The sequence below is a fragment of the Hirundo rustica genome, chromosome Z (genome assembly GCF_015227805.2).
Source record: "Hirundo rustica isolate bHirRus1 chromosome Z, bHirRus1.pri.v3, whole genome shotgun sequence".
In the NCBI taxonomy this organism is placed as follows: domain Eukaryota; kingdom Metazoa; phylum Chordata; class Aves; order Passeriformes; family Hirundinidae; genus Hirundo; species Hirundo rustica.
The window spans coordinates 54,497,819-54,569,907 of record NC_053488.1 but is presented as its reverse complement, the minus strand read 5'-3'; positions in this window follow the sequence as shown (position 1 = coordinate 54,569,907).

The following is a 72,089-nucleotide window of genomic DNA, read 5'->3' as shown; positions in this document are numbered from 1 at the left end:
CCAAAGTCGATTAAAATGGGACTTCCTTCCAGTTTTTTTTTTTTTTTTTTTTTTTTTTTTTTTTTTTTTTTTTTTTTTTTTTTTTTTAATTTAAAATTGGGTTTATAATTATTCTGACTTCACACAGAACTAGGTTGAATGCAAAACTTAGGATCCCTGAAATAACTAGCTTAAAATCAGAGGTACCATTTCTGTCTTGCTGCATATGTGGCATGAAATGAAATAAATAAAAAGGAAATTAAAGATCATCAGAAATTTTTTGTGTGTGTGTGGTTTTTTTTTTCCCTAAATACTGACATTTATAAAAAACTTTTGTGCTGTAGATTTTGAGGCATTCTCAAGTTGTGTGACAGCACCATCAACCCTACTTTGCACAAAGGGGAAATATGCCAAGAGTTGATGTTTTGTGCTCAAAAGACACTGGAAGCAACCACTAAAAATGACATCTTACATGCTCACCCCACTAGAACTCATCTAAACATTAATAAATAAATTAAATCTTTGCTGCAGTTCTAAATGGATAAAATGAACATGGAGTGGAACAAGAAACCAAATAACCCAGGAAATATTTCAGCTCATTTTAGATCTCCCCAGTAATTCTCTTTATCAGACCTGCCCTGGGTTCTTGATCTGTCAAGACAGGTGCCAGCAGGTCTCTAACTTTAGCTTGTAACAACTGTTAATTAAGCTTTTCCAATGTGGCTAAAAGACAGCATTTATTTGGTGGAATTTAATACTCTCTTACAAGACCTGTGTCTCTGTTGCTGTGTCCCAGGCAGCTTTTCTGATCCAAACTGAGCTTTTGGGCATTGGGGTAGAAAATTTCATGTCCTATTGGGAAGGTGACTCTAAGACTTTCTTTCAGAAAGAGTTCCCCAAATGTAAATACTGTAAGAGTACCCCAAATTTTTATTACTTGGCGTATCTTTTTATGGCTTTGCAAGTGGCAGGAACATACAACAGGTGATTAAGTGCTGATTTTTGTTTTCAGCTGCTAGAAAGATATGGAAAGATATTACAGTCCATTAGAAGATAGGGTCTGCCCCATAGACTAGACAAACTTCTACATAATCTTTTTTGAGTGGGTAGCAGAAATACATTTACATACTTAATTCTTGTTATTAAGCTTTTTATTTCCTTTAACAATACAAGTCTTAAGTTATTTCACTTCAACTTTTCCACATAAGAAAACACAATGTTGCATTGTGTTAATTCACCTGAAAGCTATAGTGCAGTGCAGAAAGTTTCTAAAAATGAAGAGTCTGTAGGTTTTGTGTGTTCTTGCTTACAATCCATTCTCCGTAAAAATGACGTACTTGCTGTTAGAACAACCCTGTTTTGTGGCCTAGGAACACATCTGACTCTTACTAAGATATTTTAAATTGAGAGTCCAATGTATTGAATTCTGTCCCAAAATCATCTTTGTCCCCCATGCTATTCTGATGAATATTTTAATAAAAACTTGACTACTGTAATTCTTATTTTCTTGCTGAAAGAAAGCTGGTTTATGATTGCCACCAGGCTATACCTTTAACCCTGATGACCAGGCATGTTAAATCCAGACACATTGTCAGCATCTTACGGTGACAGGGACAAAGGAGATTAGGAGATTTTGGAAGAAAGGAGCAAGTTTATGATGTGAGATCATTCCACATTGGCTTCCAGCCATTCTGCAAGTCAATGGACTGCCCCTTCATCCAGAGCAGAACCTCAGGCTACAATGTTGTTTTTTTCAAGCCTTTCTCTGGAGATGGCATTCAAAACAGAGGCACATCAGAGAATCAGACACCTCCTCTTGCAAAGAATGCCTCTCCACTAGCATGGACAGTTTAAGTGGAGCCTTGCTGAAGTAAAACGTCCTGATGTTTTACTTCCATCCTCTGCTGAAGGCACTTGCCTCTTGCTGTTGGAAATATATTCTCTTAATTCTGGAGTGCGTAACAGCTCTGATTATATTTTTAACTGCTTTATGGATCACACAGCACACTATAACATGTTCTCAAAAAGACAACTAATTTTCATTTTCAATCAGCTTCTTCACAAGATTTTTCACATAGCCAACCTTCACACCACTAATTTAATTTTTGACCTGCAATCATATCACACATCCCTTTGCCTGCTGTGCTAACATGTTCTCACACGCTTATCCTTTATTTATTCTGCAAGAGGGGCAAGACTCCTAATAGCTATCACTCTTGTGTTTTACAAAAGGTCTGAGGCAGGACACTGGTTCTACACTAGAATGGTAGAGAGAAAAAGGGTTTGAAGGAAAAGGAGAAGAGAACAGTTCAATTGAGAGTAAATAGAAACTCTGTTCTAAGTGCACTAGAGGTGACTTCAGCAGCACCTGGCTAGTGAGGAGAGGAAGCTGGCACTGGAAATCTTCAAAAGACCCTGTGTAAATAAGTTTTCAAACAGGGGACGGTTTAATTTATATTCAAGCAAATTCAGTTCAGTGCAGGCAAGATTCCCTTGTCAGAGTCTGTCAAAGTTTTCATTTGAGCTGTTCTATATGAAAGTACGGAGTCAGTTTTCCACATTCCAGATGCAATAGATGGTACTTGTCCTAGCTTGGTGAGCTCTTTGCTGTGCAGTGAAAATGACTGGTGGAGAGGAAGAGTTATGCAGTCAGACAGTGTCATTGCACAGGTGTAAGATGAAACTGTCACCCGTGATAGGGGGAATCTGTATTCCCATTTTTTCGCAAAATGGCAATGCTGAGGCTTTTGTGCTTTATGGGAACTGATAGTGCTGTGGTAATGTCCTAAGGCATCTCCTTTCTCTTAGCAGAGGTAGATTTTACATATGTCCCAAGCTTTCTATTTGTAAGAGTGTAAAAATCTAATGGAGCACTTGGAGATTAAAGGAACAGTGTGCAGAGCAAGTGGTTTTGCACACCAATTTAGTGCTCCTGCTCCCACCCTGAGTGTTTCGCACTCACCTGCTCTTGGTCTGTCACTCTAAAAAGCTGTTGTGTGCAGAGAGCATCCACTCTAATTATCCTTGTGCCAGCAGCAGTGACACCTCTGCTGATGGCCACTGTGTCTGTATGCGCCTTGCTGAAATGCCTGTCTTGTTCTTTTGCAGGCAAGTGAATTGAAAACAGAGCATAATATAGGCTAGTGAAGTAAGATAGAGATATAAAACATATTATGAACAGAAAATAGAAAATAATTGATCAGCTGTTTTTGCTGGGTCATTGATATTAGCTCAAGTGAAGATTTTTCTGCTCCTTGTCTTGAACTGGAAAAATCTCCTGTGTGTTGCCACCTTTCTCAGCTGAAATGAAATTAATCCAGAAGGAAGCGGAAATGACAAGATTTTTTCCTCCCAAGTTTTATTGTTAATTAAAATCAAATTACCATATATTTCTAGCTACTTTATAAGTACAATTTAGTCTGTGCCCGCAAATTAGAGAGAAAATCCCCCATATTCATTCACACTTCTGCTTAATAGTCTTTCTGAGCAACGCCTCTGTGAAATGTTTTTTAAGGTGTTTTACAGCAATTGATACTGTTCAAAGTTTTCCAGTTTTCCACATTTTTCTGTAAAGATCCAATAAAGTAGCAAGTTTGGGCTAAGGGGCAGTGTTGGAAGGAACTTCAAATATGCTTATAACAGATGGCTCAAGAAAAGTGTCTGCATGATATGTTGAGAAAGTTCAGTAAGGAGATAATCATTTCAGAAATTTAATTGACAGCCTTAAGAGACAAACACCAAACACCATGGATACAGAGAGGAGAAGATGGGTGAAAGCTTCACACAGCCTTCGAGAGGAAGGTAAAGTAAGTCTGTGATCTGTGGTAAAGTGAACAGAAAATCACCCAGGAATTAACCAGGTTAAAAAATCAGCAAAGGATTTTAGGCAGCAGTTACAAAAGCATCAGGATTTTGTACCCGATGGTGCAGAGTTTTTTGCAGAAATACATGGAATTAATTCCAAGCAATCAGAAGTAAACAGAAAAGCAGTGACCTTATTAGAGGTATTCAGCAACAAAATACCAGAACAAAAGAGAGATTAACGGTGATTTTCAGTGATTAATACTGAGTTCAGAAAAAACGAAAAAATTGGTAACTGTTCTCAAATATTTCAAGGATATGAACAGAAAATGTATGCCAAAGGACTCTTTCATGTAACCTTAGTAAGCTATACTAATGTTTAGACATGGTTTAAAATAAAAAATGGAAAAACACTCCAAAGAAACAAAGAGAAGGAAGCTTCCTGACCAAGGTGTTTTTGAGTCTGGAGTGCTTTTTCAAAGAGAAGCAGAAGAGTCCCTTTGATTTAGGTACTGGACTTTAGCTAAAGGGCAAAGCAATAGCTAGGAAAGTACATAGGCCACCCTGCTCAGGACTTCTAATGATCTCATATTTTTTCCCAAATGTCAGTGGTGTAATTCTTTGTTTCATAGCCTGAAATCCTTGAACTACTCTCAACTATAATGAAGGCAACTGAAGTGAAATAGAAAAAAGTAAGAAAATTTCACAATGGTATTGGGGATCAGGGTGGGAGTGGTGGTTTAACCATTTTCAACTCAGCTTAATGCATTTTAAGGTCCACTTCCTTTTTTTTTAAGTCTAATTAAGTGGTCACTTCCTGACATATACAGATTCTACAAACACTAATTATTTGAGGTAATACTTGAACTTATTCCCTGCTCCCTAGGTGCAAGTGTGGAACCAAGAATTTTCTTCATTTGGAACATGCAGCTCAGGGGACTTATATTTTGCTTTTAAAGAAAGCTTTCACATTTGAAATATATTTTTTAAAAATTAAATTACACTTTTTTTTTTTTAAACATTTGATCAGTTACTGTTTGATGTCAAAACCCTGGCTGAATTTTGCTTTGAATATTGAACTGTTATTTAGTTGTTATTTACTGTCAGGATCTATATTTTATACTGCAGCTAAAGCATGGCAATGCCAAGTTATAACATCCATTTCACAGTTTATCAGCAAATAATTTTTAAAAATCAAAACAACAGGCGAAATAAAAAGCTCACTTCCCTTGGAATACCTAGAATTGAAGTTTTTCTCACCTCAATTTTTAGTTACCAAATTGTTCAGGACTCTAAAATATGTGATATGATTTTTTTCTGAGTATTTAAAACCACTTTTCTATTTCTCTGCTCCCTTCTCCCCCTTCCCCCCCCCCCCTCCCCCCCGCCCCAGATCTCCATATACTCTGGGAGCAGAAGAAGTCTTTGAAAACTGAGAATTCAGCTATGGCTTGTGAAGCATATGGTTTTATTACCTCAGCTTGCTGTTTGCTTACGAATTTCATTTAACTATTTGTGTTGTTCTTGGCTTTGTATTTACATTCAGCACATGGAAACAGTTATGCTACTTATGTAAAATATAATAGACATAACTTTTCCTGAAATGACCAGTTAGTCTTAGAGTTTCTATACAATTACCCTCTTGAGTACCTAATAAGAACAAAATCACATACTGAATTATATTCTTAGAAAAGTATGTTTTAATTGGTTCCTGTGCCCCATCATGGTTTCCAAGACGGCAGTACCACAAAACAATATTAGTATCTATTCAAAGCAAAGCAGATCACAGCTAGAAGGTAGATTTTTTTAGAGAAGAAGTAAATTAAGCCACAAGGGATAAAACAGAATAAGTTGAAGGCTGACTGACCCTGAGTGTTATCCACCTTCCTCTGTTAAATTTGTCTGGCTTGCAACTTTAACTAAGTTGTCTTTGAAAACATTAAAATGAGGCACTGTGTTTGTTGTGGAGGACGACATTTCCAGAAGGCATTAATGGCACCAGAATTCGTATGGATTTCTGTTTCTGCAAGGATATTGCTTCACTGATTCACCTCTCTGTGTGGCACAAAAAGTATTTACTTTTCATTTCCATAGGTAATATCAGTAGAAATGAACTCCTTAAAGTTTACAGGTCTGCCGTCACTGTATGTGTGCCTCAAATCTTTTATCTTCCCTACAGTATCAGCTGCCTTAATAAAGGCATGGCTTTGTCCTAAAAATCTTTATCCACCTTGCCTTGTATGTAGGGAGTGAAGTTGGGTCATTCAAATTTAGTTTTAAGCAGTACAAATGAGAAAGCATTTTCATCTGGTAAGCAGTGGTCTATGGGTTTCTCTAAAAAGAATAACTTATATGAGATGGAACTAAGCTTCAATGATACATATATTTTGAGAAGGATTGTCATGGGTTAGTACAGTTTGGTTTTTTAGTTATAAAAGAATGTAAAATAGTTCTCCAGGTCAGGACCTGGGAATTGCTTTAGAAAAGACAGAAGACCTATCAGAGAGTTAGTTGGAATATCGACATCTATTCTGACCACTGAAATTGTTAGCTGCGACTTTGGGAAGTACCATATAAAACCCCATGAATTTCCTGTAGGTGGGTCCTTTTTCTCCTTCCTTTGGCCAGAGAGAGACAGGTAACATCGAGCTGGGCCTGCTGCTCCCCCCTTTTTGGGAGGAATCTGGCCTGAGGCCTGGCCGGATTCCATCGGCTCCCGGGTGAAGCGGGGGGGAAGGAGAAGTTGCTGCTCTGCAACAGCTACTTTCTTCGGACTTCCCTGGAGCAGGGAGAGATCTCTGCTGGGCTCCTGATAAGAGCTATGGGCACCATTTAGGCCGAAGCCACCCCGATTTACACTGAGAGGTGGGCTGAGAAGGCATTTATGATCCTGCCTGGGTTTTTTTTGTGATTCCGGACTGCCCGGGTGCTCTGATCGCTGATGTTTCTGTGAGTTCTTCCTCCCTCACCAGCTCGGCCTTGAACATCTAATACCATGAGCTACAGAGAGAGAGACAAAGACTCCAAGCAAATTTAAGACTTTCTTAGCAGCATGAAGCTTCCAGAGCTCAGCCCTTCTCTGAGAGAGTAAGAAAGGACAGGGTAAACATAAAGAACAACAAGATGAAGTCAGTAAAGCAAGAGTGAAAAGACTATTGGGACAGAGGGTTGAAGAGTTGGTTGTTCTATTCTTACTTGAGCCATGGACATGAACTCTATATTTAGATCATTCCTTTAAATCGTGGGAAAGATATGCATTTGGGGAGATGATTGTTTTAATTTGTGTGTAGATTTAAGCAAAGGTGTTTGTGATGAACTAAGTAATATCCTATACGATGCTTGAACAGAGATAAAGATGAGAAGCCCCCTGCACCAGTGAAGAAGTGAGAAGATATCTCAGTACCTTGAGGTGAAGAATCCTTTGCTTTGGAGTTATTCATCTTTAAAAAGTGACACCCCAGTATCCAAAAGTCTAAGACCCATGACCCATAAGCAGCTTGGGGAACTGCTCCTGGGAGGGTCACAAAGGCAGGTTTCTCTGGGTGGTTGTTGTTGTGACAGTTTAAAACCCACAAGAGAACTGTTCTAAGTTGTCAGTGGGATCCATGACTCTAGAAAATACTCTTTCCCTAATGAATTGATGAAAGACTATTGTCAGATGGTGAAACTGACTGAAAATTACAAGTTTTGTCTCTTTATGTTATTTTGTAAGAAAGTGAATAGTTTGTAAGGGTAGGGAAGAGTGTTTTTGAAGTTTCATTCTGTTTTAGTGTTTTTTTCCCCAACTTTCTTTTTTTCTCTATTCTTTTAGTATATGTTAATAAAATAATTTGTTAATTTTAAAGTTAAGCCTGCTTTGTTTTTCTCCTAGTCTCTCTTCCACGGAAAGAGTAAGTGCCAAGACTAAAATTTAGAAAATGTAAACCCACTACATTAATTAGTGTTTCTGCCCAGTTTGAAATTAAAACTATGACAAGGATCCAGTGTCCTTCTGTGCCAATACTGTGTTGTGATGCCCCTGGTCATGTCCTGTGCTAGCCAGAAACTAGACAAAGGAGCTGGGTCAGAAGAAAGCTTTATTGCCTCTAGGTTTTGATTAATTTGCTCATATAGACTTCTGCATGCACCTCTCCTTCTGAGTATAGTCCCCAGCAAGCTTAGGAAGAAATAATTAAAAATTTGGTGGTGAGATATCTGCTAGTTTAATGAAAATTAAACATTTTCGTGAAAGTGCATGGACTTAATTGATGTTTGTCAAGGTGACATATATCCCTCCAGCAAGGTCAGTTTTTTGTTTAATCTTAATAGAATAATAATAATAAAAAAATAATGCATATTCAGGCAACAAATATAAAACTCTTGTGATCTCTGCAAGTGAGATTGCAGTTACTTTTATTTTTTGCTTGCTGAATGCAGGCACCTAAGAGTAGTCTGAAACTTAAATAATTTAAAGCTTGATTTAATTTAAATTCCTATAGATAAGCACTGAAAGCTGCTCCTGTACAGGTGAAAGAAAAAGCACAATGTTGTAGAAATAAGCATTTCTGGAACACCTTTTTTGTTCTTTTTCACACCTGACTTGAATAAAAATAGAATTATGAGATGCAAATCGTTCTTGTTTCTTGTTTTAACTTTGTGGTGGCATAATATGAGTTAATTGTAAAACTTAGGGAAAGGTCATGGAATACTTGCATCTAAAATGACATATTTGTAAAGACATATTTAATTATTTATTTTTGAAATAAATTCTTGAGGTTATCATAATGAGGATTATTAAATCATGTCTATTTACATCTTCCTTTTCTTAAACCTGAAAGAACTTTGTGTGCATTTAATTATTTCCCTGCAGATAGGAAACTCATTTGAAATATTCAACTTTTGGTTATGCACGTGTCCGTCAATGCAGAAGTGGAAAGAGAAATATTTATCAAAAAAGAAAAACGTGTATACAAATTGGTGGGCAGCTTAAGGGACAGATATACTTTCCTTTACAACATTTAAATTAATCTTTGCAATTAATTGACTGCATTCAAAGTTTTCACTGTCCCCTTAACTTTCAGGTTTTGTGAGGCTAGAAGTGCTTTATGCAGAAACTGACCTATTTTATTTCCCTTTCATGCATATTTTAGGACAGAAACTTAGAGACATCCTAATATATTGTAATTATGACATGGTTGCATTTGTGTCGTTTCAATGCAGATAAACTTTTTTTTCATATTGTGCTTGAACCAGTTGCCTTCAATAAGAACTGAAGTGACCTCTTTCTTTCAGGAACTATTTATTACAGTTGCAAGACCTACATATTCTATTTCCATATGCACTGCTGCTAGTTATTGAAACATGCTGGCAGCAGGCTGTTTTCCTTTAACTCCAGTACAGTCAAATACAAAAACACTGCCATAAATTCATTGAATCCTGAATAAATAATAAAACTGGACTATAAGGGAGTACATTGACTTAAAGCTATGGAAGAAATAATTGCAGGTGTAATAATGTTCTAGATGTAGTATGAGAATACAAAGAAATCAAATGAGAAGCATAAGGTAGAAGTGATATTTTTATTATTCAACTTATTAAAGCTGGAACAAACCTTTCTGAAAGGCTTGTGGCTACCAAAACATGCCCATTTTATCTGCACATCTACCTGACATGTATAACTTTCTATGTCTGAAAGTTTCCTAATGTTTTACAAGGGTCTGATTTGTCCTGTGAAGAAATACTTTGTCTCTTTCCAAAATTATCCTTTTCTGGACTCTTTAAAAAATTTAAAAGAGTAAATGTAAACTTATGTAAACTAAGGTGATATAGCAAGTATGGGCTGAAAAACAGTCTGTGAGTTTGTTAGCTAACCTTTTATTTCCTGAGATTCTCAGCTCTAATTTCCCATAGAACTAACACACCAGTTTCTGCCCAAACTGAGACTTGGCTGAAGGCATAATTCTGGAGATGATTACCTAATCTGTTTAGATTAGATGTTAGGAAAAAATTCTTCCCTGTGAGGGTGGTAACTGGCACAAGTTACACTGAGCAGCTCTGGATGCCCCATCCCTGAATATGTTCAAGACCAGGTTGGAGAGGGCTCTTAGCAACCTGGTCTAATGAAAGAAGCAAGGCACCTGGAACAAGATAATCCTTAAAGTCCCATTCAGCTCAAGCCACTCCATGATTCTGTGTCAGAATTTTCTCAGTCTCCATGTCTCTGAAGCACTAGAACCTGAGAAATTATTCAACTTGTCTACATTAAAAAGGCACACTATTGAGCTAACTCTTCTGCTCTTTCTGCTACGCCATTTTCATATGGCGCTAAACAGATACTGGTAGAGGTTCAGCCAAAATAGAAAAAAAATTCCTTGATTTATTTAAGAAAAAAAGAATTTGTTAAGAATATTCTCCTTCTAATACAGGTTTGACAATAGCATTTTTCTTCCCTATATATTCTGCTGCAATCTCATGACACATATTTAACATTTTGCTAGGGTTTGAAATTGGTTTAATCTAATCTAATCTAGTCTAATCTAATCTATGCTTCTTTGATGTGTGTCCTGGTTTAGGGAGAATTTGGCAGGAAACCTCCGAATAGGGTGCCTCTGGGAAGCAAACCCAAACAGCCCTCTCTCCCTCTGAGAAAATCTCCTCAGAGAAAAGTGGAAAAAACTATTTATTTCACAAAGTGCCCACAAGCACAAAGAATGAATAATGTGAAACAATAAAACCTCTCTCCACTCTGAAGAGAGATGACAAACTGAGAGAAGTCCTTGCTGTGGGTAGCTCTGCTTGCTCAGTCTCTCATCAGTTCCTCTGGTGCTTGAAAATGCCACAGTCCACGCCCCGGTGGGCCGCAGGTGCAAGCTCCCGATGCTCCTCTGGGTTTTTCAGTCCAGAGCAGGGTTAAACCATCCCAAAAAAAAAAGAAAAACAAAACAGTCCAAGGCGCTTCTCTGCCTCAGCTAACTAAACTAACTAAAAGCAAAGGGAATCTTTGTCCCAGCTGTCTGTCCGCGCCTCAGACGAACACAGTCCAGGAGCAGAATGTGGAGGAGCAAATGCTGTTTCTCAAAACAAAACTTGTGTTTCTCCTTCTCCCTGCTTTGCTTTGCTGGCTCCCAGAACCAGTCTTAAAGGTACAGGGCACAATATACAGCACAAATGAAACAGACAATTGAGGATACAAGCATCATAAAGTCACCTTAGGAAAATGTGAAGCTCAAATCATTAGGTTGTGAAAGCTGTCTCTCAGAGAATTCAGTGCTACTCTCCTAAGTATCTGACTGGTTTGCAGATTGATTGTGGTTGTATTTGGTCTTCAATTTCTTACTGTAGAGATTATGGCTATAATATGTCAGAAGGGAAATGTGTCCACAGCACAATGCTGATGTGACAGAGGCCCTTCTGTGTCCCACAGACTCTGGCTCCTTCAGAAAAATTCTGGTCTATAGCTACATAGCTAGCATTGGTAACTCTTCTATCAGCACTGGTTTGGAACAACTTTCAAACATTCTATTCTACTAGTCTTTGTAGATATTTCTGCCAAATATTGAATGGCTAACCATTTACTGCCTGTACAAATAATGCAATAAAATTATTTCTTATATTCTCAGAAACTGAAAAAATGGTAAGCATAATATTTCTATGGCACGACACTAAATTTACCAGCTTTTCAAAAATTCCCATATCTTTAATTTTTTAATTGGAGATTCTGTTCTAAACATAAAAGTGAGAAACCAGAAAGTTATATGATACTGCTAATATTTGGTATGAGCTCAGTCAGCTTTATTTTTCCTCTGAAATCAAGGTTTATAAAAAGTCAGCTGTACCAAGATTTGTGTTTTGTAGCTGATTATACATTCTTACTATCTGGAAGGTGGTGTGCAATAACTATTTTCCCGGTGGGTCTGTCTACTCAAAATATGGCTCTTGCAACCTTGAAATAAAATACCTTCCAAAGTGTTTTTTGACAAAATGTGATACCTCTCTAAAATTATCTGTGTTATTTACCAGGTATGCTTTTGGTTATATATAAGCATTGAAATTATATGGGTCTCATGTTGTTTTATATAGTTGTAATCCTCTAGTAGGAGGGAGAGCTTCCCCCAAAAAACTTCAATTTCATGTTCTAGTTTGTTCAAATAGAATGCTCAGCAGGGCAAAAGAAATTGTGAAGGACAATCAGTACTGGAAGGGTGGTGCTTATATCATGCACATGTAGTAGAGTTTGCTGCCGTCTGTAATTATTTTTGGTGCTTCTAATTAAATGAAATATAAGTTAAAAAAAATCAATTAAATAGACAGAGGGATTGAAAAATTTTGAGAATTCCAAAACCTGTGAAAACAATGTGCAAAATATACAAGGGTCAGCTGAAGTAAAAACATTTAATGTCTGCACTGTATTATTACTTTCTTCCCCAGGTCCTTCTGGAGCGTGTGTACCTGTAAGAAAAGCAATAGTCACAGATAATAATCATGTTGCCAGTAAGTTGAGGTATTGCACCTAGGATTAGCTGGGGCTTAGCAGAAGGACAAGGTCATTGCCAGGGCTCTCCAATTACTACTGGTATTGCTACCTTCTCTAAAGTGTGGAATGACAACAAGCCTTTGAAAGCTAAATCCAACAACAGCAGCTTGTAGATGGGCTGGTGGTAAATGAATGACACAGAGTCTGAGAGTTTGATGTTTTTGGGTGTGAAAAATTCACAATGAAGATGACTTTAATTTCCAACATTCTATTTGAGATTAGAATTGTACCTATAAACTGTGCTGCAAAATGCTTGACCCTGATGAGAGAGAGGCTTTCATAAAGTTCATGACAATTCCCAGGGATATTTGGTATAATTAATAATTGTTACTATGATATATTTTCAGTAGCTTTTGTTTCACTTTTTAGACTCAGCTAAATTGTTAGTATTCCTTTAATTAACAGGGATTTGGGGTGTTAACCTTTCAAAGGGCTCTATGATTTGGCTCCTATCAATGAGATGCAGTGGGTGCCGTAACCAGAGGGATCACAAGATGAATGTTATTTGTTTACTATTTAACAAAATTTGATTCCTGCTTCCCTGATAAACAAAAAATTACTAGATAACACACCCTTTTTTGGGGGCAGTGAAGGTGTAAGAGGAGAAAAAGGAGAGTTTGCATGCAGTATAGCAGTTTCACATGTAAAATTACAGAACTCCCTAGAATTTGTCTCAAAACACTTAAGGAGGCTTCAGAGTATTCTACCAGTAAGCCATAAAGCAACTAATTTCTTCATGAAATTGTATTTATTTCCTGTTGCTCATTAAGCTGCTGGATTACTTGTTCATACTACCCCTAGTTTTTAGGATCTGGAAAGTATTGATGAAATTCCGCCCTTTCTTAGGTTCATTCTTTTATGGTAAAATTTATGGCAGGGCATGAGTGCCCTCTGCTCCTGTTTGGTGTGGTCCCTGCCTGTGTATCATGCCGAGGAACATGTCATTGGATGGGTGTACTGGTTTCAAGGCAAACCACTGGGAGGAATTAATTCCACAGAAATATGCTGTGAGACAGTCCAAGTCAGAACTACAGTTTAATGGGGAAAATTATGATAAAGGGAACAGCACAGAAACACTGGCTTATACCAATGAAATCAGAATGCGACGTGACACCCTGCTGGTCAGTGGGGTGGCAGCAGTGTGATTGAAGTGATAGATGCAGTCTGGTTGAAGCAGTGATCCTATAGAAAGGTCAAGTCCATCTCTGGAGGTCCAGTGGTGGTTATCAAGAGCTTTTCTCTGGGAATCCTGTCATGGTGGTTTTGTGATGTTCCAAACTCCAGATTAAATACAGGTAGGAATATTAATTTCCTCCCCTAGGGCGGGGCATGTCACAATGGGATGATGTAATTCTGAGTCATTCTGGGAGACCTTGATGGCCCTTTAGCAGAGATGATCCCCCCAAGATGGCTGCTGCTTCCCGGGAGGGGGTCATGGAAAAGATAAAGAACACTGCTCCAGCCATTTTAATAGCTCACGGAGATGGCAGTAGAATACATATTTTGGTTACACCTTCCATTGTAACCCAAGACAATGGCTGAGATATCCCAGTCTATGTGGGATGCTCCATGTAGTGATCAGTGTGAAGTGCAGCCTTGGAAACGAAATTCACTTTCTGAATGGTGTAGTCTGAATTTTTCCTTAGGGAAGTTTCTGAAGGAAATGTGGGAGTGCAGCTCTGGGGACTCAGCAGTGTCATGGTTTAGGAATGATACTCTCCAATTTATTGTTGCCACTGAAACATCCCAGACCATGTGCTGCGTGCTCACTTTCCCCCTTCGCCCACCTTCTCAGGATGGAGAAGAGAATTGGAGGCATGTAACAGTAAAGATCATGGGTTGAGATAAGAATAGTTTACTGCAAAGAGCAATAAGATAACTACTAGAAACATCAGTAGTAGTAGCAGAATGTGCAAGATTTGCAAACGATTCACCTGCAATTGTTCGCCATTGAATCTGGTGTCACCGGATCACACATTGCAAACGGGAAAATGCCCCTTTCACCCTGTGCATGGTGTGAGGTGGTATAGAATAACCCCAGGGCCTGGCTAAGTCCCTCCTGGGTGCTGCAAAAATTAACCCTGTACTAGCCAGAACCAGAAGAGGCAGCAAATTCGTCAAGCTCTGTCTGTAACTTGCAAATGTTTGGAGAACAGTACACAACAGAAAAAACCAGTGTTTGTGGCTGCTCTTTATAAAGCAACTGAAGCTTATGAAAGCAGATAATGAATTTATAGTTTGCAAAAATTTTAAAGCAAGGTCATTTCCTTGCAGTCCTTCAGAAAAACATCTCAGCGCTGATCCCCATTCCTATTCTCAAGCTATTCCTATTCCTATTCCTATTCCTATTCCTATTCCTATTCCTATTCCTATTCCTATTCCTATTCCTATTCCTATTCCTATTCCTATTCCTATTCCTATTCCTATTCCTTTCTGCAGTGAATACAATAGTGTGTCATAAACCTCCCTGCATCTAACCAAATGCCAGGCTGCATTTCTTGCAAAGATTTAAACTGAAGGGTAAAATAGCTTTCTCATCCTCTGCTTAGTTCTTTGGTATAAATAGCTTTTGATAATCTGTTACCTTGTTTTTCTTATTTCTCATGTGAATAATTTTCCTATAAAAAGGGTCCTGTATGAGTACATTATAGAAGATACATGGAGAATACTAAGAAAAAAGACTGTCTTCAAACCTGCACTGACTTATTGAATAGAGCTGGTTGGTTGTGATTTAAATTTAAAATAATATACCCACCCAACCCACCTAAATGCTCCATTCTATTACAGAATTTGATTTTACAAGTGAGTCTCATGGTGCCCCATAAAAACAAGGACTTTTGAATACAAATCTTGATGAAGTTGATAGAAATTTCATTTTGGTATTTCTAACAGTGAACAAGAGAAATATCCAGCAAGAAATGACAACATGCCAGTTCTATTAATTATTCTGTTATTACTATCTATTAACTTAGACACAGTGATTTAGAAGAAACAGCAATAGTGGTTTTATGTACGCAGACTCCAGCCTGTCACCAGAAAATTAATGTTTTGGGCAGGGCACATAGTTTATACTCTAATGTGATACTCAAATGCTGCACCTGTAAATGTCTATTGAAGAAGTCCAATGCAGAAAATTAAAATCATGTTTTGCTATGGTGTTCAATATCCTTGTTATCAAAAATTCAACTCTTTTGAGACTGGGTTTTCACACAGCTTTTCAGTCGAACAATTTTGGTGAATGACTCAGCACTCAAGCCTGGACAAAAACTTGCAGAAAGAACAAAAAAACCCCCCAAAAGCAAAAACCCAACCACCTAAACAACAACAACAAACAAAAAAAGCCCAAACAAACAAAGACAAACCCAACAACCCCCCCCCCAAAGACTAATAAAAACCTAAAAAAACCCCCACAAACAAAACATAAGAACAACAACAAACCTTAAAAAAAAAAAAAAAAAAAAAAAAAAAAAAAAAAAAATCCTGAACCAGAGTTTCAGTCAGAGTTTCTGCTCTCTTGAAAGTGTTCCTCTGTGACTCAGGTTCCTTTGTTTCTGGGAACCCAGATTTTTTTCTCTTTGCAGGGGAATTTTCATAGCCATGAGCTGGACTGAGATGTAGCTAAGGGCAAATATTTCCCAAACATACACACAGAGAGGAAAAAATGTGAGTTTTAGTTCTATTTTTTCTTCTCTCCTTTCAGATGGTTAACTAATCATATGTGTTGTGAATTTACTCTGCTGTTAATGTTGTTTCTTTTTTTCAACAGAAAGTTGAGTTTTTCTATCTTTCTTCAAGGAAAGATAGTTTTGCGCTTAATGAATAAATGCTTTGCGCTTTTTTTTTTTTTTTTTTTTTTTTTTTTTTCCCCCCTGTAAGAATTCCCATGAGCTCTGAAATTAAGTCAGTCCAACTGAAGTGGTTCTAGTTCTGGGCTCATCTCAAACTGAACAAGACTGTGTTTTCAGGAGACTGGTGATCTGGAGGCACTCAGTTTGAAGACACCTTGGAAGTATTCTGACCTCAGGTAAATTCTCTGGGAAGTATTGTATTCTGTCATTATTGATATTGTTCTAGTCTGTCATGTAAATAGAAGTCTTATGCATAAGATTTTAAAATTTCATCTGCCCTCAATTCTCCCTAGGTCTTGCATTTTTTTTTCCTCTTTCCTTTGAACACATACAGATCATGTATGCTTTGTTGTATTGTTCATTAGATTTAATTCCCTAACATCAGATGCTACTCCCCCAGAAACTTATGTGTTGAACTTCGCACAACAAATGAGTTGAGCAAACTAGCAAATTGGATGAGAACATCATATATCAATCAGAAAAATACCAACAGATTCTGAATACTCGACCTTAATATCAGTAGCCTTCAACCTCACCCAACAGTGGCACTGATGTTTTCTTGATGTTCCTTCAAGTACTCAGACTAATAATGTGCTAGGTAAAAGCTGTTGTAGGCTGACATCCAAGTGAAACTCAACAATGCATATAAATTAAAATATTTATATTAACTCCACTGTGTTTAAGGACCTTTTAAAATGTCTTTATAGGATTTATGTGCAGTCTCTCTGTTATGCAGGTTAAAAAAACATCCATTTCCAACTACAGCATGATCATTAGTTTAACAGCTCATTGACCACCACTGCTTCTGTAAAATCTGAACTGCTGCCTTACATTAAACCATAAACAGGTTCTGCTGTTCAATCTTCATCATGGTGGAGGTGGATCCCCATAATGCAAAACTTGAACTACCCTCTTAGCCATGTTGCAAGAGTTTTGATCAGGAATAAACAAGCCCATGGTTTTCTTGGCTTTGGGTGCAAGCTTAGATTTTAAAGGTTAAATTTAATCCAAAGCCACCTTGAGTGAATTTCTTATGAGCTTTTGCATTTTTGTTTTCAATAACTTGGATATCACATTGCTACAATTACTGAATGGTGAGGAGGAGGTGGATAGCACCAGGAAGCAAATAGCACCAGAGACAGAGAATTCAGATTCCCCTCATTCAAATTGTGCTTTAAAGTTGAAAGCAAATCTAAAAGTAGTTTGAACTAACAAGATGAAACTTGCAGATGATGGATATTTTTCTATCCAAAGTATGCAACCACCATATTATGAAAGGTCAGACTAGGATATATGTGGGTGCACAACAATACAAGTAAACTTTTCTTATTTTGGAGTGTGCATTTGTTTTGTTATACTTTTCTTTTAATGATTTTAGAACTGTTAGATTCTGTCCTTGTGGAAAGGGCATGATTTTCTCGTCTTTTCTCATTTGGGTTTATGTAAGCTGACATTTGCCATGCCATTTATCTCACTCTTAGCTGTTTAGAGGTGCTTGCCCGAAGAATCCTTTTGGGAACTGGCTTTCTAGACTCGGGGCTGATGTTGCTTTCTGGGTGAAACCCTCTAACCTCTTCAAAGAAAAGACAGATTTGACCCCAAAGCCCTTATTTATAACAACCAGTCACAAGGTGATCATCCTGCATGACCTGTGGATATACTACACACTATTTTTAGACAGCAAAGAATGCTCTCAAGGTCAAGTGACACAGTCCCTGATTAACAAAAATTTCCTGATTATTTAGGCAAAAAACCACATACCAGAAATCAGTGGTCTAAATGTAAATTGAACACAAATGTACAAATAAATGCACATTGAAGGTAAAGAATGAAGAAAAAAAGAGGCTTTTTACTTTGCCACATAGAATTGGAAAAGATTCTCTGTAAGTACTTCATAAGAACACATGTAACAGAAAAAGACTTAGGGATCTGTGAAAAGGAAAGGCAATCAGAAACAATTTCAAATTTAAATATGGCCTCCTCCTGAGTTTAGAAAATCACTTAATGAAATTCAAATTAAGAATTGAAGAAGTGTTTAACAATAGTTGTAGAAGAATTTAAGTATTCAAAGTTGTTAAGGAAACTTTTTTGAACTGTGATTTTTAAAATTACAATATATATTTAACTATTAGCAGGATTAAGAAATAATTTGATGGTCAAATGTAGTGCTGCATGGTTATTTCATCCAACAAAGAGAAACTCTAGTCATTAGTTAAAATTTTTTTTATAGTGAATTATTACAGTAGGACTTGAAAAATTTGCGCTCTTATTCACAGTGGTTAATATTTTATTATACAATTCTCCAGTTTAGCTTTGCTAAACTCATTATGCCTTCTAATAGTCTTGTGAAACTGGACAATTTTTTTTTTTTTTTAAACTTTTGTTTAGATCTTGAGAAAATCTGAAATGCTGAGCAGAGAAGTAAATACTTTTGTCATGAAGAATAACATTTTGTGTTCATATGAGAGTTTTAATATTTCCATTTTAAACATCATCTTTCAAGAATTTAAACTCAGTAGTAGAATGGATTAATTTTACTTAAATTTGGCATCAACATTCCAAACAAATAATTTTTTTTCTTTTTATAAAAGGAGATATATATATGCACCCTTCATACAAATTATACATAATATACACATAATGTCATAGGTGAAAATTTTTAAGTAGACGAAACTCCCAAAATAACAGCACACTTTACAGATCTACCTAAAAGTTTTCAAAACTACTTGTTTTCAAATATCTCTCTCCACATACATACTTCCAATTTGTGACTTATCAATTATTCTTGCCTTCACTGTAAAAGTTTTATATAAATGTTCAGTCATATTGTGCAATGCTTTCCACAGATCTCACCAGTTGAATACAGTCATGTTTGTTCTTTCTACAGCCAAGGGAAAAGTAATGGTGCTGATCCAAATTTCTTCTGACTCAGTATTAAGCTCAGTGGTATGAAGCTATTCTTTAAAAAGGAGATAAAACAAGATCCTGATTGCTCCTGTCTTAAGAAAAACTTGATAAATTTTGTAAATTAAAGACTCCAAATTAAAATTTGGAGATAGTTTTCTGTTATTTTAAGTTTTCCTTATGATATCATTTAGCCCTGATGCTCTGTCCTAAAGCTTTGATAACACAGTGTTCATATGAATGTTGTAATTCGGTCTAAGGGAAATCTTTAAAGAAAAATTTTGATACTCTCAAAACTAGGGCTTTTCATGTTTTGTTGGTTTGTTTGTTTAGGATTTTGTTGTTTTTTTTTTTTTTTTTTTTTTTGACTTGTGATGTACTGAAAGATAACTAAGCACCACCTTAAAGATGCTTAGGAAGGAAGGCACATTTTTAGAAGCTTTTCTTTTTTCCCCAGTGGTTTCAACTCTTAGAGTTTAATCCCCTTATATGGGTAACCCTCCAGAAAACAGGTATTTTTGAAAAGCTGGCAGTATCTAGAGATACTGAGATTAAAAAAAAATAGGGTTGTTCTATGTTCCATATTTTTTATATAGTTTCCAAAAAGCTATTTAATTTTTACTACCACAAAGTACTCCATACATCAGTGATGCAGTATGGTTCAGAATATCTTACATAGTCTCAAAAAAGGGGTAACAATGAGAAAACGTTCATGCAGGAGATGAGAAAGCTTTAGAAGTGTTCAGAAGAGCTTAGTGGGGGTAACTCAATTTTTAATTATTTGATTAAAGGGAAGGTAACTTGGGATTTTTTGTTTCTATCTGTCTGCAAGAAAACACAGCAGCATTTAGTGAAACAAACACCATTTGAAGTAAACCACTTAATGGAGGAAAAATTGGCCAAAGCAATTATTAAAAACCTGAAGATATTTTTAAAATCTGACCTTTTTTACACTCAGGTTTGAGACCAACACTAAAGGTGAATGTTTCTCTGTAGCTAAGCTCTTGCATCTTTACCTAAATTGTTCAATAAGTCATGTCACTTTGAGGGATAGAAAACAGGGCTAAATAAACCTCTCGTGTAATCTGGTATGACAACATCTACATTATCTAACTTTAAAGTCTGTGTCATGATAAACAGAGTTTTCCAAAATTACATTTTATTCCAATGGTTTCCTTGGGGTAGTAGGAGTAGAATAAATTATTCAAATGTTATTTGAAGCCAGAGCTTTGCTTTATATGATCAATACATATAAACTCAATAAAAATCAGTTTTCTTTTATTATTTCAGCTGCCATTATATATTAGCATTTTTTACCAAAGATGAAATAGCCTACATCACATCTTAAAAAGTGCTAGTGAGACAGAAAATTCTCCATCAGAGTTATAAGAAGTATACCCCAGAAACAGCTAAATGATTCTGTTTACATTCAGAAACGTGAGTGGCAGATATTTCATAAAAGAGATTAATTTCTGAAAATTATTTTGTTCAATATTTTTGGAGAAATGAGGAATAACAAATGACAGTTTCTTAACAGATAATTCTAAATGCACAAAATGAAACAGAAATATCCCTATTTTATGTAAAAGATGCTCTACGTTTCTTGATAAGAGTTAATCCATACAAAAATATGTCCCCTGGAAGAGGGCCAAGGTTTTGGTGAAATGTGCTTCTTGGTAGCACATAGTGTGAATCTAAGCTGCAAAAGGAAAATTTTAACTTGTGCTTTTCCGCTGTCCAATTTGGGAGGAAGAAATGTCTGCTGTGTGTTGAGGGATGGTACTGTCATATGTGGTCTAAGTTGAATTAGAAGAAAAATTAAGTCCTACCATAGAACAAACTGTATGCCTACTTGTGCATAGCACTGAGCTGCTCATTTTTAAATTTCATTGAGTTAATGATAATGAATACCTTACAACTCTTAACTTCTTGGAGGATCAGACTCTGAATGCTGAAAACTTATCTTTACAGGCACTTCTTACAATATATCTTTGAGTGACACTCAAGTAAAAAAAAAAAAAAAAATTACAGCCAAAAGTTTTATTTTACATATGATTCAAAGGAACTGCTAATGAGCTATACAGTTTATCTTCAGTGGAAGAAGGAGAAAAAGAAGAAGAAGAAGAAGAAGAAGAAGAAGAAGAAGAAGAAGAAGAAGAAGAAGAAGAAGAAGAGAATAAAATTGCAAGACATCTTTGACAGCTTCCTCAAACTATTTTAGAAAAATGCAAGCGAAAGTTGAAGGCCTTAAAATTTTTGACTTTTGCCCTTTTATTCCAAGGAAATTTTTCCCACAGTTTTTTTTTTTTTTTTTTAAATAACTCCTGTGTCAAACATGCACCGGAAGAAAAGCCCTTTGATGAATTTGAGATATGGCAAAGCCTTAGTAACCGGAGTATGTGCTATTTTTAAAAGAGTTTGTGGACTCAGAGCCCTGTGCTGTTGTTTTCAGCTATAAGCTGGGTGTGTTACTCTATGTTTTCTTTAAGTGTGATTTCATCAAGCTCTGTGTTCTGTCTGGGTGATGTATCTCAGTGCAAATAACTCACTGTTAGCCATTATGTACCTATTAGCACTGATTGCTTTCTGATAGCACTTCACCAGTTGGTTTCACTCACTTTGACAGGTTTGGTGCTTTGTTTAACCTTTAAACTAGTGGGGCAATAACATTGCTGACAGAATCAGAGAAATAATTAGGGATAACTTAGTCAAGGCATAAGAAAACAACTGTAACAAGACTGATCTTTCTAGTGGGTTTGAGTTGTCTGTTAAAAGAGAAAAGGATGGGCCAGATAAGTGGCCAGAGCACAGTACAGCATAACCATTTTCCATTTAATATGCAAGAATCCAGAGATTATTACTGCTTTGTTAATTTTATTTTTTCTTTCTTTAGGTACACATTGGTCTAGGCCAGGAAATAATTTTTTTGTCTGTTTTTATTTACAGAATATAAAAACAGTGAGAATCCAACTCAGGGAGCATTTCTGGTTTGATTTCTAAGGGAAAAAGAAAACCTCAGTATTTTTAAACATTGTCTGTAGGAAAAAAAACCCAAACTCATAGAATAAGCTAATTGGAAGGCACCTACAAGGATCACTGAGTCCAGTTTCAAGCGCTGCACAGCACCATCCCTAAGAGTCACACTGTGAAATAAAGAGCATTGTCCAAACACATCCTGAACTCTGTCAGGTTTGGTGCTGTGACCACTCCCTTGGGGAGTTTCTTCCAGTGCCCAGCTACCTCTAGGTGAAGAACCTTTTTCTGATACCCAGCCCAAACCTCCCCTGACACAACTTCACACCATCTTGGCTGCTGTCACTGGTCACCACAGAAAGGAATCAGGGTCTGCCCCTCCTATTCCCAACATGAGGAAGATGTAATTGTGAGTCCTACTCAGTCTCTTTTTCTCCAGACTGAACAGACCAAGTGACCTCAGCTGCTCCTCATACAGGTTTCCCTCGAGGCCATTCACCATCTTTGTTGCCTTCCTCTTGACATTCATTAACAGTTTAACATCTTTTTTATATTATGGTGCCAAAACCATTCCCGGCTCTTAAGGTGACGCTGCCCCGGTCTCACTCAGGAGAGTGGGACAATCTCCTCCCTTGCCTGGCTGGCCATGCTGTCCCTGATGCCCCCCAGGACATGCTTGGCCCTCCTGGCTGCCTGGGCACTGCTGGCCCATGTTCAACTTGCCACTGACCAGGACTCCCAGGTCCCTTTCCATGGCCCTGCTTTCCAGCATCTCATTCCCCAGACTGTCCATACATTGAGGCTTGCCCCATCCCAGGAGCAGAAGCCAACACTTTCCCTTGTTGATCAGTGGTCAGTGATTGCTCAGCACTGTATTTTGCCAAGGTCTCTCTGCAGGGCCTCCTTGCCTTTGAGGGAGTCAACATCTCCTCCCACATTTGTATAATCTGTGAACTTGCTTAGTATCCCTTCCAGTCCTACATCCAGGTCATTTATGAAGATGTTGAAGAGCACAGGACTAAGATGGAGCCCAGTGGAACCCCACTGGTGACAGGTCACCAGTCTGATGTCACCCCATTCATTTTAACCTTTGTGCCAAATGCCTGATCCAGCTGCTCACCCATCCCATGATGTGTTTACCCAGCTGTGTGCTGAACATTTTATCCATGAGGATATTGTGAGAGAGAGCATCGAAAGCTTGACTGAAATCCAAAAGGGTTACATCCACTGGCTTCCGTTCATCAGCTAGGGTGGGTTACCTTGTCATAAGAGGAAATCAGGTTTGATAAGCAGGACTTGCATCTCATGAAGCTGCACCGGTTGTGAACAATGACTGCATTGTCTTTCATGTCTTCTTCAGTACCTCCCAGAATTATCTTCATTCTTGCTGTGTATCATTTGGGTTTATATTGTATTTCATTTTTATATTTGGTTTTGTAATGATTTCTTCTGTACTCCCTGTTCCCCTGGAAAATGTAACATCCTGAGGTTTGTCCCTGACTCTTTTCCCTGCCCATTCTCTCACTTTGGAATGTAATCCAACCCTGTTCCACTCCCACCTTATCCCTGATTGGGTAGTGGCTTGTCCCCATGCATAAGCCCTTCCCTTGAGATCTTGGCTGAGGGACAGGGACCGGCCTTCTGACCCAGGCGGGTGCAGGGCCACAGAAGAAAGACTGAATAAAGCCCTGATTTCCCCCTGGGTCAAGTGCAGACCCTTCCTTTGCCATTGATGGGAACCTGATCTCTCTCTAAAGGAAAAGGTTCACAACTGCTCCTGGGTTGTTTGGGGCCCTGAGGAAAAATCTTTCCAACTGTGGTTTGTCTCTCAAGCTAGCCGAGGCAAGAAGGGAGCCGAAGGGCTCTGAGAGAGAGACTAGCCACACTCCATAACTTTACCAGGCTCTGAAGTTGCCAGAGACTGACAGGCCTGTAGTTTCTGGGGTCCTTCTTCTTGCATATCTTGAAAACTGGGACAATATTCGCCAGGTTCCAGTCAACTGGGACAGCTGCAGATTCCCAAGACCTCTCAGAAAGCATCTGGAGAGATTTTGCTATGACATCAGGTAGCTCTGAGGCTTCTTGGATAAATCCTATCAGATCCCATGAATTCATAGGGATCCAGGTGGAGCAGCAGATCCCACACATTCAGGGTCAGCTGGGAGCTGATAATTCTGCCAGTTGTGGTCCTCCAGCTCAGGGCACTGAGACCTTCTTGGTCCATCATCTGTGTTGAAGACAGAAACTAAAAGAATGCATTAAACACCTCTGCCTTATACATATCACTGTTCCTAAAGTGATCATCCTCATCCTGAAATGGGCCAATGATTTTATACTGCCTATTGCCATTAATATATTTGAAAAACTCTTTTTACTGTCCCTCAATAAAATTGGTGGTTTCCTCTCTTAGTCAGGAACTTTCTTTTCTTTTTTGTTTGCTTGTTTCTTTTGTTTGCAGGAATATTTAGCACCGACAAAGCAGAGCAAAAAAATTTGAAGGGGAAAATATGACTTAACCCGTAAAAAAAATTGAGGGCATTCACAGCAACCACTGTACACATCCATCTACTTTAAGGATGACCATCTACTTTAAATCTAGCCAAATTTTGAAAATGAGGTTTCATGTTTCTTCTCTCCTCTTTTACTGAGGGTGATTCAACATTTTTTGGAAGAAATATGGTGCTTAATTTTATGATCAGTACAGTTTTCACAATGGCAGAGAGAAGAGACAGGCTCCATGAAAGGCAGTCTGGTATTCTGCAACAATTCCAGCTTTGAAAATACATTGTTTTTGTAGCTGGATAGATAACAAGATAGACAACATCCAGCAAAAGCCTTTCTAGAATTTTTCTTTTGATAATTTTTTTTTAACTTTCTTGAATTTAAATAAGTCATTTAAGAATGGAATTGATCATAAAATCTCTGTTTCTCTATGACCAAAACTGGCATGCAAATTGTGGATCTTGGAAAACATGCTTCATTGCTGTATGCAGATCATTAAAATCTAAATAATATTTCAATACAGTAGCCATAATAATCTTTATGATCATTAATAATTGAAAAGTTTGCAAGTCATTAAAATATAATGCAGTCATTATTTTCCTGAGGTTGACTAGTGCATTACATGATGTGATTGTATTTATAATTCATATCCTTCCTTGATTGAGTTGTACTTCCTTTGGCCGTGATAATAACAAAAATAGGCTACTTGTTCTTTTATGTCACATATAAGATACTAACATCAAGAAAGTACCACAACTATCCCTTAATTAAGTGTGATAACCAGTCTAATTTAGTGTCCTTTTGTCATTTGTTTATCATCACTTTCACTGCTCATAGTATTATTTCTTATGCTAATTGCCAGTGACAATGCTCCTGAACTACATAAATGCATAAATACTTCCGAGCAAAACAGTTCAGCATTTCTTTCAGCTTATTTTAAAAATATGAGTGCATGGGTAACAAATGTCTAAAATAATGTGAATTTATCTCTGGACAGGTAAACAGTGCATTTTATGGGTTCTGCTCTTTAATAGCTACAATAGTCAGAAAAGTAAAGAGATATTAAAGGAAAGGCAGATATTAAAGACAAGTTCCTTACCCTAAAAAGAGAGAAATTCTAAGCTCTTCCCTCATTGTTTTACCACATACAAATCTTTTTTATGTAGTATGTGGAAACTAGATAATCTTTTGACACTACATTTTTTCCACCACTGTGCATTAAGGTCTCTTGACAAATACAATATCACATAAAGGAAATTATAGTGATGTGTCATACATACATACGACAGTATGTGAATTGAAAATAATCTTACTGTAAAGTGTACAACATGCTCAGCACCTCAGGAAGGTGTGCTTACAATGAGGGTAGGGATAAAGATATGAAGGTTTGTGTTAATTAGAGGATTATATTGCAGTTCTTGTAACAAAAAGGCGGAATATGGAGAAACTCTGTATTAGACTGTTCTAAAGAGAGTCATTATTAGAGATGCAGGGACCATTGCTTGTGGTGAAAATAAAAGCATTTATTTTGAGCACATCAGCGGTACACCAGGAATAAATGGAATTGGGTCATTATATGTAAATTGAAATCTAACTGCAAGGGTAGAGCACTTATACATGAATTCATAAACCCCAGACCAAATGAATTGGTTAGGGATCAGCAGCCATATGAATTTCTCACTAAATGTCTCTCACCCCATTGACACTTTTTTCAGTACTCCATATGCTAGATTGCAAACTACAGATTTAGCCCTTTTGCCCAAAGGCATCCAAACCTGTGAAAAGCCTAGCTGAAGCAGTGTCTATTGTTCATTGACAACTTGTCAATTTACTTCCAGGCAAAATAACTCATAAACATGATAAGTAAGGCAGATAAAACAAGAATACTTTCACACTTTGTAACCTTACTGCAAAAATGCCTTGTTTTTGATAAACATGTGAAATCTCCCCTCAGAATTCTGACTGTGCATTGAACTTTAAAACTGTGTGGAAACCACGCATGCATCTCATGCTCTCTGTCTATAATAAGATGAATGTTAAATATTAAAGATGCAATAAAAGTGATAAAATGATAGATATCCAAAAGCTGAACAACATTCTCATATCAGTAGCGGATAATAATACCTCTAGCTGAGTTAATAAAAGTTCATTTTAGAGAAAAAAACACCAAAAGACAAATGTTTGAATACCAGTCTCTAAACTGACATTTGTATATTTCTTTAATGATTATTATATAAATCTTTCCCCATTCTGGAACCATATAAAAATGTACTTCATAGACAGTGGCAAAGAGCATTAAATAGAAATCAATGACATGCCAATTTAAAACATGGTCATAGAAATTGCTTCCTAGTGTTCAATAACAATGATGATATTTTTCACAAAAGATATTTAAATGATTTTTTTAATACATTGCAATACAGACAATTTTGCAATCACACATTCAGGGTTTAGTTGACTGCACATTCACACACACAAATTATTCACAAGGAAGACTTTATAACAAGTTGCCAAAAAGCAGCTATAGAAATGGCATTATTGCACAAGCCACTAGGCTGAGACCGTGTTTATAGTGCTAAAAATATTACTATTTTTCCCCTCCAAGATAACTGGCTGTTGCCGCTTCTCCCTTTGTTAATTTCCTTACTCTTTCTTGACATGTACTAAGTTTGTAATGCCAAGGGAACACAGATAGATTTTCTTTTTCTGTGGGTAGGGTAACTTCCTCCAGCACACTCTAGTTTTGACCTCTGATGTGGTGTTTCCACAACACAAACAATAGGTGCTGTGAAATAGTGGGACTAAATATTGAAAAATAATGCTTAATCTTGTGGTAGATTGCTGCTGGGCCAACAGCCGGGTGCACTGGGGCATGTCACTTTACTGAGGAGGCCCAGAGCCCTCAAAACCTCTAGAAAGTCATGATGGGTCAAGTCTAGTGGAAAGGTGGTTATCCTCCAGTCCCTTGTGACATGGCCTGTCTCTACTCCAAAACTTATAGTTATCCCCATTAATTAGTTAAGCTGTGAAATAAAGCCATTGGGGAGTGGTTACTTTCCAAATTTGACTGCTCTTAGAAAGATTGGGTGGATCTTCGGATGAGGGGAAAAAAGTTAGCACCTGCTTTACTGGTGAATTACTGCTTTGTGTGTAGCCAGAGCCCATGAATGATTTTTTTTTTTTTTTTTCCCCCCCTTGTTTTCCAGTTATATTTGCCTGTGACAATGAAGAAGGTCAAGCCTTAATCTTTTATTTTGAGTAAGGAATTAGAGTGAACAAACATTAAAATTGCAAACAAATATTAGTGAGATATTTTCTCTTAACCCAATCATAAAAAAGATTCCAACTTTAAAAAAAAGAGCATTATTTATATTTTATTAATATTTGATGATTCTTTGCTATGTATAATTAGAAGAAAAAAGAGAAAGAGAATTATGAATGCATCATCAGCTATGGATTCAAAACTGAAATTCACTTTCTGTTTACACATCCTTTCAGATTTTTATTACACATTCATTTTAACCAATTACAACTGTAATTATAATTTACACAGCATAGTTACTATTTTTTTTTTTTTTTTTCAACTTTTTCTGTGGATACGATAAATAATTTGTCATGGCTTTTCAATAAGCTATACTACTATGGAAATAATGGAAGAGAGATGTGCTATACAGATGCAGGGCCACCACTACACCAGGGAGAGAAAATTACAGCCCAAGTTTACTTGGGTTTAATTTATCTATGACATACAACTTAGTTATTCTCCTCAAACAATACTATTATATACAAGCCACAGTAATGAAATGGCTACTTTCTTACTTTCCCCAGTACCTTTCTATGCAAATTATTAGTACACTAACTGAACTACTGCATTATAAGACGCTTTGCAGAGTGCAAAGTGTTTAATATATTATGTGTGAGACTTAATATCTTAGTGCTTAATATATTATGTGTGAAACTTTTTTTTCATCAGTTAAAATAGCTCAAATAGATTTGTAACCATACCTTTACTTATCTAGTTTGGAATTTTGCTCTGTTCCCCTGCTCTATTAACCTTCCTTTCAGTTATGGCAATTTATGGAGATTCTGGTGCTGTATCCTCTGTATTCAAACTAAAGGCACCCTTCATTGGTGCAAAGAAGTGAACCCCTGAATGTATACCTGGGAAAGAGTGTATTTGCATAGTTGTAAGCTGTTTTGAAATGGTTAATGAGGAATAGAAGCTGACATTTACAGTTGCAACAAATCCTTAATGCAACGACTGGGGGTTCACGGATGTGATACCATAGACACCATTCGGGTAGGAAAGGGATTTGTGATCCTCCCTATGAACAACTGATGTTCAGCTGATATTCACCAACAGATGTTGTCCTCTCCTGATTCTCGTCTTGCAGAGAACCAGTAACAAGTATGGGGAATACTTTGCTGGCTTTCCCAGGTATCAAAAGCCTCACTTGTCTTATCTCCAGCTGGTGTAAATACTTTGGACCTTTTGAAGCCAATGCAATTCTGATATATTACTAAAGTCAAGAATAACACCTCTCTGATTCTGGTGACTTTCAAGGTCATGCAGTGAAGTGCATGGTGCAGGTGAAGTTTGTACAGTAGAGACAGCAGTGAAATAATTACTGCAGCATTCCAGGTGTTTGGTGTTTTCTTTTTGTGCTTCTTTCACTGGCATCCTGGCAAGAACTAATGTAAATAACAAAGCAATTCTGATACTGAGTTCTACACAATACATGTGGTCTCTGCTGACACTCTCAAAACTATTCTATGTCACAGATGTGGTAGAATTGAGAATTTGAATAAAACCTTCACCAGCTGAAGAACTGGGAATTTAGCATTGCTTCTCTCCAGTGCACAAAAGCCAGTGACAATATGGCCTTCTTCAGTGAACATGTAGTCCATCATTGCTACATGTAAAACTTGGTGGAGTTAACAAAGTGCCGCCATTGCCTAACACCTCAAGGCTGTATTGTGGTTTGGTATTTGAATCAGAGATCAAGTCTAATTTCACACTATTTTCTATGTCCTTATTTTCTATTAAGGTATATTTTTATGTTGAATTTAAAAATGAAAAATGTCTCCTCATGGCTCGTTCTCTTTTATGAAATATTTTTTATACAGCACATGATAGATTAAAAGGGCTTAAATGTGTTGATTAATTATCCAAATGTTTAATCAATAGCTAGATGCAGTCTATCTATGAAAGACCTTGGAGAAGTCCCACTTGCCTTATTTCCCACCCCCAAGTGAGACACCAGTGAATGACTACATGGTCCAGGCATATCAATGCAGTGTGGCTTAGACAAACACAGCACTAATGGAAAATTGTGGGTCACCTTGTCAAAATATGTTAAATGCCCCTTAAATTTGAGGTTGTTTTTTTTTTCCCTTAATTTCTTTTTTTTTTTTTTTTTTTTTTTTAATTAGGGAAAAAAAAGACAGTAAACTGATCTTGCAATATCATATTGCCTTTCAGAAAGCAAATACTAAGCAGTCTGCAACTTGCTCATTGGTGCATGGGTTAAAAATCTATTCCAAGTGAATTAAAAAATACACATCCTCATGTGTTGATACAACCCATGGTAACCGCCTGACAAAGTGTTAAACAATTGTACTCTTTAGTACAGAACATGTTTGCTGACACTTATTTGGAAAATATATGCAAGGGGCCTCTGAGTGATTCATAAGCAAGGGTTGTGGATGCCAGGGTGTGCTGGATGTTAATGCATTACAAAGTCAGGGAAAGTTCATCTTGTGACCACGACTCCTGGACTCACTCCAAGAATATGCCATTTGCAGAGATGGCATTAATTGCAAGAGGGCTGTTGTGGGATTTGGATTCCTGCCCTTGTATTTATCTACTCACAATGTCATTAACACCCACATTGATCCCGAAGTGCTGCTGGTGCCAAGGTTGTCTTGTTTGCTGGTGTCACAAATCACAAACAGGACAAAATGGTTCTGATAAAGATAACAGTTCTGCAGCTTTGCATTGTTATAAATGAGCCATAGGAGCCCCCCATACCTGCTAGTGATGTGCTATAATGGTTTTGCTCAGCTATTATTTAGAATCATTATGTTTGCTTTGGCAAAATTAGTGTTAGCATGACTGTAATATGATTTGCACTGGGATTGTCACAATGCATCTGTCAATATCTTTCTGGTTTTGGTATACTGCTAAAGACAATGCTGTAGATTAAGACTAGCAACAAGGACAAACTACCATTAATTTGCTAAGTATTGCCTTCATCATGAGGCTTGTTTTGAATGGGAAAAAGAGCTACACAGAGTAGTAGTCTATTTGCTTTAATTTCTGATGTATATAGAGTGGTTGAATCTCCAATTTAGTGGAATTAATTGCATGTATATTGCTACATAAATAGGTCGATATCTTTACATATATATAAATGCTGATTTTTTTTTTACATTCATGTGCAATCATAGAGACAATATTTGCAAGCAACCTGTTATTCTATAGTTATAATTGCATCAAACACACTAAGAAATCTTATGAGACATACTTTGTGGTTTCACAACCACAGGGTAGAGAATCTAAAACAATACCAAGCAAAAGTATTGCTGCAGCTGTTATAGTAGCTTTCTGGTCTAGATTGGTGTGGCACACACAAGACCAAAGTGACTAGAAGTGGACCATGCAGCACATCAGTAGCCGAGAAACAAAATTCCATTTAGCGTTGTCTCAACCCAGTGTGCAGTGGAACTTAATGGGTAGAAGTGAGTGTTCTGCGTCAGCTTCATACACTGGGAAACACTTATCTATGAAAGTTTTATGAGTAATAATTAAACAGTAAATTGAGTCTCCAAAGGACTTGAGCCACAGGTAATAGTAGGCACTAAGAATCCTATTCATGTACAGTGATACATTCATATCCCTTTAAACTACTCTGTTGGAATTGAGGGAGACCATGAGCAGGCTATTTACACCCTTGATGAAAATCCCTAAAAGCATGAAAAACCTTACCTCCATGCTAATTTAAAGAGAAGGGTGAAGTATTTGCTTTGGATGGGTCTGAAGTTCAGCGGTCTTCAAACCACTAACCTTTGAACATCAAAAAGAATATTACAAGTTCAGTTTTCCTCCAAGTCTGATGTTTTCCTACCTTCTTTAATCTTCAAATATTCATGCTAGTCCAAAGAATAATTTTGATCTAGATTGTGATTCCAGTTTACGTTTTTGAAATGAGAATATGTTGTGATACAATTTTGTGCTTCAGATTTACTGAGGCTTAACAGGTGTGAAGCAAGGGTGTTTTTAAAATGTATCTCAGAGTAGCATTTTATCTCAACATGCCAGCTACACCTGCTGATCTCTCTGGAGTCTTCATGCACTCAGCAAATGCATTTAGCCTCCTCTGAGGAACTTATGGAAAAATTTTATGAGCTCAGACCATTCAAAGTGATCCGGGTCTGACTTTGCTAAATGCCTGTAGAGAACAAATTTTTCCTACTGACAGAAGACAAAAATCTGTAAACACAAATGCAAAGAGGACATTATTTAATGTCCTCTCAGTGATATCTGAAAGTTACTATTTTGAGTAAACTGAAATATACACTCATGTTCTCTCTATGTAAATGAAGTGAACTTGACACTTTGAGGTTAAAAGCCTACTTGCAGATGAAATGGAAGCTTCTCTTGTGATTCAATTATCTATGCCATCAGCAGCAATATTCACAGTGAAGAAAGGTACTCCCATATTGGAGAACAAGCTAGAAAAAGTTTTTCTTGGAAACAATCCGGTTCATGGATATTTGACTGGTGAAAAGCATAAAAGAGGATTTGAGTATTTTCTGTATAGGTGGTAAGTGTTTCCAAGGAAAAGAGAAAGCGTTCTCCTTTCAAATATTGTGATTACATTGAGTTTGTCACCCACCCCAGACCTAACTGCTTTGCCAGAGGCATATTCATTGTCTGTTTGCAGTTTTGCTGACTTCCTTGTGGACTCTCATGCTGGTCTGACACATAGCAGGAAAGCGTAAAACCGTCACTGATTTATAAAACACTCATACATTTAGATACTTTTTAGTTTGTAGCTTTATTTGTTTCCCAGTGACTGAGACCCTCCAGGGCACAGAACTTTAATAAAGTATCACACAGAGGTGCAAAAATAGTATTTAAAATATTGTGTGAATTGTAACCATATCCTATATGGCATTGTTACTCATAGGATTCCTATGCACACACACACACACAAATTGTAGTTGATGCATGGGAGATCTATTCACTTTTTTAACTGAAAGAGGACAAGTGATTGTCTTACTTAGTAAAGCAAAGTTGCTTTTTTAATGCCTTTATTGAATACAAGGCAACCATATCAATGGAGGATGTTTCAAACAAATATCTTTGATAGGTTTCAAGTATTCAGGCCCTAGTTATTCTCATATTCTAGCTCTTTCTTGCCTACAGCACTGAATAAGCAGCTAGAGGATTCATAAACAATCTGAAGACATAAGAACTTATTCTTACACAGGAGGACATGAAAAAGACCTTTTGTATTGAGAATTCCGATTCACCACCATCGAAGCAGGGCTTTGTTCAGCATGTGACAAATGACAGACTCTAGATAGCTGATTATATGGAAGTTTTACTTCAGTTAAGTAAACGTGGTACTGGAAAAGCTGTGAAAAACTATGAAGTTCATCTGTTCTCTGTGTCATGCTTCCATAGCATAATGCTGCCAACATCTTTTGTGATCTCCACTGTAAGCCACCACTGTTCTGCTGAGCAGAAGTTCCCTTCTGTGGTTTCTATATTTCTCAAAGGCTTTGAACAAGTCAGGGAGGGCAAAAAGATTGCAAGGTGAGATCTCACCACTGGGCTGAAAGTTGCCAATTGAATTGAGTGGAACTGAATGAACGAAGGTGGATCACCTGAGTTAATTGGGACACCATATTATATTAAAAATGCTATCTCTTTGTCTTCCAGAGACATAAGCCTTCTGGTCCAAAGGGATTGATGTATCAACTTTTTAAGTGTTGTGTAAGTACACAGTGTCTATTCTTACCTTCCTATGGGATTTTGCACAAAAAGGGAATATATGGCCTATAATAGACTCAGAAAAAACCTTTAAAAATTAAAGTACATCAACAGTTCTGTTTTTCTGATCTTTGTCTGTTTCAAGTCTGCAATTGCAACTTTAGTGTCCTTGGTGAATGTGTTAGTTTAGCATAGATGTTAAAAGATAATCTTCCACAAGAGTGCATTAAGTCCTTATTAAACAGAACTTCGTAAGATTCCAGTGTTTGTATACCAATTCACATGGATTTTAATGTGATAAACAGTTTTGGTGGTTTATCATTATACATTGTCCTCACTGTGAGGGGATCATCAGTTATTGGCAACCACTCTTCAAAATCTAGTCTACCTTGGTTTCAGCCTGGCACCAATTAGCCTCTCAGATGTGAGCTCCCATTTCTGTGCTATTCCTGTTGCAGCAAGAAACTTTGCTCCCTTTAGTAGGATTTACCTGGTTTTTCTTTGCATATTTCAGAAAAGGTGTCCATGAGAACTGTGCTTTTCTTCTAACATTTACTCCTCTGACATGAATGCAAGAATTTGCTTGGTGTTTGGAACTCTCCTGGTCTCATGTAAATATCAAACTGACGTTAAATTATTTTGTAAGGACTTCTGTAGTCAGTTTAAATTTCTTTGTTCTTAACAATGTGCCTAAGAATGATAACAAATTTGTGTGTGTTTTTCAGTTACTTTCAGGGCTTGATTAAGTAACAAGGACGAAAGATCCTTGTGTTCTGATATTTTGTCTCTTCTGTATGACTGTTCTAGTGTAGACCAAGAAGTTAAAATGTAAAGAAATATTAGAAAAAAAAAAATTGCAGGTTTTTGAATCTCAAAAAATTCATGCTAAAGCTTTTCATTAGAGACTGTGATAGCCTTACATGTGAATCCTTATGAAAAGATACAGAACCTTTTAATTAAATTAAGCAGCTGACATTGCATAGGATCAACAGATATCAACAGGTTATTTTGATAGAGGGAAGCACTGTTATCAACAAGAAGAGATGTAATTTTTTTCCCCTCACACTTAGGACAAACCATTAATGGAGAACATGCATCAGCAGTGCTAGGAAGAAAAAGACAAATCATATCTCCAAAGTACAGCATATGACTATTGAATCACAGATCAACCACAATACATCTTAGAAGAATGTCACATAACACTGGAAAATAAATGTAACTCCTGCAAGCAAAAGAGATTAAAGGCAGAGCAAACTTCACCAGAGTGTAAAGGAATATGGATGCAAAGACTAATTTAGCACTTGTTTTCTAAGCATGCTGTGCAAAAAAAATCTGATTTTGTTTAACATCATGAAAAGCAACAGCAGTAGAAGTGATGTCAGTACTAAGCAAACAGAATACAAGTCAGGTGACACATGCAGAAAGGTTAAGTGTCCACAAACATAACAAGTTACTAGAAAAGATCGTATTTAGCCACAATTGCTGCATAGGTTGTGTGATGACGCTTATTTGCTATTCTAGAAAGCTATAATGTTGACAAAAGTACCATAAATTTTGATGTGGTCTATTAACATGCATCAAGGAAGGCTCTTAATTTGTAAGCAGGAAGTGAAAATGTGTTTGTATGGCAATATTTTTTAATAATTAATATATTTAAGTCTATACTGTAGTAGTTTTGGTGTTTATATGTTAATCAGTGATGCTATAATTGTATATTGACCCAAAATATGTAAACTGGTCTGAGGTAAAATTTGATTTCTTATTTAGACCAGTGTCTGCCACGCAGCTAAAATAGTAACTTGACATGGAAATGGCTCCATACACTTCAGCAAAATGAGTGCTGAACTTTAGATAGTAGAAAAAAATTCTAAATATTTCTACTTTTATAAAGTTGTCCAGTGGCAAGAGGGGTAATTTTCACTTTAATTTCTGTTTTCATGTGAAAGTATACAATAAGCATTTGTTTGACGGGTATTTTTTCATTTATGGTAACTGATTTTTCTGCAAAATATTCCATTCATTAGATACTCCACAAAATGCATACTTTAAAATAAAGCTTTTGAGGTAACTCCCCCTCCCCCCAAACAGTAACAAAAACACTCCATAAAAGAAAAGAAAGAAAGAAACAAAAATAAGCAATGAGCCCCAAAGAAATCAAGTCTTGACTTCCCGTGGCACAATTTCATAGACCAATTGTATGTGATCACTGTTTTGTCAGACAATGTTCTCAAATATAAGTGATGCTGTTTGTAACTCACTGATATGAAACCTTTATTCAGGAAAATAATTTGGGCCACTGCTCTAGAAAATGAACATTACATTCTTTGCATAGAAAAAGAGGACGGGATATGATTTCCCCCATGATAAGACATGCTCTTCTGCAATATATCAAATATTTTTTCTCCTGTGTGTGCAAATACACTCTCCTTTGTTACATTACAAGAGGGTACATAAAAAGAGCTATTCCAAACTCCACTGATTAAAATAAACGTGCTTATAAAGGAGACAGGAGACTAAACTACTGCATCCCCCAAACAGCACTAACTTACATACCAACAAGTTATTTTCAAGTTTGACAGAGGAAGTAATCAACTATCAACAAGGAGTAATTGCCTGAGCAAACTAGTCTTTACATCTCATACATGCTGTCACCTTGGTAAGAAAGAAATATGCCACTATCAATTCATGAGAAGAAAAAAATTGAAACCTTCCTTTAGAGATTGCTTCTCTCAGCTGTTTGGGAGAATGTACACACAGCTTGGAACATATCTAATCTCTACTCTTTTCTTATCGTTGAAGGGTATCCTAACACACCACAAAATTCATAACCTAACCAGCTTCAGGCTATATTAGAAAGGATCCGTTTTAGATTGGAACATAAATTTTAATCTGAGATTTACTTATGGCTGTCACAGGTGAAAGCGGGTTAGTGGCAAAATCCTTCAAGAATAAGTGAAGGGACTATTAAGTAAAAGAGACAAAATTATCTGAATTTTATACCAGTATGGGCTGCTTAGAGAGCTAGATGAATATCCACAGACACACAGACTCTCATATTAAAATTACACAAATATTCATTTGACTGAAATGCTCTTGCCCCAAGGGTGACAGGGTTTTGAGCACTTGCATAGATTTTTTTTTATTAAGCAATGTGCAAGGTGCTAAATAATTATGTACATTTGTCTATGCATACATACTTTACTGCACTTTAACATGTAACACAGCAGAAAAAGGTAAGTATAATAGAAAATAAAGTTTCTTTTTTCATGAGAAAATAAATTCTTTCTTTAAAGCCATGTACTAAAAAGGCACGTTTATTAAGAAAAGCCACAAGTGGTAGTAAACTATTAATATCCTGTAAATTAACAGAGGGGCTAGTTATCATGGGTAAACAGTAATTTTCTGCAAAGTGAAAAAAAATCTGCTTCTTTCTAGTGAGCATTGTCCACTTTTTCTGTTAGCATTATTCTACCTTCATTTAGGTATTAAACGTAATTTTATTAACTGAAACAACACATTGCCCTCTCTTTCTGTTCTGCAAAAGAAACCAGTCTTAATTTCCTCTACTCTATCTCTTCAACTTCTATTTAAACAAATTAGCTCCCTTATGCTACCTGTAGCACTATCAATTTGAGGCCAAATGGCTAAAAATGAATTGAAGAACCTTCCCCAACTTGATTCATCTTGAATAATGATATGGGATGTCTATATTATGGAACCCAGTGGAATTGCTTGATCAAGAGAGTAAACATTGCAAAAATAGAGTCAGAACTTGGATTTTCCTATATTAAATACTATAAGGCATATGGGAAGATTTCTTTTTTCTATCCAACACTTATGATCCTTCCAACAATGAAAAGTGGAAAGGTCTTAAAAGGCAGCAGTCTGGCAAAGATATAAACAACGGTCAAGTATAATATGGAAGGAAAACCATCTCAGTTGACAGAAACAATATGCTTCAATTTTTCTCTTGGTTATGATTTTGTATTCCAAATTCCAAATTAATTGCTGTGGTTATTAAAGAAAAAAGAAACTTCCCTTAACCACAAATTAATGAATGAGATCTATCAGTATAGTTGACAATCAATTTTTTGGTTTCCCTGTGAGTCCGCCCGCACATATTGACTTGTGGTTGGTAAGTTCTGAAGTTTGGTCTGAAGTTTGAAGAGCTCCTACTGTACCCTAGCATGGTTCTATTTCTAAGACACAGATTACATCTGGACAGAATCTGGCCATGCAGTCACCAAAAAATAAAGAAATTTCACAAGATTTAAATAAAAACAAAATATTTCAAGTAGAGTACATAGGTTGACATGTTCCATTCAAAAATTTCAGTGCCAGTTCATGTGAGTTTTCTGTATTTTATCAATGGTAATTCCTGATGCAGGAATCCACCTCTTATAACGTATTTCTACATGGAAGAAAGAAATACATAATCAACACTTGTCCCTAGTGGAATAATAAAATGTCGCAGATTTCAGAGATAAAAATAAAAATATAATAAAATATGCTCTGTATGCAAATAATAAAATTATTTTTTCAATTGAAACAAAGATGTTTCAATTTTTTTTGTTTTCTGAAGTGGAAAACTGGAAGATTAAAATTAAATCATTGCTTGTGTGCCTTGACTGAAAGAAAGTAAGGTATTATAAATATCATTCAACTTTTATTAGTGCATGACAGTAAATGAAAAATGTGACTGTTCACCCTAGGTGCGAAACAGGTGAAATTTTTTAGGAGTGAACAGTCACATTCGTTGAACAACAATCTTGAGACCAAAACAAGAGCTGAGCTACCAGGACATTCTTAGCTTGGTTTGAAGAAAGAAATCAGATTGTGTAGGCCTCCCCTATGAAATAAAATGTCAGTGGTGAGGTCTTCCTATCTCCTCCTGCCTCTGTAAAATTCATCCCTGACAATTACAGTTTTTTCATGTTAGTATTCATCAACCACTTTGCATGTCTCCCAAGAATATTTTCCCATGCCTAACTACTTGTCACAGGTCATTAAATAATACAAAATACATATAGTCTCATGGCATCAGGTTGTTTAGAAAGCAGTCATTTATTGCAGAAGGATGTAAGTCTTACATCTAGAAAATTTGTGTTCATAAACCTATGTCCAATAATAGATCAGTTTCCATTCTTGTCAGCTTCTTTTGGAACATAAAGGGATCTTTCCTAACTGAAGGGAGTGTTGGAAGGTCACAAAAGTGTGAGAGGGCAGACATATTTTCTGTGCCACATTCTCAGAAATAGACTTACTGCGTTGATTGCAAAGCCTGATTTTTTTGGTAGCGGGGTAAGGCCACAGGTGTAGCTTCTGTGAGAAGCTGCTAGAAGCTCCTACCATGTCTGACAGAGCCAATCTCTGATGGCTCTGAAGATGGACATGCTGCTGGCCCAATTAGAGAGGCTGGTAACCCCTCTGTGATTGTGGGAACATTGTGGGAACTGAAAAAGCAGAGGACTACCACAACGTTGCAATAAGCTTGCACAGATAGAGGTATGAAACCGAATTGAATTTTCGGCCTTGAAATATTTGGAACATAGAAAGTTTCTAGCTGTTAAAAATATGAAACAAGCAACTATTGTGTGCTGTAAGGTGTACGTGGAGTGTTTATTGATTAGCTTAAATGGATGCTTGTAAGCTTTTAGCATTAGCCTATGGGCTCAGGAACTTTTTAAAGGCCTTGTAACAAAGAGAAGTTTAGGTTTGTTTGTTATGGCGTGAGTTTAACATTTATTATGTCTCTGCCTTCACTGAGACTGATAATGGAGTAAAAAACCCGTGGAAAGCCTTTCAGTTACCCTGTCCCATTAATGGTTATAAAATCCAACATGTATTTAAGAAGAAAATCAAAACAGTGCATGCACAGTTTTTCCCCAGGGGTAGGGCGCTGTCACAGCTTTAGTTGTGGCTGTTGCCTTTCTGGCACAGACCACAGCAAGATTTGCCTGCCTGACTGCCCCTAGCTAAGTGCGCCATGGGCAAAAGGGAAGGGGTGGTGGTTTTTCCTTCCCCACATGTGTCGGTGCCCCGCATGAAGAGAGCCATTAAGTAGTGCTATCACCGCGGTGGGAGCCACTGCCCACGTGATGATGATGGGGCCACCTGGTCAGCAGCAAAAGCATGATGAGTGACTCCCTGACACAGAACCTAGACAAAATCAACTTCTCAGTGCCACAGGATCTTGAACTTGTTGACAATAGTACCTACAAGCAACAGTTTTTCTCCTAGTCAGGGGAGGAAGTGAAGACATTTTAGAGAAAAACAACATGGAAGCACCAATATCAATGGAAAAAGGGGGAGAAGGTGCTCCAAACATTGGAGCTGACATTCCTCTGCAAGGTATTGTGAGGACTCTGGTGAAACAAACTGTCCCTGTCTAATACATTAATTCCACCGGGGATGCAAGGATCCACTCACAGCCCTTGGGAAAAGTGCTCATGCCGAACTGGGTAGACGCCAAAGAAAGCTGTAATCTGGTTCAAGACCCAGACAGAGAGAAAGGGCCTCTGCTTCCAGAGAGAGAGCACTTGCTTCCAACCTAGAGCGGCCTCTCCTTAAAAGACTATGCCCTGTGGACAAGTGACCTATGCCAGAACAATTTTGGGAAGACTGTTTGCCCATGGGAGGGACCCCATAGCATAGCAGAGGAAAGACTCATCTCCCTGAGCAAACAGAAGATCTCGAGTGTTGAACTGACCAAAACCCTGTCTCCATGCACTGTCGGTGGGAAGGAGGGAGGAGCTGGGGGGAGGAAAGGTGTTTTAAGGGCTTATTTTATCTTTATTATCATTATTATCCTCTGACTCTGTTAATAATAAACTTATTTTGCACCTTTAAATTTGAATCTGTTTTGCTCTTACAGTGGCTTTTTTTTTGTCTTCCCAATCTCTAGCTTATGAGCCCTTCATTAATTTTTTCTCTCTCTGCCCAATTGTAGCAGGAAATTGTAGCAAATGACTTTCATATGTGCCTGGTATTTGGCCAATGTCAGACCATGACACTTGCAAAAACAGAACAGATAAAAGTTATGTACCCTACACTTCAAGTTTTCCCCATATTTGTTTACACCTTTAGTAGCAGTTTCAAAATAGTGCATGAAATGAAATTAAACCATTTTCGGACAGCTATGGCTCCTTTCGAAAGACCTCGTCTTTCAAACCATCAGAGTACATGCTAAATATTCTACAGAAGTTAGAATAAGAGCCTTTTCCACAAATGGGGAAGCCAGAACAACGGATACAGATCAGCTCAAACATATGCCAGTGGGATTCACAAACCAGTTTTATTTTTGTTGCTTGCCTCATGGTTTAAATTATGACATCAAGAGCTTATTTTATATATATATATATATATATATATGTGTGTGTGTGTGTGTGTGTGTGTGTGTGTGTGTGTGTGTGTGGATAGTTTTCTGAGACTCTGTCTTGTATTTCTCAACATCTGTATTTCCACTTATTTCACAGCTGAATCTCTCAATTCAGGCCCTCATCCTTTTTACTTCTGGAGTCCTCTTTTCTCTGTTTGCAGCTTAATTGAGCTTCCTTTGGGAAGCAGGTGAATCCTCGAGGACAGAGTCTGTGGAGATGCTCTAAGGGGCAAAGTTTAGGCTGGCATCATGCTTGCATGAAAAGGTATGCATTGTTGGGGCTGGTAGGAGGTGGCACAAACAGGAGTTACTGTATTCCTCCTCCTGCAAATAGGAACCTCCATTCCTCTGTCTTTGCCACAAACAAGGCTTGGGTTATTGTTCATCCCCCGCTCACCAGAGCTGAGACTCATGGCTGTGTTGGCATTCCCATGCTGCTCCATAAAAGACTTAGAGTGGCACAATGATATGATTCTGTACTGACTTTCTCACATATTTTGTCAGTAGGAAAGCAGGGTACATGACACAAAAGATAAATGAAGATTTTTTTAATGATGTCTCTTAATTAGTAATTTATTTTTGAGTACTGACTTAAAATTTACAGACTAGTCAAAAATTACAGGTTAAAAAACCCTCTCATACAGTCACACACTGAATTGACTGTCATACTTTGGCTGTTTAAGGCCATATTATTTGAAAGCTCTTGAGCAGTATATACCCAAATTAACTATATACTTAATTTCAGTCTTTATCAAGATTTTACTTAAAAATTACAGGAATTATCATGAAGGAACTCATGAGAAATTGAAGTAAACATCTAGTTCTAATTCTAGTTCTAATTCTATTTTACAAATACTCCAAAAGATCATTTTAAAATACAAGGCCAGTGCGCAACACTCCGCCAGTTTTGCATTGGCTTTAAGCAAATTTAGTCAGATGCAAATTTAAAAAAATGGGTAAATGTACAGCAGTTCTAATTATTTATCTAGCTTCTAGCTCACCTGAAAACATTTTATCGCTACGCTTGCCTTTAGTTAAAAAAATAGAAAGTGAGCTAAAGAAGACTATAAACATGACAACCCCCTATTTATGAATCATATATCATAAATATCTAATAAAAATATTTTCAGTGGGAGGGGAAAACAATTTAAAAAAAAGAGTGTGCATTATAAAAAAGATTGTCATGAATTGAAACACCTTCAGTTAAATGTATATATAACATACATCCCACATAAAAGCTATTAATCCAATTTAGTAACATTCAATGCATTTATGCTAAGAAACTGCTAAAAAAAGTAATAAATGGAATTTACTGGGATGAATAAAAAGCACAGTTACTATCTAGACTTTCTAGATTCCAGTTTGCAAATGAGGCTGTGAAATTGCTCTTTGTTAAAGGATTATTAATGTCTATATTAGAGCTTGACTAATATTTTATAGTTCAGGCTCTCACTACATTCGACCCTGCTGCATGGCTTCCTATAAAGTCATTGACCTATACTTGTAATATATTTTTTCTTTATTATATTTTTAAGAGCTTGCTGCATTTTGGAAGTTCCTAATACTGAGGAGGCTACTGTAACCTGAAGTTACCCACACTACCTGTTCCTTGCAGACAGGTTGCTCGTAAAACAGCGCTTAAAAAAGCGCTGAACCTTTGTTTCAACAGTGATGAAAAATGCTGTCTTTAGGCAAATGATGCAAACAACAGCTAACTCAAAGAAAATCACTCTAAAGTACAGCACATTCAATACGGTAAGCATGTGCTTTGTTGTGTCAGTGATGAGAAGTGGTGTGAACTGTGAGTCAAATCCTAGTTTGTGGAACTGTGAAATATTTTTTTTTGCAATTATTCTGGCCTTCCTCTGGAACTGAGACTGCAAAGATATCTTTGGACTTCTGCAAAGGCAAGGGTCTGGTTCCCAGCTCCATGCTTGAGGACCTGGCCTGGCTACTGCTACTGCTCCTTACTTCAAATTTGCAAGAAACTAATTTGATCTCTTGCAACTTTCAATTTTTTTTAGAAAAAACAGCTTTTATTAGCCATTTACATTGGTCATAAATTACGATGTTTTGGCACTACTATTTGTAAAATATCTCAAATTTACAAATATTCTCTGGTGGAAGCAAGAAATTTTTTTTTTTTAAATAAGGAATGCAGTAGGCTTTCATTAATGCTTTAATTTATTATAATCCTTTAAAATACTGAGCATATCTCTTGGAAAATTATATTAAAAAAAGAAGGCAGCCAAAATTTCTACTCTGCTCAAAACTGCTTTGAATATTCAAGTGAGAGAATGTGAAACGTTTATGGACAGGCTCTTTGTGTGTGAATTTAAATAAAATATAGAGAACATATAAGAATAAATAGCAATAATAAATTTTATAACCTTAGAGATAGTGACAAACAAGCAAAAATAAATTTCTTCTGAATGAGAATTATAAAGTTCTATGAAGTCATGCCATATTCAGTGAAATCTGAAGGCTGTATTACCTTAGCCTTTCACATCATGCTGTGGAGGAAAGCCCATTGTTGTGCTTGGGAAAGTGCCTGGGGTGCAGCACAGCCATCACACTACAGGGTTAGGTCCTAGTAGCAAACTTTTATACACCTACACATTCAAAATCAAATTTGTCATGTGAAAAACAGATTAAGTCACAAGTTCTGTTCTCATTTAGCCCTGGCCTAATGCAATAAACCCCTGCATAATACTTCCTTTTAAGGACTAGATGAAAACCCAGCTGAGGAGCCAGAAAACCAGACTGAGGGTGGTTTTTAGCTACATGACAATCTGTGAACACAACTTGGAAGGAAAGCAAAATCCACTGTAATGTACTGAGTCGTTATTGTTAACAGCAGCATAACTCTTCTGTAACAGCAGTAACATTGGTCTCAACTGGAGAAACACAGCAGGAGGCTCATGGAATGCTCTTCCAGCATGCTGGGGAAATGATCCCTGGTGAACACCCAAATGTGTCTTGAAACATCAGAAGTGCTGGTACTCAGCTCATGTGAAGCCTGACATTACAAATATATTACGAAGATGTATATGCTTAAAGTTGCAGTTATATGAAGCATGTCATCTGTACAGCCCAGAGAAGAATTAAATTGTGCAATCCTAGTTAGGAGCTGAATAGATGCACTAACACTTTGAATTGAAAGGGATAAAATGCCAAAGCAAGCAGGGGCAAAGGAAACAAGGTTTGGCCTTTCCTGGGCTGTTATTATACCCAGATTAACATTATAAATGGTGATATATAAACCTAATACTACAGGGAAAGCAGGCTCTCCATCTTTCCACTTTAAAGGATTCTTGTAGCTCTAAAACCTTCACGGCTTGAGCTCGGAGAGGCTCCTGGGCAGGAGAAGTGCTCTTTCATTTGTCCAATGAAATCCCATTCAGGTTCTGCTGTCATATGAATAGCTGATAATTGACATTTCCTTTCACTCACATATGTTCCCCAGGAAATTACAGCAGTCTGCCAACCTGCCTAAAGCAAGTGGTGTGGAGAGAGGCGTGGTGGCAGCTGCAGGCAGCACAGCTGCCCCATGACGGTCTAGAAGCTGCCAGACTACCTGTGCTGGGTGCAAACCTCCTTCTCTTCCTTTTCTTTCAACTGCAGCATTCACCGGCTGATGACTGCAGCATAACTTCAGGAGTAACAAAGCTCAAGGGCACTTGCTGATATACAAAGGAGATATTTTTTTCAATAATGAAGAAAAGTTCTTATTCTGGGGGCAGGGATGGGATTTTTTTTGGGGGGGGGGGGTGGGGCATTTTTTTTTTTTTTTTTTTATTTAACTGCTAAAAAATACAGCCTTTCCTGATTTTTCTCAGAAGAATATACCTTTGTGACAATGCAATTAAAAATAAATAATTAGAAGAAATATTTAGGTGAAAGCTGAGCACTTGGAACTTAAGCAACATGCCACTTACTACCGTCCATAAAACTTCATAGTCTGTTGTGCCTGTGAGAGGAAAAAAGATAACCGAATTACTTCAGCATAGAATTAAAAAAGTTTTCTCTTCATCAGTAAGTAGATACACTGCACTCCCACAACTCCAAATTAAGTTACATGGGCGCAAGATGACTGATGGATCAATTGGATTTGAAGGGCCAGAACTGTGGGGACATTGCAAAAGGTAGTGCAGGATAAGGATAGTCACCTCACAAATGGGGACAAGGAAAAGGTGGAGGTCTTTAGGGCTTTCTTTGCTATCTCCAAAATTGATAATAGGTGAAGGATGCCTCAGTGCTCTGAGTGGGAGAAACATGGCTGTGAGAATGACAAACTCATGGTTAAACCTGAAATTGTAAGGGATCTGCTGGTCTGGCTGCATTGTTATAAATATATAAGGCTTGATGGGAATGACTAAGAAACCTCAAAAAGCTAGCTGATGACATTGTGAAACCTGTCAATGATTTTGGAATGGTCTTGGGAATCTGGAGAGGTCCCAGCTGACTGAAAGCTGGCTAACAGTACCCCAGTCTTCAAAATGGGCAAGAAGAATGACCCTAGCAAGTTCAGACTCACTGTAGTGCCTGTTAAGGTTAGGAAGAAGGTTGTTCTGAGACACGTTGAAAAACCCCTGAAGGACAGACAACAGAGTAATTGGTCACAGCCAGCTTCATGAGGGACAAGTCTTGCTTGTGAAAGCTGATTTCCTTTACTGTCAAAGTAACCCACTGTGGTGGTTACATCTGGAGTAATTTTCATCACAGTGGCTGTTATGGACTATATTTCGGATTTTTGCTGAACAGGGAGTTGATAATATAGAGATTTTTCTAGTATTGCTGAGCAGTGTTTACACAGAGTCTTTCCAGCTGACCGCAGGGCCACACTGGTGAGAAAGCTGGGGTTGCATGGGAAGGTGGGAGAAGACAGAGTCAGGGCAGGTGACCCAAACTGACCAAAGGGATATTCCAGACCATGTGGCATCAGGCTCAGTATATAAAGTGTGGGGAAGAAAGGAAACAGGTATGTCTGGAGTGATGACCTTTGTTTTCCCAAGTAACAGTAATGCGTTACTGTTGGGGCCCTGCTCTCCTGGAGATGGCTGAACACCTGCCTGTCACTGGAAGGAGTGGATTAATTCCTTGCTTTGCTTTGCTTTGTTTGTTTGTGTGGCTTCTGCTTTTGCTTTCACTATTAAACTGTCTTTATCTCAATTCATGCATCTTGTGGGTTTTACTCTTCCAATTCTCTCCCCAGTCCTCCATATGGCAGAAGGAGACAGTGGCTGCATGGGGTCAAGCCCATGACACCCACAAGTTGATAAAAGGAAGCCAGGTGATGTAATTCTTTTGGAATTCAGTACAGCTTTTGATTATATCTCTTGCAGTATCCTTCTGGACAAGATGTGCAGCACACACCTGGATAAACACACCACTGCGTGGGCGAGAAACTGGCTCATGAGTCAGGCACAAAGGATGATAGTGAATGGGGTGACATCAGACTGGTGACCTGTCACCAATGGGGTTCCGCAGGGCTCCATCTTAGTCCTGTGCTCTTCAGCACCTTCATAAATGATTTGGACACAGGAGCAGAAGGGATACCAAGTAAGTTTGCAACTGGGATAAGCTGTTGTCTCCTTCGAAGGCAAAGAGACTTTGATAAATGAGAGCGCTAAGCAATCATCAACCGTATGAAGTTAAACCAGGGAAAGTGTTGGATTCTGCTCCTGGGATGGGGCAAGCCTGGATGTATGGACAGACTAGGGAATGAGAGGCTGGAAAGCAGCGCCATGGAAAGAGACCTGGGAGTCCTGGTCAGTGGCAAGTTGAACATGGGCCAGCAGTGCCCTGGCAGCCAGGAGGGCCAAGCGTGTCCTGGGGGGCATCAGGGACAGCATGGCCAGCTGGGCAAGGGAGGAGACTGTCCCGCTCTGCTCTGAGCTGGGGCAGCTTCACCTCGAGTGCTGGGGGCAGTTTTGGGTGCCAAAATATAAGAAAGCTATAAAGCTATTAAAAAGCACCTACAGAAGGGAAACAAAGATAGTGAAGGTCCTTGAGGAGCAGCTGTATGAGTGGCTGAGGTCACTGGGTTTGTTCAGCCTAGTGAACTGAAGCCTGAGGGGAGAGCTTATCACAGTCTGGAACTTCCTTGAGAGAGGAAGAGGAGGGGCAGACACTGATCCTTCTCTGTGGTGACCAGTGACAGGAACAGAGGAAATGTCCTGAAGTTGTGTCAGGGGAGGTTTAGTTTGGGTATCAGGAAAAGTTTCTTCACCCAGAGGGTGGTTGGGCACATTTAAGAAATGCTTGGACAAAACTCTCAGGTACATGGTGTGATTGTGGTAGTCCTGTGAAGGGACTGAAATGTACTCAATGATCCTAGCAGGTCCCTTCCAACTCAGAATATTTTCTGATATTGCGATTCTGTGATTTCACACATCACACCTTCAAGTGCTTAGCTGAGCATGGTGTCACTTGCAAGACTAACCTAGGGGAATTCTTAATTAATATGTATATTTCAACACACCCATATTCAGGCTCATATAGATGTAAATAGGGTGATCTTAGACAAATCTGCCATGCAAAGCAGTGGAAACAGATTATTCACTTGACTGGGGCAGTTTATAAGGTAGTTTAACATCAGTGAACAAGAATGATATGATTTTATTACAGCATGAGCACTGTAGGATGGAAGGATGTACAGAAAGCAGCTGTCACAAAGGCCTAGTGATATAGTTTTTGCTCAGGCAAAATTTCCACTAATGCTTCCAAAATCAGAGGGAAGCATTGACCTATTACTACTTACCATTAGCACAGCTTTCAGGAAGAGGACCAGGCCATTGGACATCACTTTTAATCCCATGAAATCCCATGCTGCTTTCCAAACTACATCCATTTACAGGTAGATAGATAAAACTTTATCCATGGTAAACCTGGTGGCCTGCGGGGTAAAATGCAGCAGCAATCCTGCACACCAGTTTAGAAGGGCAGTACTTATCCTGGATCAACCTGTCACTGTGACTGTTGCGGACTGTGGAATTTAATAACTCATTTCCACCAAAAATATTAGAGTAGACCTCTAGGGAATGTAGGCATCATCTATTTTTATCCTAAGCCCAGACATGGTGTCACCACACGATGTTGTTCACCCATTTCTGCTCCAGATCAGCCCTGGGAGGTGGGTTTTCCTCCAGGTTTTGTCACCCAGGTAGGACAGATAGGGTGTTTATGAGGTGTGACATGATATCAACCCATGGCGTCTTTGCAGTGAAAACACTTGTAAAAGAATTCATGCAGGCAGTCTGTGTGCGCTCAGGGCAAGATCATGATAAACTCTTGCAATTAACATTTTACACAGGAAAGAATTTTAATGAAATCAAGAACAAAGCCAGTGGCATTAAGGAGCTTTTTAAATGGGCAAGAATATCACCACTGGTGATATTTAACATCATTTGTGTAATATACAGAGGATTTAGTGAATGACAAACAGCAAAAAATCCTGGGATCATATTCACTATAAGCCACAAATATTAAATAAAGTTTTTACAAGCACCAGTATCTTTCCTGGCTAAGTTTGCATATGGAATATCTGATGGACTCTTTTGAATATCGTTCCAATTCTGAGCTGACACTGTATATATTTCTGGGTTTCTGAAAAACATTAAACCGAGGTCCACTACAAAAAAGCTGAGAGGCACTTCGCCATGGCAGCCTCAGCTGTTCAAACTGAAGTGAGAGAAATCACAAAGCACTACATGTTAAATGCTCCTACTGACTAATACAGCTCTATAATATTTGGATAGAGAAATGGTTTTTTTGAATTTTCTCATTATCTCTGGAGAGATTTATGGTGCAACAAGGGTGATTATAGAAGGAGTATTTTTCCAATCAATTTATTCTGTTAGTATTTTCACAATTTTAAATCCCTACATTAAGTCAATAATGTTGATTACTTACATTACACTGTGATTACACAAAAGAACTGTAAAGGCCATTCTAATACTGGCTATTTGCAATTTGACATCCTCATCTATATGCATTATTCCACTTGGAAAATTGAATGAAACCCTTGATTCAGAATCTGAAACACTTAGAAGTCATGATCTTGTTTACTGATTTACTAAAGATGTAGGTTTTAAGCACTATTTAATAGATGAAACAAAAAACACTATCAGGCAAAAAGGAAGCATCCAAGTTGGTTTTGGAAGCATTCATACTATATGAATAACAGGGATATGTTATGATTCTTGTTTTAGATCTCTTAGGCAGTTACCTAACACCATTAACCTTATTAGTGCTTCAGTTTTCTTACAATTCAGAATATGAATCTAATAAACTCAATGTAAGAAAAAATGTAGCACTCAACAACTAAATTATTTTGTCAGAATCTTATTTCAGTATTATTTGCTTATTAGTTTGCAGCTGATAATGGCTGTATTTTATTTAGGATTATTAAAATAGATAGGAAATTGAACTGAAAGTTCTTGAGTCCTATGTGAACCATAAAGCCAAAAGAAGGCAAGAAGTTACTTATAGCCCTTCACTGGTAGTGATAGCTTTCATAACAGCAATAGCATAGTGATTGAGCACTGTGAGCATCTGAAAGTGAGCTTGACGTAGTGTCTGTACCCAAACAGGGCTCTGCTGAGAATCACTTTCCACTCACAGTGACTGTAAGCATAGGAAGGTAGAACCACCCAGAGGCCTTAATTTGAACCATGGATAACAGATTTCATTCTGGTTTCAGAGGTAGCACAAAATATTACATTGTATTTTGGGTGACAGTGTGAAGAGAAGACAGGCTATCAACAACACAAAGTGTATTTTGCTGTTACTCAGTAAAAGGTAGTGAATAATACCACAACAAATGTGGATTTTGGTGGGCAGATGATTTGGGTTTGTTTGTTTGCTTATCACTTCATTTCAATTGAATTTGAAGTCTTGATGAATGTGGTGCCTTTAAGTGATGCATCCCTATTCAGATAATATTATTTCAAACTCAAATTTATAAGCACGAATTAGGGAAAATTCATTCGCACATATCCACAATATTTCAAAGAGTTTTTCAGCCATTACTACACTGCAGATACTCAGTTTACTTCCTCATCTAAGCCTTTCACTTGAGATTTTAAACGTACTATTTATCTCAGAAACAAAATGAATTTAGGACTCATTCTTATTAGCATAGAATTAGAATAAATCTGAGGAAAACAATTGAGAGAATTAGAAATATATTGCATACTAACTCTACACAGTTTAATAAGCAGATGCTGAAAGCTTGCTTGATGCCATATTTTTATTCAGATTTTTTTTTAGGGATTATCTAAGGGCTCTACTGTGGATTATAGAAAAAGAGTAATTTCAGTTTAATTTAGCCCTATGAACATCTGAAAGTGTTTCAGACAGGTGAAATATGCCAAGAGATGTCTTAAGCTACCACTCCAGGGACTACGAATAAAAAAAAAAGTCAGTTGCCAAGTGGAGTTGGCATTTTACTAAGTCTGGATATAATTGTACTAGAAATCTTGAGGGTACTTTGAAGCAGTCTTAAGAGAGGATATTGCCTATTGGAATTCCTTCTTAGTGCAAATTTCACTGCAATTTATTTTAGTTCAAATATTCTTGTGACATAAGATTATACTCTTGCTCTGGATATGTATATTCATATCACCAACTGAAATTGTTGAAAGCTAAGTATCCCTGCTTCTGTGCCAGCTGACTTCACGTTTTGCAATTGGAAAATAGTCATGAAAGCCAGACCGAATTTTTTTTGATACACAGGCATTAAGCCGTCAGTCCATTTGAGCTGTCTGCCTGTCTGCTCATCTGTTTTTGTTGTTACTGATTGACTTCAGCAGTGCTGTTCTGTGGTTTCTCTCTCATTTCTTTACCCAGATCCTAACCCATGCAAAATAGTCAGCCCCAGGACCTGCATTAATGTTTCACAGTACCCCAGGAACACATTTACAGTCACTGAGGAATAGAGTCTGCTGCCAGAGCATGCAGATTGTCTCTTCTGTCTCAGTTGCCTTCCACAAAATAAGAGTAAAACATGGAATTTTTTATTATTCAAAGTTTTATTACTTTCCAGGAAAAAAAAATAAATCCAGTGTCTATTATCACCCTCCTTTTTCCCCCAGTCTTTCTATTTTTGACACCTTTCTTTTTTTACGTAGTCAATAGGTAACACCACTCTTTATGAAGCTACAATCCCTTTGGTCAAGTATCCCTTGCTAGTGTTCAAAACTCTGTCACTTAGGTATAATCATACTTGAGGATACGATTTTCTTGCTACCACCAACTTCTTTATTCCAAGGCACACTATCTGAATCAGTTCTAATGATACTCTCTAATTGACTGTTGATCTTCCACTGCCTATCAGTGGCATAAAGCCAGATGCCATCAAGTGACAACGCTTTGTCAGAGACTGCCCAGGTTTACTGTTTATAAATGAAGTATTTGTTAAATTACAGTATGCAACTATACACTTTGCTTATTCCACATGCCTTAGAGAGATTGGTACATGATTGACAAACAGAATTACAAAGTCAAACTTTAAGATAGAAGAAGCCTATAAGATTAAGTACATTTAATATTTTTCAAACAATTAGTAGCACTACACTGTTAAGTGGAGATCAGTCGTAACTGGGGAACTGAGAACCGGCAATAGAGAAATTACTACTGTTTTCTCTGAAACCTCTTAGTCTACAGACTCACTGTGATTTAATACAGAAGATTAGTAAATTGTAAATATTCTATTAAAGTTGTCACTGCCCCACTGAAAAGGAATTATTTTAAAATAAGGGTACAGGAAAGGAAATCTGCCTGGTTGTTTCAGGTGAAATGGGATATTTGCAGCTGATTCATGATCATCACAGCTGTACTGTCTATGTCTTGATGATGGCCAATGATGATGGTTTAGAGGTTTTATCTGACAAACACCAACATTTAACTTTGTCAGCTTAACTGTGTGGCACCAGTGTCCTCTCCGTGTTTCAGTACCTATGGTGAAATTCACTGCAAGAAAGAATGGAAAGTGACCAATGGACTTAGCCATTCAAGAGAAAGGTGAACTAAATGGCTAGATGGCTAGTTACAGTACTAGAAAATTTTTTTTTTTTCCTTAACTGAACCTGAAGCTTTAAGAATCTCCATAATGAGCTCTTCTGTATACCTTGGAAGTAATCAGCACTGCCTCATTGTGAGGCCACAGCCCATATACAAGCCACACTAGATGATACTAACAGAGTTGATAGGATCTAGAATCCATCTGGCGGAGTTAACTGAAGCCTCTGAAAAAAAATTACAAATGTTTTTCTTTTCCTTAATTACTTTTCCCCCCTTTTTAATAGTTACTTTTGGTTTTGTCTTGCTGTTCTGTTTTATTTTCTTTCCCTCACCTATGCTGGGTAGTAAGGAACAGAAATAAAATTTTTGCAGCAGGACAATTGCCCATGTGCTAGTATACTAGGATATTTGCATACTGCAATGAAGTATAACCATGCACAAAAGTAGTTATTTAAATGAAAGAGACTTTATTCTTTGCCTATCCACTATCCCATGCAGCAGCTACAAAGCAGAGGAATTAATGTTTTGGTTCTCTTCTAAATCCTCTCACTCAATGAGTGAAAAATGTTAAAGAGACTCTGTTTTGCTTTCAGTCCTTTTTATTTTATTTGTATATGTAGGCAGCTGATAGAGCCCCAAATTTTGTCAATCCCAGTGTGCTAGGCACAGAAGTCTAAAGAAGAAGCATACAATTGTTGGTCAGAAGGGATTAAGGACAGAAAACTAAAGGACAAGGTAGTAATATCCTAAGCCACAAAACTTTTGCACTCCCAGAAAATAGTGAGAAGTCCTATAAGCACTGCAATATTTAAAACACTGTATGTATATTACAGTTTTTGAGTTCAAATTTCCAGAACGACTCCAGCAAACAAAATGCCAAACCCTCCATCCCCTTAGAAAACCCCAACTTTCTTTCAATAAAGAGTAGAAATCTTATCCTGTGGGTTATCTTCATTGTGGGCTTCCTCTGTGTGTAGCCTTAAAGAAAGCACTAAAAATAAAATAGGATTCCAAATAATAAAATGTTTAGTCTCCACAAACACTGCCACAAGGAAGAAGTAGAATAGGGGGAAAAAGAAATTTGACACATCAGAGGATATAAAGGAAAAAAAAACCCCACAAATACATTTACACAGTTGGTTTCTTTCTGGAATCTGCCAAGATTTCTTAATTGTCAGAATTTTTAGAGATCCAGAGTGACAGAGTTGCAAAATGGGCTGCCACAGTTACCAGCATTTATTTTTCTGCTTTGTCTAAAACTCATAAAAATTACCTTGTCCTAGAAGTCATATGGCTTGGATCATCATTAACTGACCCTTAAAATTCTATATTTTAGTAAGAGTCACAGAGCACAGTGTGAAGTCACAGAAGCCAATGATGGAAAGATATGCATTGTTGTAACCAGAACCAGGAAAAAAACCCATCCAGTTTGCAGAAGAAAAAAAGCCTTTCCTGGATTTGAATCATACCCATCATCTATAATTTCCCTCCTCAGCTGGTAGATCACATACAGTAATAGATAAGCAGGAGTAAGAAAGTCTCCATTTTGTCCACTTTTCTCACTATTTGCTTAATGACAGTTGCAAAACATAAGTGGCCAGATTGTGAAGACTTTAGTGATGAAAACCTCAGTGCTGCCTCTACTCCCCTACAACCACTCCCGAAAAATATAATAATATCTTCATGCTAAATCTAACTATTTATAATAATGATAAAAACCTCATGGCACTGCAGTCTTTGTTCAGTACAATATCAGTAGCTTACAGAGAAAGGAAAGAATCCTGAGGCAGTATTTTCCCATATATTAGAAACATACATGTGGGGTGTGATATCCCATTAACAGACATCATATGCCTCCTTTGGAGATGTTAATTCCTAATCTCATCAGGCAAATGCATGTGTGTTCTCTGTGTGTGTGTTCATTGGTAGTGTTTTATAAATTGTCTGTCTCTAGAGGAGAAGTTACAAACATCTGAAAAGTTACACTGCTTTTAGTATTAAACTTAACAAAAAGTCTGGTGGTTCCAAAATTTAGTATGTTTTCCATATCATGATGCAGCAACTATTGATGACCAATGAGAAGCAGCATTGCTTTTAAAGAGAGTGAAGAAATGTTGGGCTTAGACTTGACCTCTACTCTAGTGAATCCCAAGCTGAAAACAATGAGATTCTTCCAATTAACAAATTTGGCACCGTTTCTGTTTACAGTCATTGTGAATATGTTTTGATTGAAAAAAAGTATAATTTGAGCATAAAATTTTTATTAATAAATATAAGAGCTTTGTTACTGTGCCTGGCAATGGGCAATCCCTATTAAAATTAATGCTAACTGGAAAGCACAGTTCTACCTTCAAAAGCTGATTATTGTAAATTTTTTCCTCAATGAACACTTTAATAGATTTCCTCTATGAGCTTAGCTTTACAGTTATACATTTCTAAATTATGCAGACAAATATATTCAATTTCTTATGAGGTCTTTTTATTTCATTGGGTAAGAAAATTAAAACAAATGGGAATTTAAAATGAATCAGGTAATGTTCAAATAAAAATTCTTTCACAGAGGATTTATAACCATTTTTTATGAGTGTCTTACAGTAGAATGACTTGATCTTCATTTCCTTACATATTTCTTTTAACTTTTGTACCTGAAAGCAGATACTTTGATCTGATTCAGAATTTTGTAGTAAATTGCTATAGTACTTGACAATAAATTTTCCACTATATGCACCATTTAATTTTTTGTTGTTGTTGTTTTGTTTTTTGTTTTTTGTTTTTTGTAATCTGAGTCACTCAAATTTGGAATTTCAGGATCTTTCATAACAGAATTAACTGAATGTAGGTATTTAACAGCTGTGTGAGAACAAGGACTTCTTGCTGACCTAAGCATTAAGTGTCAGGGTAAAAATTGTTTGCTTTGTATGTTACAGCTGTGAATCCTAAGGTGAGGAATAGAAGTGAAAAGAATAGAGGCTCTGATGATTTTATAAAATCCTGAAGAACTACTGAATACATTTATATATCCACACAAGTCATCCTGCAAGGTTTGTAAAACAGCAGGAATTCCTATGAGGCTGTAAAACCTCTCAGAGGCCTGAGGGTTTGTCAAATCCATGTGCGATCTTGTGGAACTTGTAAACTGTCAGTGAGGTGTTGTAGAGTTTGTAAATTTTGGCTGGACCTTAAAAAAGTCTGGGGTTCCCGTGGCAGCAACAAGCCTACCAAGACCTTTGAGTTGTTCACAATATTAATACTTCACCAAGAGAAATGCAACTAACCTTCTCAAAACAGCAAGGTGCTCTCTAACATCACACGGATGTTTGTAGAAGCAGGTTAGGATATGAAGAAACAGCAAATTATGGAGTTACCATCTATATATTAGGCTGTTGAAGATGAAAAAGTAAGAGTTTAATGATTGCAGTTATTTTTTCAGTTCTCCAGACAAACTCAATTGTACACATTGGCAAAAAAACCCACCACAAAACAAACAACAAAAACAACCAAAAAAACCCCCAACACCTTTTAAAATTTTAAATCAATGCATACTGCAGAAATAAAATGTTTTCCTCTCAGAGAATTAGAAGTGAAGATAATGTGTTCTCAGGAGCAGCTTGGTTGAAAATTAGTCCAGCTGTGGTTTATCAGTAACATAAACAATCTGGAAAAAAGTAGTGGTTTGCATCAGTGCATTGGTTAAAAAAGATATTGCATCTTTTGCTACATGAGGCCCTTTAAAAATGGCTTTAAAAATGCTTATATCTTCATTTCATATGAAGTTCCTTATAACCTACTCAGATTTTGTTTCTCTGAGCCAAATTTCAAGCCTTTCTTTGGCCTTCATCCTGCTAGTAGAAAATCTATGTATTTCAGTCAGCAGACACAACATGAGGACAGGGAGAAAAAGAGTCATCACACATTGTTAGTATGCTATTGAGTGACTTAAAACGGACGAGTCCTCACACAACAGTTCCCTTCTCCAATAACTGTTTTTGCTTCTGATATAATCTACTATCTCCTTCAGAAGATCTCTGGTAACTATTAAATTTCATTTTCCACAGTGTGCTGGTTTCAACCTATCATACAGACTCCAGGAAAAAAAATCAATCAAATATTAGTTATGTTGTGATGTCCCCCGCTGAAGGCGTCAGCATGTGATAAATAGAAACCTACATTTTTGTTACTGAGCTATTAAATATTTGAATTTCACTAGTAGGGAGGAAAAACATGGATGTACAGGAAGTTTTTGGCACAAATGGAAATTCAGTTTATATAAACACTTTGCAATTTGCTCAGGTGCTAGGTCATGCTTAACATTGACCCTGCTTAAAAACACATCGTATAAGGGTACAGTTTTGGTTTTCATCCTTTCGTATCTCACATCTGCTGCGCCTTAGAACGTCACTTTAGGGAAAGTAGGATGTTTGAATGCCGTACATGGAGAGCAGAGCAGTTCTTTGTAAACATCTGCCCCTTCTTCTTATACGGATGAATACATAATACTTCCAAGAGCACAAATCACATTTTAGATTTAGCTCTCATTTACATTATAAATAAGAATGTAGAAAATGTTCTAGAGGGCAAGCAAACACTTTGAGCATAAAACTGAATGAAGTTTGAGAATTGTTTCCGTGTTGGTTTCCTTAGTGTATTTTAAGCCAAGGAGAAGTTTATTGCAAAAAACAATATTGTTTTCAGTCTATATGCACATAAAGCTGGAGACTGATGGAAACCAGAAGAAAGAACATGTTAAGATGAAATTCTCAAGCAAGTAGTGACAAACTCCTTGTCCTTGAAGCTTGTATAAATAACTTTCCTGTGTTTTTTTAACCTGTTTCCCCTGCTTTCCAGCCAGCCCAACAGCGAGGCATGTCACTCTGATGGTTCACATCCATCTCCTTTTATTGATGTCCACTTTGGTATCTGTACAGGTCATCAATATTGCTGCCTCTCTGGCAGCTGCTGGGAATGGCAGGGCAGCCTTGCGGTACTTGGCGTGTGGGGGGTGGCTCAGCTCACTGCCGAACTCGTGGTTCCAGCCAGATGCTGGTACCAGGCTGTCATAAATCTTTTATGTGACCCAGGTGAACTCTGAGGCTCAAAGCTCACTGAAAACTGATCAGGCCTCTGTTTAGTTTAACAGGCCCTTTTCAGTGACAAGTGAAGGGTCCAACAAATGCTCAAACCAGATATATATTAGTTGAAAAACTAATGGCTTTTAAAAGAATGTTTGACAACTGTTTAGGGCTGTCTGTAGATCCATTATACTGATAAATGACCAACTTGGTCTATGCCAAGCCGAAGATGGCCAGCAAAAAGCAACTTTGGTGATTATTTTTTTCCCTTCCCCTACCTCTCCATGCACCCTGCACATCTTTGGGGGATTCACAAGAGCCTCGTGCTGTGGTGGTCAGGAAGACTTAAGGCAGCAAAGGATACCTGTGCAGCTTATATTTAACCTTCCAATCAAACTGAAATTAAGCAAGACTGTAGATACCCCCAGTGACCTGCTGTTGACCGCCTGAACTCCTAAGTTAGGGTCAGTTGGGGCCCAGAGTAGGAGGTCAAAAGCTGGTCAGTGCTCTTCAGCTTCAGTATGTTGAATAGAGAGGCTTTATTGCCGTGATTTATGCAATTTGCACAGGCAGGTTAAGGAGATCTTAAAATGTGACACAGTGCTCACTTACATTGGTTACACCATCCATTGGGAAAATAAATTCTGATTGCCATATGAAATCCCTTGTGGATATGCCTTGAAATATTTTACTCTCTGTATTATAAAGATTCACAACCACATTTGACCTATGAACATGGCAAGGTTAGTGTTTACAGATTTATTTAAACAATGTGAATGCACCAAAAGAAGCACTTTATAAAGCTGATTAATTGCAAAGGCAGAATAACAACCAGTATTTAACTTTTTTTTTTTTTTTTTTTTTTTTTTTTTTTTTTTTTTTTTTGTGGTGGGGAGAAATGGGAAGGCACAGTTAAACTTAAGATGACAGTGGCAATTTGAATGCAGGGAAGACTGATTTTTAACTACAGACAGCAATCTTTGGTGTTTCCTTCAGTTTTTACATACCTTTTATTTTTTTTGTACCAGAAATTCTGGTGGCTGGAAAATGATCAGATCAATCTTAAGGAAGAATTAAAAAAATTAAGAGCTCTTAGCGCTTTGCCATCAGAAGATATTTTTTCCTGCTGAAGCTTAATGCAGACTAAATTGATTTTAACTTTCACACCCAAAACAGTTCAATGGATTGCCCTAGCTGCTACTCAAGCTCTAGGTCTTCGTTGAGCAGAAACTGCCAGTGATGCGTATTTTCTGACAGACTCATCTCTGACCACCAGACTTGTCTTTGCTTCTGATCAAAACAAGAAACTGAAACCTGGTCTTCGATGGTGAAATTATAGGGTTCTTAAGCCTTTTAGAGCTACTTCTTCTTCATTGTAGTAGTTCATATTTTTTGTGTGTCTGTTATCCATGATTTAATATACCTAATTTAACAACATATTAGTCCATAATTGGATATAATTGTATTCAACATAACTAGGGGGAGGAAGAGGTAAAATTTGCCAAGCTCTACTGAAAAAATGGCCTTAGTAGATGTATAGATGCTTATTTTTAGTATGTTAAGAATGAATTTTTAACAAACATATTCTATGACCTAAGCTATATTTTCATGAAGCTCAATAATGGCTGAGCGTGAACCAGTTTAATCTGTTAGGTAATTGCACCATTATTAATAAATATATCTATAAACAGCTATAGAACAGAGCAGTCCTGGTGGTTAAATAATAATTTGTTCATAAAAGAACTTACTAAGTTTTATACTACTGTGTCATAAGTATAATGAATATTTTTAAAGCTGCCAAATATGTATTTATCTGAAAGCCTGAAACAGATAACAGAGACACTTTTCAAGTCAATAAGACACATTGCAACTGCCTATAGAAGTATTTTTCCTAGAAAAATAGGAAAAGCTATAAGCTTCTTACTAAGCAAACTCAGAGATTCAAGTAGAAATACCATCCACTTATTTACACATAAAAGGTTCTGCAAACAAGTAACAGAAGTAAAATATGATCTCTCACCACTCTTCAGAGCCAGTGTTGATAGCTGTGGTCCTATTTTAGCCTGCTCTGTGCATACCTAAATAAAGACAGCCAGTATTCCCAAAGCACAGGAGAGAGGTGGGTTTTTTTACTATAAAGTTCCCCAGATGACTCTGAACTTCTCTCAGAGAGAAGAACAAAAGTCGGCCTCATATATTGCAGTTTAACAACTGGTATTTTAAGTACATTGTCATGAATCAACTGGTGGTTTCATGCTTTGCTCACTCTTTAACTGTGAGTGTCCAGAGATTAGATAAAACAAAGCAGAGATAAGAACAAAACTACCATAAAATAGATTCTGATAATAGGGAGGTAATGCATGAGAGACCTAACATCCCATTTCTTTGATTACATTATATAGTAGAAATTTAATATAACAAAGCACAGCAAATAGCAACTCCCACTCTTACTTTCTTTGTGAAAAGGAAACTTCTGATAGACAGTCCAAATTCCCACTGTATTTCTGAGACTATTTTTAGCCTTCTGAGGTGGTCAGCTGGAAGGAGATCCCATTGTCTATATCTCATGATCCAAAGCTATACCTATTGGTTTACCTTTATGGTTTTCAGGTGATATTGTTTAGGATTTATAGGCTCCAATTTAGTGCTCCCACCAAATTAATGAATTAATTAAAATAAATAAATAAATATCTAACTATTCATCCACCCCCCCCCACCTCCCCACTTCAGCTGAAGGCACAAAAGGCAAAGATAACAGTTGAGAAGTTGAGATAAGAAAAAATTACGGGAAATGACAATGAGATGAGAAAAAAATAACAATAACAGCAACAATATTAATAACAGAAGTGTAAAAAGAGAGAGTGGTTCACATGTAAAAATGTTCACTACAGAGCCCGTGACAATAGACAGTACCAGTTGCCTCCCCCTCCATGTTTTCTTGACTTGAAGGAACCCCTTTTCCCTGGAAGAGAGTCCCTTTACTCTGCCTTCAGCAGTGACATGGTATAGAATAATTTCCAGCTCCTAGCCATGCTTCCTCTTGGCTAATGCAGAAATTAACCCTGTCCTGGTCAGAATCTGAACAGGTGGGAAGTCTATCCCACTCTCTTAAAAAGTCTGTTATAGAGACCTAAGAAAGGAGAACATGATTTCCAAAAGATTTAAATTTTTTTAGACATTTCTGGAAACTAAGGGAATTTAAACCATCAGTAGAAAAGAAAATGATTTTTTGAGGTTCAGTTCAGGGAAAGTTTCAAAGCTAATTTGAATCCTGTCAGAGTTTGACCTAAAAAATGAGCTGTATTTGTCAGAGAAACACTCTTTTTCAACATGTTTCTAAACCTTGACTCCAGATAGAATTACAAATATTGTAATAAAGCTGGATGAACAAACAGGATGATGAAAAATATCACAGAAACATAGAATAAGCTGAACTGGGAGGGACCCACAAGGATCATTGAGTCATGCATGAGCCAGTTGCTCACCCACCTCATGTGTTTATCCAGCTGTGTGTGCACATTTTATCCATAAGGATACCGGGAGAGACACTATTGAAAGATTTTCTGAAATCCAAAAAGAGTGCATCCACTGACTTCCCTTGATCAAGGGAACCCGTAAGGTGGGTTACTTTGTCATAAAAAGAAATCAGGTTTGATTTGCAGGACTTTCCACCCATGAAGGGGTGCTGTCTCTGGCTGATGACGGCATTGTTTTTCTGGTGTATTTCAGTATTCCCCAGAATAATCTTCTCCATAACTTTACCAGGCACTGAAGTGAGACTGACAGGCCTATAGTTTCTGGGGCTCTTCTCGCCCTTCTTGAAAACTGGGACAATGACCACCAGCTTCAGCTGGGACTTCATCCCAAGACTACTCAAAATCATCTAGAGAGGTTTTGAAATGCTATCAGGTAGCTCTGAGGATTTTTGGATGAATCTCAACAGCCTCCATAGACTTACGGGGATGCAGCTGAAGCAGGATAATTTTAGGGAAAGAATTATTTTGGATAATGGTCAGTTTGTGATCAATATAATTTTCAAATACCAAAAATATGCATGATTTGGAAAGTCATATATTCACAGCTTCAGTAAAATAAAGTGGTCTCTAAATGATTGGAAAAATGAATAGAGTCACAGGTTAGACATATATAATCTTCTGTATTACCCTTTCCAGAGGAAGCCCATGGATTTTGAATGTCCTTAACACAATGCAAAAGCCTGACTATAGACAGAACAGGAAAACCTAAGATAGCCCTAAAGTTTAGTTTGAGAAAGATCTTTTAACATATTGACCTGAGTTTTGCTGCATCTGAAGTTCAAGCTGGTGAAGAGTCAATGAAAAAATGGACAGGATTTGGTCCAAATGAAAAATTTCTGCCCAAGAACAAATGAAAACTAAGACTGTGTGTACATGAAGTAAGTCCAAATTGAAGTTTAATATGGTTGTTAGGACCACGGCAATTAATGCTGTTGTCATAGAAACTAGCACGACTTTTATCTTTGTGTGAGGAAAGGTCAAGACCAAAAGTATTCTGGTGCTTAATGATCACTCAAGTACAACATTTAAACTTCCACTACCTGGCCTAACTACCAAATCCAAAACTGTACATGATGTCCCCTTTTTGGATGTATCTGCACACTCTACAAAAAAATCCCAAACCTGACTTGCTGACATGTTTTCATACCTTTTACAACAGACTCAGAATAGACTGTTAAGTATTTTGCTTATACTTTCTCTTACTTTCTTTGAAAAATATATTCTGTCTTCAAATTCCTAAGCAGTTTGGACTTCAGGGTGTCCAACACTCTGTACACAATGAGAAAAAAAATCAGTCAACTTTGTGAGGCTTTAGTCTGGAATTCAAATAGGGTCCTTTCAAATGGCTTTCCTGTCCTTTACCAAGAAACTTGGAAACTGATTTATTCTCTATTATATTACACAATGGAGACTATTTATTACTTTTGGTTTCCTGTCTTAGTATGTTAAATATTTTGTTACCATGCCAAGATTAGAGAGTTACTCAGACTGATGAGCACATAGGAATCCTAAAACACTAGCAGTGTGAACCATGCTCTTGAGTGGCTTCTATAGGACACTCTAGATAACTAATTTCCAACTAGGATTTACATTCTAATGTGAAAGCAAATAGCTTAGCTTTATCATCTGGAAACATGCTGTGGAACAGTCAAGCACCAACTTCTGGCTTTGCAATTGCAAGGAAAGTCATTGCATGGACTACATATAAGATGGTCTTATCTTCCCATTAATGAAGAAATCTGTAATATCAGTCTCAGGTATTTAGCCTATTTCCATGAGGCTAACTAAAAGCTGCATTCAAAAGAACCTCATGAGAAATCAGGTTAGAAAGGAAAATAATACCTTCTTTTAAATGGAGCAAGAAACTTTGTTTAAGGTCAAAATGGAGGTCATAAAGAGGCTAATATAGGCTTAACATGCAGTGCAGCTGCTGTGTGCTGTATTTAGCCTGTGAATAAAAAGGAAACTTTTGTTTCCACTGCTTTTACTCCCTGCATGTTCCAAAGTAATTTCTTCACTCTGGTATAAATTTTTATATATATATATATATATATATATATATATATATATATATATATATATATATGTGTGTGTGTGTGTGTGTGTGTGTCTCAGTTAACTTTAGCATATATATATTGGGCAGCCAGCTATTTACTTTAAAATAAAATATTTTAAAAATCAACAGTATGATACAGGTTTAATACGAGGAATGTCTTGAAAAATTATATTTTTAAATTCATGTACTCCTACAGTGGCAAACCCATTTCTTTTGGGTGGCTAAAACCAGCATCTTCTGTCATGTGCTGTAATGGCAAGTAATTCTTTATAGAGGAGGAATCAAAACCAGACCAAGTTCTGAATTATTTTAAAACAGAGGATCCAGGGAAACAAACATGGTTTTGTAAGGAGCTAAATTGAGAACAAATCAAATAAATAAGCTCTCCTCAGTGCTATGATCCTTTCTGACTCCACAGACACCAAACAGAGAAAAAGGCAATCAAGTCTTTTTTTGCAATGAACTCCAGAAAAAAATTGAAAAAGACACATTCTAGAGATGAGTGGAGAGGATTGCCCAGATTAAATCCACCACAGAATCATGCAAAAAATGTAATTTCATAATTCAGAGGTTATTGAGTGCGCTTTACATTGTGGAAGTGCACTTCTACTCATTTTCAGTAACTCTGTAGTCAATTTCAGCCTCTATGCTTGAAAATTAACAGCATTTTAACAGGACTATTGCCTGTACACATGGAGCTCTCTGTTTAAAATTGGGCCAATAAATATTGATGGGGATATCGTTCCTGCACTTGAACTGCAGAAGGATAGAATGGTGAGTACTAACTGATATTTGTATTTGTGCTTGGTTTGAAAGCCCTGAACATCCAGTATCGTCTTCTGCACTGTTCACATTACAAAGCACCACTGATCACATAGATCAGTTTGAGAATATGTTGTAGCAAAGGTTGAATCAAACCATTCTGCAGAAATATATCACACTTAAATAAATAAACACAATGGCAATGTTTACAGAATACATATAATTGTCCTTTGGCAATTATATATTTTTTTTGAAAGCTCATCCATCATAATTTCTTATTTATTCCGACATTAAGTGTCATCTTTTGTCTCCACATACTTTTCAAATTGAACATCAAGATCTTGAAAGCCAGATATGTATTGAGGGAGAACTGGATTTTGATTTTGTCAATTAATTTTACTTTTTTACCTTTTTTTTTTTTTTTTTTTTTGTGAATCAGAAAGTTTGTGAATTCTTCTGTGCGTCATATGTCTCCAGGAGAAAATTGTTTGCTCACACCCAGACTTCTAATTCATTAGATGAGACAATCTGGTTGATCAGATAAGGAGGACCTTATGCAATGCTCAAATATTCTGCTTCATCATTTTACTCAGACTTACTCTTTGCAAACTTGATTTGCCAAAGATGCAACAAGGTAAAAAGTTAGACAGTTCAGCTCAAGAAGACCTTTTAAGTGAAAGGTACAGCTCACTTTTAGGAAATGCCATCCTCATGGGGCAATATTCACGGTGGATTATTGAAAAAAAGGCAATGGACTCTGCCTCTGCAAGCAGCTGTATGCCTGACATTCTCTGTGACTTGTATAGGTTAGTGATGCATGAAACACCCATTCAATTCTGTAATTTGAATTATCTCTAGCTTGATAAATGACTGCTAAAGATGGTGTGCTTCTCTCTATGGGAACAACACTTTAAATGTCTGAAGTTATATTAGATTAAAAAACGTGCTGCAGCTATTAAAAAAGGGTCTCCTCCACTGGTTCTGAATATGATGTCCATACATCAAAGACCTCTCACATTGCCAGTCACTCAGTCTGGACACAGGGAATATGGGATACCAGGCAGATAAGAGCTGAAACTGAAGCTCCAAAACTTATGCAAGTGATTAGGTGCAGCTGTTTTGCTTCATATTTTAGAAAATTGAACTCTGCAAACTGCCACATTTTTACTGTCCTGCATGTGCGGAGTGTAAAGAAAGGTATCATGCCCTGGCTAGACAGCAGATATGGGGATAAAGAAAAGTCTCCATTTAGAGAAAAAAATAAATGAGAAAAAGTTTTGAAAAAAGCACAAATTCAGAGGCAAGAGGAAGAAATTAAAGGAAAGTTATCAGAACAAGCATAAGGTATTAGTCTGTTTTCCTAAAATACGGGGAGTTAATTCTACAAAGATTTTCCTGAAATGTTACAAAGCAAGTAAATTTACTCTTTAAACACATCTTCGCACTTCTAAATCTGTCCAAAGGTAAAGATGCCATTCAAATGCCATCTCTATATTTTCACATTTTGTATAATAAAACATCTTAATGTTTTGCATTGGACTTCCAGAGGGCAGACTTTGGTCTGTTTATGAGACTTATTCAGAGCATCCCTTGGGAAGCAGCCCTTAAAAACAAAGGAGTTCAGGAAAGCTGGGCATGCCTCAAAACAGAGATCTTGGGGGCAACAAGTACAGACTGTCCCTGTGTGCCGAAAGATAAGTCGACGGAGTAAATGTCCAGCCTGGATGGGCAAGGAGATTTTGGAGGAATTTAGGAATAAAAAGTGAATGTATCAGCTTTGGAAGGGGGGTCATGTCTCTCAGGAAGTGTTTAAGGGAGCTGCTAAAGCATGTAGGAAAAAATTAAGGAGGCCAAAGCTCAGTTCAAACTTAGAATGGCAACTTCTGTAAAGGATAATAAAAATGTTTTTACAAATATATCAAGGCTAAAAGGAAGGGTAAGACCAACATTTGTTCTTTACTGGACAAGGGAGGGAACTTAATATCTGCAGATGAGGAGAAGACAGAAGTGCTTAATGACTACTTTGCCTCAGTTTTTAGTGAGGAGATGACTTGCCTTCAAGACAACTGCCCTCCTGAGCTGGTAGATGGTGTCAGGGAGCAGAATGGTCCCCCCATTATCCAAGAGGAGGCAGTCAGAGAACTGCTGAAATGCTTGGATGTCCATAAATCTATGGGAACAGACGGGATCCATCCCAGGGTGATGAGTGAGCTGGCAGATGAGCTTGCAAAGCCAGTCTCCATCATTTAACAGTCTTGGCTCATTGGTGAGGTTCCAGATGACTGGAGACTGGCCAATGTGACACCCATTCACAAAAAGTGTCGGAAGGAAGACCCTGGTAATTATAGACCAGTCAGTCTGACCTCAGTACGTGGCAAAATAATGAAACAGTTTATATTAAGTGCCATCACACAGACCTTGCAGGATGGCCAGGGTATCAGACTTAGACAGCATGGGTTTAGGAGGGGTAGGTCATGTTTGACCAACCTGATCTCCTTCTATGACCAGGTGACCCACCTGGTGGATGCGGGAAGGGCTGTGGATGTTGTCTATTTGGATTTCAGCAAGGCCTTTGACACTGTCTCCCACAGCATGCTCCTGGATAAGCTGGCGGCCCATGGCTTGGACAGGGGCACTCTTTGCTGGGTTAGGAATTGGCTGGATGGCCGGGCCCAGAGAGTGGTGGTGAACGGTGCTGCATCCAGCTGGCAGCCAGTCACCAGTGGTGTCCCTCAGGGGTCTGTGCTGGGGCCAGTTCTGTTGAATATTTTTATTGATGATATGGATGAAGGTATGGAGTCTTTCATTAGTAAATCTGCAGATGACACTGAGCTGGGAGCATGTATCGATCTGTTGGAAGGACAAAGGGCTTTGCAGAAAGATGTGGAATGATTGGACAGATGGGCAGAGTCCAATAGGATGAGGTTCAATAAGTCCAAGTGCCGAGTCCTGCACTTTGGCCACAATAACCCCCTGCAGCGTTATAGGCTGGGGAAAGTGTGGCTGGCTGGACAGTGCCCAGGAGGAAAGGGACCTGGGGGCACTGGTGACAGCAGCTGAACGTGAGCCAGCAGTGTGCCCAGGTGGCCAAGAGGGCCAGTGGCATCCTGGCCTGGATCAGGAATGGTGTGGCCAGCAGGAGCAGAGAGGTCATTCTTCCCCTCTACTCTGCACTGGTGAGGCCACACCTTGAGTGCTGTGTCCAGTTCTGGGCCCCTCAGTTTAGGAAGGACGTTGAGATGCTTGAGCATGTCCAGAGGAGGGCAATGAGGCTGTGAGGGGCTTGGAATGCAAGCCATAGGTAGAACAACTGAGGGAGCTGGGGTTGTTTAGCCTGGAGAAAAGGAGACTCAGAGGTGACCTTATCACTCTCTACAGCTTCCTGAAGGGTGGCTGTGGTCAGCTGGGGGTTGGTCTCTTACTTCAGGCAACAACAGACAGAACAAGAGGACACAGTCTCAAGCTGTGACAAGGGAGATATAGGCTGGATATTAGGAAAAAGTTTTTCATGGAAAGAGCGATAAAGTACTGGAATGGCTTGCCTGGGGAGGTGGTGGAGTCACCATCTCTAGAAGTGTTTAATAAAAGACTGGATGTGGTACTTGGTGTCATGGTCTAGTTGAGGTATTAGAGATGGGTTGGACTCAATGACCTTGAAGGTCTCTTCCAGCATAAAAATTCTGGGATTCTGTGATTAATCAACAATATTTCAGGAGGAAAACTTCAGCTCAGATCAACAATGTAATAATACGTAAATGCTAGCCTACAGAGGATAAATTATATGAAAAAGCTGAGCCTAACATTTTTGCAAACTGTCTTAGTGGTCTTAATGTTCCTAGCTCTAGGTCTAGGTCTGTGTTTTAAAATGAGTTTCCCAGAGAAGCCTCTTTTAATAATTGGTGAAACCTTTTTGTTCTACATATTTGGTCAAATATTAGCTATTTGAAGCCTAATCCTACTACACAGAAATTGATGGGACATTTTTCCACTGGTTCCCATAGGACTAGGATCAGTGTTTTCACTTCTTATAAGAAGAAGACAAATTTTTATTGATGCTACAGGAGAAATGATGGCCTCATGGCTTTTCTTTAAAAAAACCCCAAAACATATTAAATGAGAAGAATACTTAATGGAGAAATATAGCAGTTCAATGTAAATGGAGTCTGAAATGTAGTTAGGAAAAAACCTGCATTTGCAAAGAGATATGTAAGAGGAATTTGTGTAAAGGAATTAAAGAAAAGTTTACTGTCTCTACTGTTCACCAGCAGGGAACTTTAGTCAACAAGAGCTTGTTTTTCAGTTGCCTTTTTATGACTTCAAGATGTTTGAGTAGAGGTGCTTCTCTGATTCACTGTGCAATGCCGAGGAAAAAAAAAATTATTGGCCACTCAGACTATCCTGGATTTCCCGATAAAGAAGCATTTCCAGACATCCATTTCAAGAAGCAGAAGCCCCTGCCTCCTGGGTCACCAAACTGTCTAAGAGACAGTAATTCTTTGAATTTCTAGGGTGAATTCCCTCCATCATGAGAGCTGCAGCATGGCTAGAAATAGAGTTTATTTAAATGAGCTTCCAATTTGCAGAAAAGCTTTACTAGGAATAAAACCTGAATGCTTTATCTCCCGTGCTGCAAAGGTATGGGACTTTTTCACCCTTCAGAATAGCAGATGCTGTCTGTGTCTGTAAGTAATAACAACAGTCACACTCTTTTTTTACCAAAAGTAAGAATTGTGTGTGGGAGAGGATAGACTTCATCTGCTGTGGTTTAAAAGTTGTGATTGCTGAGCCCTACTTCCACTCACACATTTTGCTACTTGAAAAGAAATCAAAGGGTTTCCTACATCAGAAAGTAAAGCTGACCTCTCTTTTACTTCCAAGTAAAAAAAAAAAAAGTAAGTGTTTTCTTATTTTCCAATTATGACAAGATTTCAAAACAGGTTAACACCTACTGCTGGCTGTTGGAGAAATAGAAAAAGGGCAAAGGGCAAGTGTGATATGACTAAAGTTCTTGTCTTGTGAAGAAAAAGATAATTTTATCTCTCTTCTCATCATTTTGAAGGCTCATTTGGGAGGGAGATGTTCTAAAAAAAATTATCACACTTGATACCTTTCTTGCAACTCTGTGTGTAAGCATATAATTAGACCAACACATCCTCTGATATCATGATCATGATAGCTTCAAAAATTATCTGAAATCATGATTGAAGAAGATAAAAAGAAGATAATGGAGATTTTAAATTTTTTTTCCCTAGTGATCTGCCTGGTTTTAAAATAAACTTGATTTGAAGGGATGGGGAGGAAAAAAAAACCAACAAAAAAACAGAGGAAAGAGAAAGGAAAGGGAAGGGAAAGAGAAGGGCAAAGAGAAGGGGAAGGGAGAGGAGGAGGAAGACAGAAAGAGAAGGAAAAAAATTCTGCAGGTAGGGCAGAGCAGAATTATCTTCGTTGGTTGTAGACCAAAAGAGAAGCAGTATAGAAAAGAGGTCTGTAAAACCCAGTCCTATGAGATCAGATCTAGGAATAATTCTATGGAATTTTTCTCTCCATTGAGAAAAAAAGTTGCAAGAGTATTTGAATAATCCAGAATTAGCAAGAAAAATTAAATGCAGCATAAAACACCTTCATTAAAGAAAATGATATCCTAAAGCTGGTAAGCCATTTAATCATTGTATAAGCCATTGAAGTTTCTCAGACGGGGTAAGGAGAAGAAACTGTTCTTTAAGGTACTCAGTGGGAGAGGAAAGAGATGATATACTGATGGTACCAAGACAAATATGGTCTTGGAAGGAGGTAAAAATGGAGAAAACTGTTGATAGAGAAGAAAGAAGAAAAAAACTAGGAGAAAGATTTCAGTATAAAGATGACAACAAAGGGGTTAGAAATTGAAAGTTTGGTTGTGACAAAACAAATGTGGAAAATATATGGGTGGCTGCAGACCTTTGACCATGTAACGCAGCAGAAGTCTGAGGTAGCTCCAAGGCAAATATTTGAAGATCTTTAAAGAATGAGAGTTTCTTCCCAGCATTGTATGTGGCATTCCTAGAAAGTACTGTAGATCTATGATTCATATCTAAAAAATGTAAGAATAGAAACGAAACATGAAAAAGGCTTATGAAATAATTGGAAGACACAAAGACGTCTGATTTTTGCTGAGGTTAACCTCTCACACACTATGTGGAATCAGCTGTTACTTGAACTCTGGACAGGAGGATTTCTTGGACAGAACCCTTTAAATAGAGTAACAGAAGATTATGAAAGCTGCAAGTGAACTCTGCTCATGGAGGAAAGTGAGGAGGCAGTAAGGAGGGAGATGAATCATGGGTATGAAATGTTCATCATTGTGGTGTAGGATGCTCTAAAATGGTGACTCAGGCCTCAGCAGAGCCTTGAAATGAGGTTGTCAGTTCTGTAGGTCTTGTTTAACTTCAGGATTTGCTATAAAATATCACACTGAAGTTTGCTTTCCCATGGAGAGTCTGCAAAAATCTGGGTGTTGATGTGGAAAAGTAATTTGAACATACTATCTCTTATAATTCAGCTGAAAATTTGAAATGTATGAGGACAGACAGAGAGGAGAAGTGTCTAAGTTAAAAACAAATACTCTCCTTTTTTTCAAAATCTCTTAGATTCATCCTTCTTTTATTAAAAGTCTTTCTTTCCTTTGTCTGTTCTCTGTTCTTAATTTTTTGTTTTTCTGAACTGTTTATTCTGCCTTTCTAGTGTTTCTTTTCTTATACTAGCAAATCTCCTTTTTTAAACTCCCTTTCTATAAATTTCCCACGATTTTGTTCTTAGCCCTACATTAGTAGATAACTTTCCATTTCGCTCTTCTCCACCTTCCCTAACTCTCCTTTATCACATATTTTTCCTTTATTTCTCTTTTATTTTCTTCACTTTTTCACTACAGTATCCATGTCAGAAGTTCAAAAAAGATCAAAAGGGAAACCTCAGTACATAAATAAGAGATTTGATTGCAGTTCAAATACAACTTAACAAAAATGCTTTTGCATTAGCCACAGCTACTAAGAGCATTTAATAGTTAGCAATCTGCAGATTCTACTAGGTGAAAAACTTAGGAAGCCACAACAGAGAGCATAGTAAAAATTGCTTTTCTTCATACAAGCTTGTCCAAAGTAGCACATCTTTTGTAGGTATTTTCTTTTTTCATTAATATGAAAGGAAATCTTTAAACATCTTTGCTGTAAAATCTGGATTCAGACACAAGTGAACTGAATTTGTATTATTTTTTCCTAGTCCTAGAATATAATATCTTTTCACTTTCTATTGTGAAAAGGCAGAAGTGATTTACTGATTAGAGAATTAATACTATTCCATAAAGCTTGTTTTAAAGGAAGTAATCACCCACATGTTGTTGCTGTCACTACAACTGCAATACTGTGCAAGTTCAAACTCCAGCATGAGATGTACCAAGAAATATAGTATGTCTGCATGGAAATTTTATTCGAACATTCCTTAATTGTGTTAAATAATCACATATTATAATCTTTTAATTGACTAGTACTAGGGGTTTGGCAATTAAATGATTGTAGCCCATCATCCATTCAAGTTAATTATCTGTAGATTGTGCTGGTCCCTTTTGGTATATTTTTTACGATATTCAGGACACGGCATTCTTCCAATTTCTTAACAGGCTACATTTATAAATGGAACTACACCAAACCTGTTATTCTGTGTATTACAGAAGAATAATTCCTATGACAGCAATCTTATTAGAGGCTGTTACGAACAACATTAAGTGTGGGCTACATTTGAGATGTCAGTTTAATTACTTGCATTTACACCAACTGAGGATTAGGACATACATTTGATCACAAGGAATGGTAATTCCTTTATGTATATCAGATCTTTTAAGGTATAGAGTTCTGGTATAAAGCATATCTGATTTAAAAAACAATGCTTCTGGGAACAGTAAGGTAAGAATAACTGAAGATAGTAGTTAGTTCCTCTGTACTTATATTCATGTAGAACTCAGTTTGGTCCTGTACAGGAGGACTGGTTGTGAAGTCTTAAAGGTATTCTATTAACACAAGATGAAGTTTGAGAATAAAATGAAAATCAATATTAATCAGTCTTGTCAAATATCTTTCTCCATGTTATCTGTGTTCAACAAATGTAATAGAAATGTTGAAAATATTTTTTGAAAAAGTGTAATTCCATCTACATTTAACTATTTTTCTCTGCTGGGCCAGCATGGTTTACATTAGCCCTTCAGCAATATGTCATATGAGACAATCACAGAAATACAGGATGATAATAGAAATTGAATCTACAAATCTTTCAAGTCAGCAGGGAAGAAGCTACTCTGATTTCATATACTAGAGCTGACCAAATTACAGGTTTTTTCAACCAGCATATGGGCAATCCATGATGTCACTACACTGCTCCCTTGGCAACAGCCTGGTGTTTGACTGGAAACGGACACTGGTCCTTTCCTGGGATAGAGCAATAATGTCCCTGGGAAACACCTCACTGCTGTGAGCACCTTTGCATGTTCCCCTCTTCAGAAGTCATCTGATACAGAACATTCAGGTTTTATGGCTCTTAACTTTCAGTAGGTGCTACAGGAATAAATGTGTTTGGTTTTTTAAAAACTAATATGTGTAGGTGTAGAGGAAAGGATTACAGGAGACCTCACCTCTGATAAGTCACAGTTGTACCAGATACCAAAGAAGGTGAACAGGCTTGCTTTTAATGGGTTGCAGCTGTGACTATTAAAGATAAG